This window comes from Miscanthus floridulus, chromosome 14, assembly GCF_019320115.1.
Source record: "Miscanthus floridulus cultivar M001 chromosome 14, ASM1932011v1, whole genome shotgun sequence".
Taxonomy (NCBI): Eukaryota; Viridiplantae; Streptophyta; class Magnoliopsida; order Poales; family Poaceae; genus Miscanthus; species Miscanthus floridulus.
Window position 1 is genome coordinate 38,780,766 of NC_089593.1, and position 72,089 is coordinate 38,852,854.

At 43.8% G+C, this 72,089-nt stretch overlaps 3 protein-coding genes and 1 non-coding gene across 6 annotated transcripts; 2 read left to right on the forward strand and 2 right to left on the reverse strand.

The window, feature by feature from the left end:
* Positions 1-15,794: 15,794 nt before the first annotated feature.
* LOC136503373 (uncharacterized) lies at positions 15,795-16,604 on the reverse strand. The gene has a single exon (XM_066498468.1). It carries the CDS (start codon positions 16,602-16,604, stop codon positions 15,795-15,797), a length of 810 nt encoding a protein of 269 aa, XP_066354565.1.
* A 6,043-nt stretch (positions 16,605-22,647) lies between these two features.
* Positions 22,648-28,862, forward strand: LOC136504217 (coatomer subunit delta-2-like). 3 transcript variants are annotated; one of them, XM_066499063.1, is made up of 12 exons: positions 22,648-22,830; positions 23,850-23,910; positions 24,099-24,138; positions 24,445-24,668; positions 25,068-25,310; positions 25,744-25,909; positions 26,662-26,963; positions 27,328-27,514; positions 27,591-27,744; positions 28,207-28,269; positions 28,359-28,455; positions 28,549-28,862. In XM_066499063.1, the coding sequence occupies exons 2-12, from the start codon at positions 23,908-23,910 to the stop codon at positions 28,636-28,638; spliced, it is 1,569 nt and encodes a 522-aa protein (XP_066355160.1). In that variant the 5' UTR covers positions 22,648-22,830; positions 23,850-23,907; the 3' UTR covers positions 28,639-28,862. The 3 variants fall into 3 exon arrangements, with proteins under 3 accessions (XP_066355160.1, XP_066355162.1, XP_066355161.1); XM_066499065.1 differs by having other exon boundaries at positions 22,649-22,830; positions 23,850-23,897; XM_066499064.1 differs by lacking the exon at positions 24,099-24,138 and having other exon boundaries at positions 22,649-22,830.
* Positions 28,863-36,090: 7,228 nt separating this feature from the next.
* On the reverse strand, positions 36,091-42,773 carry LOC136503374 (uncharacterized). Its single transcript, XM_066498469.1, has 3 exons — positions 42,530-42,773; positions 40,542-40,566; positions 36,091-37,858 (listed from the first exon to the last, which is right to left on the reverse strand). Exons 1-3 carry the CDS (start codon positions 42,771-42,773, stop codon positions 36,091-36,093), a joined length of 2,037 nt encoding a protein of 678 aa, XP_066354566.1.
* On the forward strand, positions 38,604-38,743 carry LOC136506300 (small nucleolar RNA Z247). Its single transcript, XR_010771515.1, has one exon. It is a non-coding gene; the product is annotated as a small nucleolar RNA Z247 (small nucleolar RNA).
* Positions 42,774-72,089: the final 29,316 nt, after the last annotated feature.

Below are 72,089 nucleotides of genomic sequence, written 5' to 3' on the forward strand. Positions count from 1 at the left end.
GCCCATGTCAATTTCATTCCAATTGATGTTGCTTTCCCTACTCAAATTAGTAGTAGCAACAACTTTTGCATCTAGCATACCATGCACAACATTTAGATGATGGCTTGCGGTGATTTCTTCTTGCTAATGAGATCAATACCATCACTTGCATAGATGTATGGAATTTCCAACCTATGCAAATGCAAGCTCAGTAGTACCAATAATAATAGCAAAATAGGAAGACAACTATTAGCAATTTCCAAATAGGGATGGTAATTACAAAGCAACTAGAGAAATATACAAGGGCAATGGAATGCTATGCCTCCATCTTGAGAACTGATATCACCCGACAGCACCGCCAACACAATATGTAGCGGTATTAGTTGCACTCATGTTGTAGTTGTTTAAGATATATTGGTACTACTTATGGAGCCACAACAGGTACTTGTGGAGGGGTCGTCACATCTAAGGCAACAATGTTTCCACTCATATTGTTCCTAAACAACCCTAGACTAATGTGCATGTACGTCATTAGTGGTATTATTCCACCTCACAATGGGTCAAGGCATGGTTATGATTGGTTTCAACCGCTACGCTTGTGGTGGTGTAAATATCAAGGGCAAAGGCATTTAACAAACACATGTTAGTGGTAAAGGAGGAGAATGACAAACAAAGGGACAATATTGGGAAAGTTGGAGATTAAATTGTTGCATAGGGTATTTCTCGTAAGGAGGTTGACTGGGTTTCAATGGCTAATCTATCACCTATCATGGTGCTTGTAACAGAACCGACCAATTATATGAAATTAAGTAAAAAAATCATCCGCCAGAGCAGACGATTTAGCAAACTTAAGCCCGTATAACCCGGTAGTCCGTGAAATCACGAAGGATTTCAAACCAACTCACATACCAGCCAAAATCGTAATAAGTTTAGCGGTCACCATCACATATTACATAAAAGTTCGCATCACAGGTACATCGGAGTTTAAACATAGTTATTACAAACCGAGTTCAAATAGAAGTAGCGGAAGCCATTTGTTCAAAACCACACACACTCACACGGAGTTCAAGTACAGTGCCAGCTGATGATCATCTCCAACAAAAGCATTAGACGAGACGTAAGGAATGACCATGCCCATGGTCCTAAGCATCACCCATCGCAGGATAAAGGCAGTTGATACAGTAGCCGTAATACATCTGCCCATCTGCAACAAGTGGGAACAAAACCCTGAGTACGAGAAGGTACTCAGCTAGACTTACCCGACATAACCAAAAATAAAGTGACACCAAGGATTATGAAGGGCTTTATAGTAGGGTAGCTGACTCATTTGCAAAAAGACATTTTTAGCATTTCAAGAACCTTTTCAAAAGCATTATTGTCAAGTTAATTATTATTAACCTGTCGACTACATTTGCACCTATACTAGAGCAAGCATGTGATTAAGCAAATAATGATAACCATTGATCATTAACAACTTCCATAATGTCATATCTATTATAACTGTCCAAGTGTTCCATCAACATTACTACGATGAAGTAACTCAAGTCAAGTGTTCACTATCTAGTGAACGATGGCGATTCGAATCGATTATTAACCAGCTGGTAATTTATTCCTTACATAAACCTCACTCACCCGCTAAAGTGAGGTATCGGTCACCGAGTTAACTATCCAGGAAAAATCTCGAGTTTGCCAGGAACCACATGTACCCGGGGACCGACCGACTGCCTTTTGGTCTTATCATCGCGCCCCCGTGTCCTACCACACCTGCTCCGGTACAGTGCGCTGCGGGCAATCCACTCAGCCCGAATAATCTTCCAGCTTCGCGGTCGAAAGGTACGTTATTCGGCTAGCTAAATATAAGGCATGCGTTCAACATGACCCGAGGCCCAACAACGGTCGGTCCTTAATCGACACAGACGAAAAGCACTACAGTCCAAAACCCTGTAAGTCTCCGTCCGGTCTTAACTTCAAATTAACACATAGTTATACCATAACTACATAGTTATCCGAGCAGATCCAGGTAACCACCTATAGCTCGCAGGTGACAGAAAATCACCCGACTTCTACCGGTCTAAGCCAGCTAAGCATTGACTCGACTGCGGATACCAGGGTAATAAGGATATAGTATAACAAAGGTAAACAAGGTATAATACAGCAACGGTTGCAACAACTCCTGAACGTAATGCATCAATTAAAGTAAAGCATTAATTAATAATCGCAAACCGAGAAGAAAAATGCTCTGAGGCTTGCCTCTCTCGAAGGAGCTCAGGCGGTGATCGGAGCACTCTAGAAGTTCCTCAACGTCCTCCTCGTCTGCTTCGGTCACTTCTTGCGGCTGCACCTCGAGCTGCTCCTCGGGTACGACGACCAGGCTCTCGGTTTGCGATCCTGTATGATGCAGGTGCGTAAGTGCTTATGCAAAAGGTGTATCGGATGAAATGAACACAATGAATATGCTTGCATGCAAGGTAGATGAGCATGATTCGCTTTAATGGGGAGAGTATAATACAAATCTCATACAAGGTAGTCAACATCATCCAAGAACATGTACTACAAGCACATGTCATCTACTGCATTCTCTTCTACTACTAATATGCTAAGTCAACACATCTCATTGAATGCTTCAAAGATACACCAAAGCTTCACTAATTTCTTAATCATGCATAAAGCAACATTTGATTAAACCCTAATTAATAATAGGTTTGAATAGCAATATCTATTTTTATAGCATAGAAAAATCTTAGAAAATTACCATAGTACAGTACTACCCTAAGTAGTCTACCATCAAATTTTTATGGCATTTGGATAAGTGGAATAGCCTACACAAAAATGACAAGCTTGGACCTAAATATGAGCATGAAAATACTTTGTACTATGAAAAGTGTCAAACAATAGATTTAATATTTTTCCTAGGTTCTAAATAGTAAATAATCACTGTACAAAAATTATCACATGCATATTTTATACAAATTTTGCTCTCTAGCAAAAATAACAAAAATCAGCCATTAAAGGCACTTGAACTACACCTCATAATTTTTCTACAGGACATGCATGGCATATATTTTTCCTAGAAAGTACATTACACAAGAAGAGTAACAAACTTAGAATCATATTTTTCTGATCTTTCTATGATTTATTATGCCTTTCTCAAGAAAACAGCAATTTCAATGATTAAATAAAACTCCACAGAAAAGTGTCACCAAACTGACATGCAATATTTTTAAACCCTAGATCTAGTCATGAGGATCACAACAAAATTTATTTCACCATTTTTGGAGCAAAAATGAGTACACAAACATTTTCCAAAGTATTTCTCTTCCCAAATAATAAAAGAAAAACCGAAAACATCTTTTCTATTACTACTGGGCCGGCCCACGAGAACGATTGGCCCACGGTCGCTTTCGGCCTGAGTAACCGAGCGGAGGGAAAGGAGCGACGGCCTGGCTCAGGGCTCTGGCCCAAGGCCGACCTGGCCCAGCAAAGGGCCGAGGGGAGACGGCCACGCCACGCCGGCGTTCCAGGCGCCATGGCAGCGCGGCAGCTGCCAGCGGGCCGACGGCCGTTGCTGGCCATGACCGGGCAAGAAGGAGCGCACACTGGGTCCATGAGAAGATGGCGAATACGAGAAGGTGACTCAAGGGGATAGAGAAGGAACGGGGAAACCCTTTCCACGGCGAGGTCAAGTGCGGCGGCGCCATGACCGACGGCGGTGAAACCGCTCAAGGTGGCTTTACCTTGCTCAAACGGTGATCCTGCAGCGAGCACCGGGTGTCAGAGAGCGAGGCGGAGTGATGTGTGCGCGATTGTGGGTGACGGTGGACCACCGGCGGCCAATTTCGTCGGCGGAGCTACGGTGGCGAGGGCGGCGCGAGCAGAGCTCGGTGCGGGGCGAGGGAGAGATGCAGCGCAGGAGAGGAAAAATGGGGAATGCTAGGAGAAGCAGAGCTGCTGTGGCTTGAAAATGGGTGAGGCGCGTGCTCGCAGGGGCCATGGGACGCCACCCGGCCGGCGTCGCCGGCATGCGCTCGCCACGCAGTGCGGCATGCCTGACGTGGTCGGACACGTCCGCGCGCACGGGGGGGGAGGGGAGGAGATAGCGCGCGGGCGTGGGCGCGGTGAGGAGCGTTGGGTCGGCTTCGGTTGATGGGCCAGAAGTGAGGCGGCGGCCCGTTAAATGATATAAGCATTTTCTAATTCCATTTTCAATGAATTTTCAAATATCAGTTTTCAAGTACCATTTTGAGCAAGAAAATGACTTCTTTTGAAAATGGCCCAAAAATAAAAGTTGCTTAGAATTTAATCCTCTACAACTTTGCTTTAGGGACCAACTAAAAATTTTGCATAGATTTTAAATTGGGAAGTAAAAGCTAAATAGGGAGGATTTTTGACCATTTTCAATAATAATTTCAAAAGCATATTTTGTCAAAAGTTTGAATACAAACTTTGCTCCAAAAATTGTGCTAAATAATTCTAGATGATTTATAATTATAGCCAAACATGTTTTATTAGCCTAGCAGGCATAATTAGGGCAAAAATAACTCTAAACAAGTGTATGCAACATTCATGTTTCACGAGCATGTTTCATATGTTTCAAAGCATTGTTTCAGTTATTATTTACATGATTAGGCATGTATGATTATGATGCTTGATGATGTATAATATGCATGATTTGCAGTGCCTAAATGCTTGCATAACATCGGGGTGTTATAGCCCTCCCCCCTTATAAAAATCTCATCCCGAGATTTGGGTTACGAACCATTTGTTATAAAAATCTTTATAAGCTTTTTGTAGATATTCTCCCGTTTCCCAAGTTGCATCCCCCTCATCATGATGATTCCATTGTATCTTGTATGTTTTCACCACACTATTCCGAGTAGCACGTTCTTTAGTGTCTAAAACACGGACCAGTTGCTCATGATACACCAAATCTGATTTGAGTTTGATGCCTCGAGGTTCTATTCTTTCCTCCGGAACACGCAAACACTTCTTGAGTTGTGATACATGGAAAACTGGGAAGACGGTACTCATTGTCTCAGGTAACTCTAACTTATAAGCTACTAGACCCCTTCTTTCCAAGATCTTGTATGGTCCTACGAATCTAGCGGCAAGCTTTCTTCGGACTCTAAACCGTTTCTTCTTCATTGGCATGACCTTCAGATAAACATAGTCACCAACTTCAAACACAAGTGGTCTCCTTCTTCTATCTGCATAACTTTTCTGATGTGATTGGGCCACCTTCATATTTTGTTGAATAATATGAACTTTCTTCTTGGCCTCTTTTACAAAGTCAATACCATAATACCTTCTTTCTCCTAGCTCGACCCAATTCAGTGGTGTTCTATATTTTCTGCCATACAAAGCTTCGAATGGAGCCATCTTGATGCTTTCTTGATAACTGTTATTGTAAGCAAACTCAGCTAAAGGTAACCATGACTCCCATGAACCCCTAGAAGACAACACATAGGCTCTTAACATATCCTCTAGAACAGCATTAACTCGTTCAGTCTGACCATCTGTCTGAGGATGATAAGCAGTACTATGAATCAAACTAGTTCCCAAGCCTTTGTGCAAATGTTCCCAAAAGTGAGCCATGAACTATGGCCCTCTATCAGATACTATAGTCTTTGGTATACCATGCAACCTCACAATTTCTACAATATACTTCTCAGCATATTGAGGTGGTCGATAATCTGTCTTGACAGGTAAGAAATGAGCGGTCTTGGTAAGACGATCCACAATCACCCAAATCGAATCATGTCCCTTTTGAGTAGTGGGCAAACCCGAGATAAAATTCATACTTATATCATCCCACTTCCAACTAGGTACAGACAAAGGTTGCAACAAACCGGCAGGTTTCATATAAATAGCTTTCACTCTACAACACGTGTCACATCTGGTAACATAGGCTGCAACTTCTTTCTTCATCTTGGTCCACCAATAATGAGGTCTTAGTTCTTGATACATCTTACTACTTCCCAGATGGATAGATAGCTTAGAAAGGTGAGCTTCATCCATGAGTTTATTCTTAAGCTCTCGATCCTTGGGAACCACAAGACGGTTGTCAAACCACAACACGCCCTGTTCATCCACTCTAAAGTGCTTAGACGGCTCTTCTTTTATTTTCTCTTTGATGTGAAATATTCCCTTGTCTATTTTCTAGCCTTCTATTATCTTACTCTCCAAAGAGCAACTAATCTGAATACTATGTAACACAGCAGGATGCATCAGATCGAACCCATCTTCAAGTAATGGCTGCACATTCAAGCAATGTGACTTTCTACTCAAAGCATCTGCCACTACATTGGCCTTTCTAGGATAATACTGCACATTCAAGTTGTAATCTTTGATCAATTCTAACCATCTTTGCTGTCTCATGTTCAGCTCTAGTTGGGTAAAGATGTACTTAAGACTCTTGTGATCTGTGAAAATATTGCACACATTACCAAGTAGATAATGTCTCCAAATTTTTAGGGCATGCACAACTGCAGCAAGTTTAAGATCATGTGTCGGATAGTTGACCTCGTGCTTTCTCAACTGACGTGAGGCATAAGCAATGACTCTTCCTTCTTGCATAAGAACATAGCCCAATCCAGTTTTTGATGCGTCACAAAATACATCAAATGGTTTCTTACTGTCCGATTGTGCTAGAACAGGAGCAGTGGTCAATAGTTTCCGCAAGGTGTGGAAAGCTGCTTCACACTCCTCTATCCACATGAACTTGTGATCTTTCTATAGCAGACTTGTCATTGGCTTGGCAATCTTCAAGAAATCTGGTATGAAACGGCGATAGTAACCAGCTAATCCTAAGAAACTTCTAACCTCAGGAACTGTGGTCGGTGCCTTCCAATCCATAACCTCTTGCACCTTACTTGGATCGACTGAAACTCCATTTTCTGACAGAATGTGACCAAGGAAAGGAACTTTCTTCAACCAAAATTCGCACTTGCTAAACTTAGCATACAACTTATGATCTCTAAGTCTGGTCAAGACAATTCTCAGATGCTCTTCATGATCTTTCTCATTCTCGGAGTACACCAGAATGTCATCAATGAACACAACCACAAACTTATCTAATTCTGGCATGAAAAATGTATTCATCAAAAATATAAAGTATGCAGGAGCATTTGTCAAGCCAAAGGACATGACAAGATACTCATACAACCCGTATCTGGTGGAAAATGCGGTTTTTGGTATATCTTGTGGGATAATCTTGATCTGATGGTAACCGAATCTCAAATCTATCTTGGAGAACACCTTAGCCTTGGCTAACTGGTCAAACAGAACATCAATATGAGGCAAGGGATACTTATTCTTGATGGTTACAGCATTAAGTGGCCTATAATCCATGCACATTCTCAACGTGCCCTCTTTCTTCTTCTTCACAAACAAGGCGGGACATCCCCATTCAGACTTGCTTGGCTGGATAAACCCCTTTTTCGATAACTCTTCTAGTTGCTTCTTCAGCTCAACTAATTCATCCAGAGGCATCCGATAGGGTCTCCTTGAAATCGGAGCTGTTCCGAGGATTAACTCAGTTCCAAACTCAATATCCCTATCTAGCGGAAGACCAGGTAACTCATCTGGGAATACATCCAGAAAGTCACACACTACTAGAATCTGATGAATAGGAATAACTTCAGTAGCACATGTCACACTTATAAGGTCCGTTCTCCGAGGCAATGATACTTGGAAAAGTACCCTCACCCTGGGGATCCTTAAGGATAAGTACCCGAGTTCCTGTATCTATAACTGCTCCCCAATCCTTCATCCAATTCATCCCTATAATGACATCCAGAACTAGTCCAGGCATAACTATCAAGTTCACTCGAAACTTTCTGCTACCTAATTCAAGGGTTGCCCCTTGAACCATCTGATTGGTCAAAACATCAGCCCCCGTTGAACTTATACGGTAACCATAACCCAATTCTGTGTATAGTTGTTCATGTTTCCATGCAAATGCTTGACTCATAAAAGAATGCGATGATCCAAAATCAAATAGAACAACTATAGGGTGTTGGTTGACAAGAAACTTACCAGCGGTTATGGGCTCTCCCTCAGGAATCTCATCCATAGTCGTACTATGCACCCGAGCAGTATAGGTCTGCTGCTTCTTCTTGGATGGATAAGGACAGAACCTTGAGAAGTGGCCGGGTTGATCACAATTGTAGCAGGGTCCCCTTACTGTATCAGCAGATCCCATAGCTCCCTTGGAACTGCCCTGTACCGCAGTTGCGGTTGCCTTGTTGGACTGCACTACCATGTTGTAAGGCTTCTGTGGTCCCCTGAAATTCTGACCTCTCTGCTGTGGTGGCCTGAACCTAGCGCCAGGTGCAGATGGACGATAGGGAGGACGACCTCCCGCAGGTGCTCTTGCTTGGGACGGACCACCCTCTAGTGCTCTCTTGCGAGTCTTAGCTGCGGTACTGGCGTTGTTGTTCTTTTCCTGCTTTAGACAATCACTGATAAAGTCGTTGAATCTGGCGCGGGTGTTGGTACCCACATGCTTCATCATCTTTGGATTGAGTCCTCTCTTGAAACTAGCAATTCTCTTAGCATCGGTGTCAACCATGTCGGGAGCATAACGGCACAAGTTGTTGAAAGCATGCAAATATTGCGTCACGGTTTTGGTGCCCTGATTCAATGCCAAAAACTCTCCCAACTTCATATCGGTCATTCCGGGTGGAATATAAACTCCACGGAAGGCCTTAGTGAACTCTCTCCACGTAATCTGAGCATTTGGAGGGAAGGTGGTGCGATGGTGCTTCCACCACATTCCCGCTGGCCCTTACAACTGATGTGCAGCATACTTAGTTTTCAGTACCTCAGTCAGCCTCAACACACAGAATTTATCTTTCATAGTGTTGATCCATTCTTCAGCATCGAGTGGTTTTGTTGCTTCCTTGAATATTAGTGGCCTAGTGTCCATAAAATCCTTGAAGTTGCTGTACTGATTCACCACATTGCCACCACCCTGATTGTTACCACATTGAACATTGTTGGCAATGGTACGTAGAAAATCCTCCATGTTTTTCTGGGATTGTTCCGTGTTGCGCTGACTCCCGAGCAACTATGCGAAGAACACCTCTGGGGTGAGCGGGGGAGGAGGTGGCAAATGCGGTTCATGGTGGGGCTCATTGTTATTGACGTTATTTCCACCACTACCACCTGTCCCAGCACCATTACCACCTGTCTCAGTGGCCTCATAAGTGGTACGGCGAGTATTTGTCATCTACATATTTCAGCAACAAGTAATGATTGAGTGAAGCTGTAATAATTATGAGTGAATGAAAAATTATGACGTACTGAATTTATTGGAGAGAATAAATTCATACAATAAAATAGAGGCGCAATAATCGCATCCCAATTAAAACAACATCACTAATTAAATTACTTCAAATGCAAACATCGCGTCCATACAACCGAATTGCCAGCATACATACATTAGACTTTTATGAGTTCAGATATCGCATTACTAGCCAAGTTCCAATCACATGCCAAGTCTCATAAGTTCGAAACAAGTTACATTAGGTTACATGCCGACAAAAGAAAGGTCATCACGACAGGACCTAAACACTAGTGCAAGGCAACTAGCCTACTCCTCGGGGCCGTCGTCAGGGTCGGAGACGTCACCATCGCCCCCAGGTGAAACTATAGGCTCGTCCTTGTCATCATCGTCGATGTCCATGCCAGCGGCATCTGGAGGAGCATATGGGCCAACCCCATTGTAGAGCGCATGAAACTCCTCGTGTAGGTTGATGTTGTACTCCTCTAGCTCATCGACCCTCTATAGCAGAAGGTCCCTCTCGTTCCAGGCTTCATTCCTTTCCTAAACCAACTATCCAATTATGCGGTCTGCATTGTTGTTGGCCTGAGTCAACGTATGCACCCGCTACATAGCTCTATCACCTCTCTCTATCGCCTGGTCCCACTGTAAGCTCATATTAGCCAACTACTCCTACAAACTAGCTATAGCACGTGCCTGCTTCTTCTTCTGCTTTCTTACCTTGAGCTTATCATCACCACGCAAGCCAGTCAAAGTCCAGTAGGTACACTCAAGACCCTGATACGCTCTGATAGCGGCAAACATAGCACTCATAGCATGGTTGTCCCTAGCCTGTCCCTCAGCTGGACCTCTGACCAAAGCACTTCCCTGAGGCTAAACCCAAATAGCATCATGAGGATCATCCCTAGGAAAGGTGCCATCTAGAGCTGCTACAAGCTCACTAGGAAATCTGCTCATGATGTCCCTGATGACGTGGAAAGCTGCTCCCTCTGCACCCTCAACAGGAGTGCGACCCTCAAACTCTAAGTGCCAACCATCCCACTCTGGAGCATCACCAAGAGCAGGAACTGTGATCTCTACCACTACAAGTCCATCCTCTGCTAACTGGCTCTCATTCCAAGAGTACACCGGCTCTTGACCCTCTGGGTACCCCACATCATGGAGCACTCTCCAAAGCAAGGTCAGCATGCCAAACTCGCTCAAGGTGTCCGTGGTGCGGTGCTTCCTCAGGGCCAACTGATGTCGAGGTGCTCTTCCTCCGGTGGTCTTACGGGCAGTCTGCTTCGTGCGGGCCATTTGTAGCAAATTTTTTATTACCCCGTGAGAACATATTTTAGGTGATACAACTTTTATCAAAATGAGATAATCAATTTATAAGGGGAGGAATGCATGACATGAATGAAATGCACAAGTAATATGATATATGTACGTGCCGTATGTTCTCACAAACTTATGAAATAAATAATTTCTAGCGATGAATTCGGTGACATAGAAACGATCTCTCAAATACGTATCTAATACGTTCTACACGATAACATTGTTATGTACCTGTAGAAGATTCATTTCAGCCCAATTCTCAATGAATGCATAAAAGTAGTAAATTTATCTACACGCTATACACGAATCCCCAGATACGCGTACAACGGTAGTAACTACCCGAACCATTGTCCTATTGACGGCATCGCCTCAACGGACGGAATACCCACACATGAGATACCTTTGTAAAACATGCATAGAACATGTAATTACTCCAGCATCATATAAGCATTCACTCTAGATCGGCGGTGTATCCGATCATGCTCTCACAACTCACACTTATCGAGGCGTAGAGGCAAATGATCCATACACTACCACTCAAACAAGTGGCACTCATACAATAGCACGCCATATGAGCAACGAAAGAGAAATATGATACAAGAACCCTAAGTCAGTACTTAATTAAGCCACCTAGAGTCCTTAACTGGGCATAAAGGATATGACCACTGGCACACTTTTTAGTTTGGAACTCACGTTTTTCAAATGCCTTTTTATTTTAAATACACTTGTGAACAGTAACACGCTAAACCATGCTCCGCTACCAGCTGTAATAGAACCGACCAATTATACGAAATTAAGTAAGAAAATCACCCGCCAGAGCAGACAATTTAGCAAACTTAAGCCCGTATAACCTGGTAGTCCGTGAAATCACAAAGGATTTCAAACCAACTCACATACCAGCCAAGATCGTAATAAGTTTAGCGGTCACCATCACATATTACATAAAAGTTCGCATCACAGGTACATCGGAGTTTAAACATAGTTATTACAAACTGAGTTCAAATAGAAGTAGTAGAAGCCATTTGTTCAAAACCACACACACTCACACGAATATTATATATTGACCTAATTATGTATATATATAAAAACAAGCATGATAAAAAAAACCATGCCATACACATATAAAGAGAATATAAAGAGAGAAAACTAGGTGCTTCCCTCAAGGGGATGTCATCGAGCAGAAATGTTTTATAACCACAAAACTCCGAGTTTCTCTTTGATTAGGAAGCGCAGTGATATCACTTGTGCGTGTAGCGGTAGAAGTGTTGGGTCTTTATTCAACGCACCTCTTCCAAAGGTTAGCTAGCAATGAATAGTGCCCATGTCAATTTCATTCCAATTGATGTTGCTTTCCCTACTCAAATTAGTAGTAGCAACAACTTTTGCATCTAGCATACCATGCACAACATTTAGATGATGGCTTGCGGTGATTTCTTCTTGCTAATGAGATCAATACCATCACTTGCATAGATGTATGGCATTTCCAACCTATGCAAATGCAAGCTCAGTAGTACCAATAATAATAGCAAAATAGGAAGACAACTATTAGCAATTTCCAAATAGGGATGGTAATTACAAAGCAACTAGAGAAATATACAAGGGCAATGGAATGCTATGCCTCCATCTTGAGAACTGATATCACCCGACAGCACCGCCAACACAATATGTAGCGGTATTAGTTGCACTCATGTTGTAGTTGTTTAAGATATATTGGTACTACTTATGGAGCCACAACAGGTACTTGTGGAGGGGTCGTCACATCTAAGGCAACAATGTTTCCACTCATATTGTTCCTAAACAACCCTAGACTAATGTGCATGTACGTCATTAGTGGTATTATTCCACCTCACAATGGGTCAAGGCATGGTTATGATTGGTTTCAACCGCTACGCTTGTGGTGGTGTAAATATCAAGGGCAAAGGCATTTAACAAACACATGTTAGTGGTAAAGGAGGAGAATGACAAACAAAGGGACAATATTGGGAAAGTTGGAGATTAAATTGTTGCATAGGGTATTTCTCATAAGGAGGTTGACTGGGTTTCAATGGCTAATCTATCACCTATCATGGTGCTTGTAACAGAACCGACTAATTATATGAAATTAAGTAAAAAAATCATCCGCCAGAGCAGACGATTTAGCAAACTTAAGCCCGTATAACCCGGTAGTCCGTGAAATCACGAAGGATTTCAAACCAACTCACATACCAGCCAAAATCGTAATAAGTTTAGCGATCACCATCACATATTACATAAAAGTTCGCATCACAGGTACATCAGAGTTTAAACATAGTTATTACAAACCGAGTTCAAATAGAAGTAGTGGAAGCCATTTGTTCAAAACCACACACACTCACATGGAGTTCAAGTACAGTGCCAGCTGATGATCATCTCCAACAAAAGCATTAGACGAGACGTAAGGAATGACCATGCCCATGGTCCTAAGCATCACCCATCACAGGATAAAGGCAGTTGATACAGTAGCCGTAATACATCTGCCCATCTGCAACAAGTGGGAACAAAACCCTGAGTACGAGAAGGTACTCAGCTAGACTTACCCGACATAACCGAAAATAAAGTGACACCAAGGATTATGAAGGGCTTTATAGTAGGGTAGCTGACTCATTTGCAAAAAGACATTTTTAGCATTTCAAGAACCTTTCCAAAAGCATTATTGTCAAGTTAATTATTATTAACCTGTCGACTACATTTGCACCTATACTAGAGCAAGCATGTGATTAAGCAAATAATGATAACCATTGATCATTAACAACTTCCATAATGTCATATCCATTATAACTGTCCAAGTGTTCCATCAACATTACTACGATGAAGTAACTCAAGTCAAGTGTTCACTATCTAGTGAACGATGGCGATTCGAATCGATTATTAACCAGCTAGTAATTTATTCTTTACACAAACCTCACTCACCCGCTAAAGTGAGGTATCGGTCACCGAGTCAACTATCCAGGAAAAATCTCGAGTTTGCCAGGAACCACATGTACCCGGGGGCCGACCGACTGCCTTTCGGTCTTATCATCACGCCCCTATGTCCTACCACACCTGCTTCGGTACAGTGCGCTGCGGGCAATCCACTCGGCCCGAATAATCTTCCAGCTTCACGGTCGAAAGGTACGTTATTCGGCTAGCTAAATGTAAGGCATGCATTCAACATGACCCGAGGCCCAAGAACGGTCGGTCCTTAATCAACACAGACGGAAAGCACTACAGTCCAAAACCCTGTATGTCTCCATCCAGTCTCAACTTCAAATTAACACTTAGTTATACCATGACTACATAGTTATCCGAGCAGATCCAGGTAACCACCTATAGCTCGCAGGTGACAAGAAATCACCCAACTTCTACCGATCTAAGCCAGCTAAGCATTGACTCGACTGTGGATACTAGGGTAACAAGGATATAGTATAACAAAGGTAAACAAGGTATAATGCGGCAACGGTTGCAAACAACTCCTGAACATAATGCTTTAATTAAAGTAAAGCATTAATTAATAATCGCAAACTGGGGAGAAAAATGCTCCGAGGCTTGCCTCTCTCGAAGGAGCACGGGTGGTGATCGGGGCACTCTGGAAGTTCCTCAACGTCCTCCTCGTCTGCTTTGGTCACTTCTTGCGCCTGCACCTCGAGCTGCTCCTCGGGTACGACGACCAGGCTCTCGATTTGCGATCCTGTATGATGTAGGTGCGTAAGTGCTTATGCAAAAGGTGCATCGGATGAAATGAACACAATGAATATGCTTGCATGCAAGGTAGATGAGCATGATTCGCTTTAATGGGGAGAGTATAATACAAATCTCATACAAGGTAGTCAACATCATCCAAGAACATGTACTACAAGCACATGTCATCTACTACATTCTCTTCTACTACTAATATGCTCCATGTTTTCCTAGACGGTAAACGGTAAACGGGCGGTGACCCTCCGTTTAGCGTTTAGACTGTGTAGACGCCGTTTAGACGGCGTCTAAATGGATTAAACGGTTTTGTTACTGTAGCAAGGTTTCAACAGTTTTGTATATATAATTATATATAGATGTCAATTTTACATGTAAGATACCTTGCATAATTCCATAAGTCACAGAACATGTACAAAACATGAGAAGGGAAAAGAACATGAGTCACAGAACTGCACATACCTTGCATAATTTGAGTTTCTGAACTTGCATAACTCCATGTCCACTCCTTTGACTCGATATAATCTATGCACATATAGGAGAAAATAAGTACTGTGACATGCAAACTAAAGCCACATGCAATATGCCAATATTTGACTCTTTGCAAACTAAAGCCACATGCAGTAATATGAAAGTTCACAAATCAGTTCAGAATTAGGCAATCAGCAGAAGTGGCAAGCATTAGGCAAATCACAAATGGTTCACAAACAACCAACACACAACATAGTTCTCAGTTCTCACAAGGCACAAATAGGACAACATTACACAAATAGTTCACACTCATAATAAAAAAACAAGGCTCTGATCATATCATATGACTTGGAGCAGCTCAATCGTCACTAGTCCCAGCCCCCTCCTCTGCCTCATAGCCTGCTGTGACCACATCTTCTTGGTCAGATTCAAACTCAATTTCTTCCTCGTCAATATGATCATCCTCAGGTTCAGGTTTAGAGTATATGTCTTCTTCAATCTCTCTTGGCTGATTCAGTCTTGCACTTCTCCGAAGTAAAGTGACTTCCTCAGCACCACAAGTTTCTGCAATTAGCTGCCACGTCAGCCCTGTAATAGGATCAACATCATTGATTTCATCCTCTTCTCCACCTTCCACAATCCACCCTTGAGCATATGTTGCTTCAGTAGCTAGAAGGGGATCCACCTTTTGGTTCTTCTTAGCCTTATCTTTCTTCTGTGCATGGAGAGCATTGAATTGAACAAACACAAGTTGCTCAAGCCTCTCACAAGTGAGCCTGTTCCTTCTTTTAGTATGAATCTACAAAAATCAGATTGTGAAAGGAGTGTATACAACACAAATTTTGAGAATTTGAAGCTCTTCTTTATGAATTAGGATTTAGGATGCTTACCCCTTCATGGCAACTCCAATTTCTTTCACAACCTGATGCACTTGAAGTCAAGGATAGAATTCTGATAGCCATCTTTTGTAGTACTGGTACTTGTGTTCCATAGTTTCCCCACCATTTGGCTGCAAAAAATAGAAACAAAAAATTAGTGAAACTTGTACAGCCAGTTATAGCCAGCAGCAGCAGCAGCCAACAGCCAACAAAAAAATTACTAAAACTTGCATACTAGGATTCATGTCAAAGTCCTTACAGCCAGCAGCTGCCACTTGTTTTCCAAAATGACCAACACGGTCTTTGAACCTGTGCACCTCCTCATTCAGTACTTGGGCTTGCTTATCATAATCACCATGGTAGAATGTTTCTACAGCTGTTAAGAAGCCATCCATGACTTCCTCAGATTGAAAGATGGAGTCATCATTGTAGCTATAATAAGGGTTCAAGAAATAAGCAGCCTTGTGAAGAGGACTGTCCAGCCTATTTTTCATCTTCACATCAATGATTTGCATGATAGAACTATACAACCCTACTGCCCTAGGAATGTTTCCAATAGCCACCTTGATGTCTCCCTTGGCCTTAAGGATTTCTCCATAAAGAAATGCCATTGATGGCTTCACATCCCCATCAACCATCCGAAGGACTTTCACCAATGGCTCAAATACCCTCAAGCAAAGTGCAACAGAACTCCAAAAATTTGGCCTCACCAAGGTGGCTGTGGCTTGCACTCCTTTTGCACTCTTGACATGGCTTATCTTCTCCCACTCTTCACTTTGAGACATCTTCCTTAGCTGCTCCTTCTTCTCAAACAAACTCTGCAAGGTGAGAAAGTTGGATGCAAATCTAGTCACGCCTGGCCGAACAATCTCTCTTTTCTTTGTAAACTTCCTCATCAATGCCAAGGTCCTATGGTGTGCATAAATGAAGATTGTCAATGCCTTTGCTTGCTCAATTGTGGTCTTGAACTTCTTCATCTTTCCCATTGCTTCAAGCATCAAATTGATTGTGTGAGTTGCACATGAAGTCCAAAATATTTGAGGCCTCTCTACAGACAATAAATCCTTTGCTGCCATGTTGTTTAAAGCATTATCTGTGACTACTTGAACTATATTGTCAGCCCCAACTTTGTCAATGCAGCTGTTCACATACTGAAAAATGAGTTCTCCAGTGTGGGACTCGGCTGAAACTTCTTTTGACTCAAGAAAGCTTGTACCAATGCTACAATTGACACACATATTCATAATGCTTCTTTGTTTCTGATCAGTCCAAGCATCTGTCATAATGGAGCAACCATTCTTGCTCCATTCTTTCTCATGTGCCTTCAACATCTCCTTTGTATCTTGAACTTCCTCTTGCAGCAGCTTCTCTCTCAACTCATGCTGATAAGGCTTCTTTGCACCCGGCCCAAAGCGACCGGCAGCTTCAATCATTTGATCAAACTCTGTATTATTGATTGCATTGAAAGGTACTCCTAAAAAAGTAAAAATTAATGCAATTCATGGTTAAAAACTTGGAAGTTAGGCAACAAAAATCAAATACTTGCTGCAAAGGCTGAACTGAAACAAACTTACTGCGAACGTACAACCATCTTGCCACATATCTCTTGAACCTATGAAGTCTTTCTTTCTTGACATGCTCACTGATATTAAGCTGATGGAGCTTCTTTCCCTTGGCCAACGAACTAGAGTCCATAGGCTTTGTGAAGTTGTCCATAGGACCCATCACACGCGATCCTGAGCCTCCAATCTCATCAAGCCTAGTTTTTTCTTCCGGTTCTGCATCTGACTCAACATCAATTGTAACAGCATCTCTAACCTCTTGTTCTTTCTCCCTTCTAGCCCTTTTAGCTCTCCTAGACTCTTCAATAGCTTTCCTACACTTTGCTTTGTCCTCTTTGGTTGCATTAGGGCATGCACGAACATCTCCTTTCTTGCCGCAAATATGCAATTTGAGCCTATAGATTCCTGCCTTCACAACCTTTGGGCACAGCTTGCACTTGATTACATTCAAATCATTTGGATCAATCAAAACCCCATACTCCCACCCCACATCATCAGAATTTCTCTTAAGGGCAGGGGCACGAGCTGGCTCTGGCTGGTCCACGGATGCACGAGTCGATTCGATAGATGACATCCTGCAAATGGCATGTCATCGACCTTTCAATCAGAGCATAACAGAGCAAGATTGATGCAATTCATGGTGCTAATTCGAAGTAAATGGAATCAGAGCAAGATTGAATCATAATAGAGCAAGATTGATGCATAATAGAGCATAACAGAGCATAACTGAGCATAACAGAGAAGATTGATGCATAACAGGGAATCAGAGTAAGATTGAATCAGAGCATAAGCATAACAGAGCAAGATTGAGAGCAAGATTGAAGTACTTAATCGAGCTAATCATGAACAACAAGTAAATGGAAGAACGGACAGAGCAGTACCTGGGATTAGGAGGCAATTCGGTCGGAGGAGGCGTCAAGGCTGGAGCTGCTGCTGCTCGGAGGCGGCGTCAAGGCTGGAGCTATTGCTGCTCTAAGGAGGCGTCACGGCTGGAGGAGCTGCTGCTCGGAGGCGGCGTCACACGCGCAGGACGGAGGCGCGACGCGCGCAGGACGGAGCCGCGACGCGCGTAGGACGGAGCTGTGATGCCCGCGCAGCTGGAAGTTAGCCTCGTCGCCGGCGCGCTGGTCGACGCGCGTGCAGAGGAGGGAGCCGCGACGCGAGCGCAGCTGCAGGTCGGCCTCGTCGCCGGCGCGCTGGGACGCGCGTGCGCGAGAGCTGGCGGCGGCGTGCGTACGAGCTGAGCAGAACGGGGAAATTTCCTCTCAACCCTAGCCTCCGGTACTTGTACCCGGCCCAAAACTTGTTGAGGAGCCCGCCAAGGCGCCAACTCTTCCCGCCTGCTGCTCCCGCCCCGTTCCCTCTTCCCGCCTCCCGCCCGGTTCCCTTCCCGCCTCCCGCCTGCTGCTCCCGCGCATCTATTTGGGCCGCGGCCATCACCTAAACGCCCGTTTATTCCTGTTCCAGGCGTCCATTCCTGTTTCCCTGTCGTCCCATTTAGCCCGTCTTCAACGTTTATTCCCGTTTTTACCGTCTAAACGGGAAAGCCGTTTAACTGTCCGCCCAGGCCCTAAACTTCACGACACCCTGTTGTTTACCGTCTAAACGCGTTTAGACGGCCGTTTAAAACCGTTTAGGAAAACATGGAATATGCTAAGTCAACACATCTCATTGAATGCTTCAAAGATACACCAAAGCTTCACTAATTTCTTAATCATGCATAAAGCAACATTTGATTAAACCCTAATTAATAATAGGTTTGAATAGCAACATCTATTTTTATAGCATAGAAAAATCTTAGAAAATTACCATAGCACAGTACTACCCTAAGTAGTCTACCATCAAATTTTTATGGCATTTGGATAAGTGAAATAGCCTACACAAAAATGACAAGCTTGGACCTAAATATGAGCATGAAAATACATTGTATTATGAAAAGTGTCAAACAACAGATTTAGTATTTTTCCTAGGTTCTAAACAGTAAATAATCACTGTACAAAAATTATCACATGCATGTTTTATACAAATTTTGCTCTCTAGCAAAAATAACAAAAATCAGCCATTAAAGGCACTTGAACTACACCTCATAATTTTTCTACAGGACATGCATGACATATATTTTTCCTAGAAAGTACATTACACAAGAAGAGTAACAAACTTGGAATCATATTTTTCTGATCTTTCTATGATTTATTATGCCTTTCTCAAGAAAACAGCAATTTTAATGATTAAATAAAACTCCACAGAAAAGTGTCACCAAACTGACATGCAATATTTTTAAACCCTAGATCTAGTCATGAGGACCACAACAAAATTTATTTCACCATTTTTGGAGCAAAAATGAGTACACAAACATTTTCCAAAGTATTTCTCTTCCCAAATAATAAAAGAAAAACCAAAAATATCTTTCCTATTACTACTGGACCGGCCCACGAGAACGACTGGCCCACGGTCGCTTTTGGCCTGAGTAACCGAGCAAAGGGAAAGGAGCGACGGCCCGGCTCGGGGCTCCGACCCAAGGCCGACCTGGCCTAGCAAAGGGCCGAGGGGTGACGGCCACGCCACGCCGGCGTTCTAGGCGCCATGGCAGCGCGGCAGCTGCCAGCGGGCTGATGGCCGTTGCCAGCCACGACCGGGCAAGAAGGAGTGCGCACTGGGTCCGCGAGAAGATGGCGAACACGAGAAGGTGACTCAAGGGGATAGAGAAGGAACGGGGAAACCCTTTCCACGGCGAGGTCAAGTGCGGCGGCGCCATGACCGACGGCGGTGAAACCGCTCAAGGTGGCTTTACCTTGCTCAAATGGTGACCCTGCAGCGAGCACCGGGTGTCGGAGAGTGAGGCGGAGTTTGTGTGCGTGCGATTGTGGGTGACGGTGGACCACCGGCAGCCAATTTCACCGGCAGAGCTACGATGGCGAGGGCGGCGCGAGCAGAGCTCGGTGCGGGGCGAGGGAGAGATGCAGCGCGGGAGAGGAAAAATGGGGAATGCTGGGAGAAGCGGAGCTGCTGTGGCTTGAAAAAGGGCGAGGCGCGTGCTCGCGGGGGCCACGGGACGCCACACGGCCGGCGTCGCCGGCATGCGCTCGCCACGCGGCGCGTCATGCCTGACGCAGTCGGACGAGGAGAAGACAGCGCGCGGGCGTGGGCACGGTGAGGAGCGCTGGGCCGGCTTCGGCTGATGGTCCAGAAGTGAGGCGGCGGCCCGTTAAATGATATAAGCATTTTCCAATTCCATTTTCAATGAATTTTCAAATATCAGTTTTCAAGTACCATTTTGAGCAAGAAAATGACTTCTTTTGAAAATGGCCCAAAAATAAAAGTTGCTTAGAATTTAATCCTCTACAACTTTACTTTAGGGACCAACTAAAAATTTTGCATAGATTTTGAATTGGGAAGTAAAAGCTAAATAGGGAGGATTTTTGACCATTTTCAATAATAATTTCAAAAGCATATTTTGTCAAAAGTTTGAATACAAACTTTGCTCCAAAAATTATGCTAAATAATTCTAGATGATTTACAATTATAGCCAAACATGTTTTATTAGCCTAGCAAGCATAATTAGGGCAAAAATAACTCTAAACAAGTGTATGCAACATTCATGTTTCACGAGCATGTTTCATATGTTTCAAAGCATTGTTTCAGTTATTATTTACATGATTAGGCTTGTATGATTATGATGCTTGATGATGCATAATATGCATGATTTGCAGTGCCTAAATGCTTGCATAACACCGGGGTGTTATAGTGCTTCTTGGCAGGCCTCAAGTGAGGAGGTGAGTTACTCCGCTTTGATGTGTGCATATGACATCATTTAGAAAATCATAGGACTCAACGGAGACTTAGTAATACCAGAGTCCATCATATCAATAGATTTCTGGTGGTTCACACAAGGCCCTAAGGTCCCGGTAGCTCGAGAGTACAAATTGCACTCATTCACTGCCATATCACTAGTTTAATCCAGGTTAATATGACTCTTAATCCTTCTCACAAAGTGCTAATATCACTTGGTTGAACAACTTTGGATGGCTTGGAGGTCGTCACTACTGTCTACACCTTTGTTTGGTCTCTAGCCTCCCCAAACCATAAGAGTTAATGATCATATTGTGTAGTTAGGTGATTTTAGTGGCCACAATTTATATCAATATCTATATCTTTATATCTTACATTCATAAATCCCACTAGCACGCCTATCTCTCCATACATGCTATCCGCATTGGAAGCCTACTAGCATGTGCAATTATAATAGTTATATCTTCATTTAAGCTATCAACATTAGTGAACCATAGCATCCACTAACATACACTTAGTTGTTCACATCTATGTGCCACACTATCCACTAGTATTCATTTACGATAGTTTATCCTTTCATATAAGTAAATATAAGTACTCTAATTTTATTTCAAATCATACATAGCAACACACGAGATATCCTTCTAGTTTTCTAAAAGTATGATGGCAAAATTGGAAGTACTCATTCCTTTCCAAGTTATATTCACTTAAACTTTGTGTAAAGTCAAACTTCTTTAACTCAAACTAATTTTATAGAAAAATGAATCAACATAGACAAAATCAAATTAGTTTCATAAAATTCTCCACGAGATATGTTCTAGATTTGGATAATGCATTTATTTGAATTTATTGATGTTGATACATTTTTTTAGAAAATTAGCCAAATTTGGAAAAAATTGAATTAGAAAAAAAAACAAATTAAGTTTTTCTTTTTATCCCTTTTTAAGAAACTAGCAAACATACGTGTGCATTGCAATGTGAGGTACATTTTGTTCCGTGGTGCTCGTGACATGATAATAAGCTAGCTATTTAGTTGAATTTAACTGGGTTTATCTCAACCTTAAATAAAATAAATTATAAGTTTTAAATGCTAGTGTAATAAATGATGAATCTCGTATATGAAATTGGCTCATCTAAATAGGTGCTATTGTATGCACCTGTCCTGAGTTCAAGAAAGCTAATAAGCTAGTCACATGCTGACATACCGCAGCGAGAACGGGCTCAAACGACCAGCCGTCATATGAGTGGTGCAATCCCAAGAAAAATGAAATCTCGGTTTCAAGAAGCCAAATAATCTTAAATTTAGCTAGATTCAAATAATATCAACATTTATATCTTTAAATAGATTTATTATAGAACATATTATTATATTATTTAATGGTATTCATTATATATCATAGATATTAGTAATTTTTTATTTTATATATGGTTAAACTTTACATTATTTGACTTTGAGGCTTTTTTTTCTGGGAGGGAGGATGTAGATGCACACAAAACCTATGTTGAGCTTCTGAGCTAGTTTTATTTTTTTTAATAGAGAAAGCTGCTGAGTGTTTTTTTTTTTTTTTTAGGGGAAGCTGCTGAGTTGGCTAGAGTTAGAAGAAGACGACCAGAAAGCGCAAAGGCGACGGCGACCCAGGCCCAACTGCCCAAGTGCGGAGGTGCCCATCCATCCATCGGTCTAGCCCACCGCCACAGGGCACAGAGGCAAATAAAAATTCCCTATTCCAACACACAGATCTCGCACCCCGGCAGTGGCGACGAATCTCGCGGGGGCGGAGGCGCGACAGAGGCGGTGCCGACTCCGACGAACTCGTAGCCACCGGTGGAGACGCACCACCGGCGCACGCACTCCTCCAACGTACGTTCTTGCCCTCGGTCTCCCTTCCCTCTCCCCTTCACCATTTTCTTGCTCGATTTCGATCACCAACAGTCCAGCCGCTTGGAGCACTGGTTTGTAGTTCCATTTAGCTTATCTGAGATGATTCGCCAAGTCTCCGCCGGGCCCTTTGCCGGCGACGAGCATAAAACTGGCAAGGCCGCCCCTTAGCTTCCCGTACGGCCATGCGCAACCGAGCACGCCAATTCTGGCCAGATCCAGGCGTCCTTTCGCCGCTCTGTTATGCCAAATCCTTCTTCTTTTTTTTTTTTCATTCATGGCGACCACCACACGTCACGGTTAGCTTTGCTCCTCTAGATCCGGCCGCCTCTGCCAATTTTCTTCTCGGTGTACTCTCCTAGATCCGGGATGCCTTTGTCAGTTCTCCTGTAGGTTCAGGTGCAATGCGCGTCCATACGCTTTTCCGGCCCATTTACAATGTGCTACCCTGAATCTGAATGATGTCAAGGGTTGTGTTGTTTTGGATGACTCCTTTTTTGATCTTTCTTTACTTTCATTGACCTCGAACGATGTGATGCCTGTAGTATACTGGTAATCACATCACCTTTGCACCAGTGGTATGCGGTAGATATATGTCCCTGATAATGTGTTAATAACACAGTTGAACGGAATACGATGCAACAAATGGCTGTTTGAGCACCTTGATCTGTTTGCATATACGTGTTGTTGGGTAACTAAATTAAAAACCATTATGGTCCTCTTCTAATCGTTCCCTGCATCATGTGATACAGCTGATTGATACCCTGTTTAGTGTTGATTTATGTGCAAAACTTTAAGTGGCATATTTAATTTGAGATCGCATCACAGGGGCAAATCAGTTGCCTTGTTCATGTCTTTGATAGCTACTGTTGATTGCTGAAATAAATTACTTTAAGTGACTGCAATTACCCCTTCATTTTTCCCAGTTCTGACAGTCATTAGTCATGTTGTATTCTCGTTGTGATTACTTTGCTGATTGTGTAATTGTTTTCATGTGACAGGTTCATAGTTTAACGGCTTGGTTTGAATAATTGTAGTCATCAACAAAGGTGATAAAAAATGGTATGGCTAGTTGGTTTCATTGTCTTTTTACTTTTAATCCTCTTGCTAGTCGCTAGGTAGTGCTAATAAACTTATTTAATCTTCTGATTTCAAGGAATCTTTATACATTTATTCCCTTGCTATCATTGAGTTACTGTATATTGTTTCTGATAGGTCTGATTTTTTTTTTATCGTTTGTGTACCCCTAGGTGGTTCTTGCAGCTTCAATTGTTTCAAAGTCGGGAAAAGGTGTGGTGCTTCAGTTAATTAGATCCTTCATTATTGCCGATTCGCAAAGGAATTGATTTTATAACTTATTTATCTGCTATAATAACTCTAGTCACCATCTATTATAATACTCTATAACAAATTTGGTGCAATATCTGGTATCATGTTGCTAACTACTTGGTTCTTTTCTTATATGACAAGTCTCTGGATTCACATAATATGAAACTACTATGTGTTTAAGTTTATCTAGCTTTCCCCCTAATTATCCTTTTAAAGAAGTGAACGGACTTGGCTGAGGGCTGTTCTTTTTTCTGTTTTCAATTGCAGCACTTGTTTCAAGACAGTTTGTTGACATGTCTCGCATAAGAATTGAAGGATTACTTGCTGCGTTCCCGAAACTGGTTGGAACTGGGAAACAACACACTTATGTTGAAACTGAAAATGTGCGTTATGTTTATCAACCTATTGAAGGTTTATATCTTCTACTCATCACAAACAAGCAGAGCAATATTCTTGAAGATCTGGACACTTTGAGGCTCCTCTCGAAGCTTGTATCCTACTGACATATATTAATCTTCTCACTCATTGGAATTTACCTTATTTATATAATCCTATTTAATCTATGAATCAAAAATAGAACCTAGGGGTTGGGGGTTGGGAAAAGGTTTGTCTTGATCTTTTCCTTGATAATGATAAGTACAAGATAACTGTACTGTCTATTCTTGTGGAGAAAATTGAACTTTTAGGTTTACATTACATCCAAGCTAATCTAGATTCTTACATATTACTGAGGGGGTAAACATACAATGTAGCAACCACTTTAAACACTGATGCTATCTATGCAAAACCTTTACCAATATGAATCTCATTTTTTAGTGCTGTGTATATATGAACTCTTTTACTATTCTGTGGTGTGTTCTTTCACAACTGTCTCCTTAACATTTGAAAAGGTGCCTGAATACTCCCCTTCCCTGGATGAGGAGGGTATTTGTAAAACAGCATTTGAGATTATATTTGCTTTCGATGAAGCCATCTCTCTTGGGAACAAGGAAAATGTAACAGTGCAACAAGTCAAACAATATTGTGAGATGGAGAGCCATGAAGAGAAGGCACACAAGCTGATGATGCAAACCAAAATCAATGAAACCAAGGATCTCATGAAGAAGAGGGCTAATGAGCTTGACAAAATGAAGGTCTGACTATTTTTTACCAGATTTAAAATACATCAAAATTCGGTTTAATTTAGGGTTATGGGTATTTATCTGTCAATTTAGTCTTATTTGGCTATGCTTCAAGCAATGCCACAGTAAAGTTAAAGCATCCAATTATAATATATTTTGGCAATATATGTTTCTCATAAAATAATTTTTTACTTCTGCAAAAGCATAAAGAAAAGATGAATTGCTGACCCCTTCAGATATGATTAGTAGAATGAAAATTTCATCAGATGAGAGCGAAACACAAGCTATTTAGAGAAAAAAAAAAATAGTTAGGTTCCATCACCAAGATGTATAAATTGAAATCTCATGTCAGGCTATTTTGGGTATGAATTACTGCAATCATGTTTTTTGGCTTTAATTCATTATTGTCTAAGGTTGTATATTTTTTGGGTGGTGTTCATTGCAGATGGAAAGAGGCAAACTTGACAAAGGAGGATACTCATCAATATCTGGTCCACGCGTGATTGAAAAAACTTTCAGTGACATGGGCATCAGTGGTTCTGGATTTGGTAGTGGTTCTGGATTAGGTGGACTGAGCACTGACATGGACTCATTTGCCAGCAAGCCCAAAGGTAAGGAGGCTCCTCTTGCATTTCTTGATAAATTATTTATTTTAGAAAAACCAAACTTATTGCATCAGTGATCAGTTTATGTTGATGATTTAAATTTGTTCTTTCTTTTGGTATTTGCATTTACATTTTTTTTTTGTTTTTTGGTCAACCATGAATTTTTTATTGCATGGAAATGTATTGAGATATTTTATTATTTCCAGTTCTTGTATAACTGGATGTTTGAATCATGTATAGTACATATATTACACCTTAATTTTTTATTATAACTCTGCAGTCACATCATATCTTGGGAGCATGCAGCCTCTCAGATTGTTAGGCTTATCAATCCGTTGAACTTTGTAACTCGGACTTAGTTTACAAAACAAGTTGATGAGGAGTTATTGTTTAAATAGCAAATGAACTTATGTACCACTGCACTTTGTCTCTTTCATGATACATTTATAATCTTTTTGTGCTAAACTATTTAATTTAATCATATAGTGGGTACGAGTTAGATTCAAGTTAGCTAAACAAAAACTGGAGGATCATATAGTAAATACAAATAAGTCTTCTGTTGTCGTGTTCCATTGTTGGTTAGTGATAGCTCAATCTTGTCTTTATTTTGTTCATTATGTAATTAAGTTCTACTCAGATCTTTCATGACTTGTATTTGGGCAACAGGACTACATTACCTTATTTCCAGTCAATGCTAGAGACAGTACAGGGCTAGCATATGACCCATTTGATTCTAACTGCAAGCAATATTTCTACAGGTCGTCCATCTACAGCAGCTACTGCACCTGGTAAAGGTTTCGGTATGAAATTAGGCAAGACACAGAAGACGAATCAATTCCTCGAATCTTTGAAAGCTGAAGGAGAAGTCATTTTGGAGGATGTACAACCAAGTGCAGTTTCTACAAGATCTGCTCTTCCACCAAGTGACCCTGTCACAGTGACTATAGAAGAGAAGCTCAATGTTGTTGTTAAAAGAGATGGTGGTATTAATAACTTTGATGTTCAAGGAACACTTGCTCTTCAGGTTCTTAATGATACTGATGGGTTCATCCAATTGCAGGTAACGCCCTTTCCTAAATTCTAGCATTTTACATTTGTACTTCCCCTTTACATTTGTGAATGGAAAGCTTTAACTGTAGAAAGTTCATAATAGTATAAAACTTGATTTTATTTTATTTTATTTTCTTCGTCACGTGAACCTGGTAAGAACATTACCTTCTGTTGTGGTCACCTTCCAACTAAAATAATTCCTCTACTGCTCTTTTTCCCCATGGAAAGACCATTATTTTATATTAGTATGACATTCACCTTCATTAAGCTTATGCTATTTTTTAATTGCCGATAATCAAATTCATTGCACAGCAGTATATCATCGTATGAATTAGTTTATGAGCTGATTTCTCTAATAATATGGTTTGTTGTAGATTGAAAGCCAAGATATTCCTGGTCTTAGCTTCAAAACACACCCAAATATCAACAAGGATTTGTTTAACGGTCAGCAAATTTTGGGAGCAAAAGATCCAAACAGGCCCTTTCCGAGTGGTCAAAATGAAACTCCTCTGGTGAAATGGAGAATCCAGGGGATGGATGAGTCATCTTTACCTCTGTCAGGTGGAAATCTCTTTGTTTTCTTCTGTCTAACAGTTTACCAATTTGGACTTTTGGTAACATGCTATTTCTGATGCAGTCAATTGCTGGCCGTCGGTGTCTGGAAATGAAACCTATGTGAACATTGAATATGAAGCTTCTGAGATGTTTGATCTGCACAATGTTGTCATATCTATACCTCTGCCAGCACTTCGGGAGCCTCCAAGTGTCAGACAGATAGATGGAGAGTGGAAGTAAAATTTTCTTTCCTCTTCAATTTATTCATGCTTATGTTTTACTGAAGTATATCACATAAACTTTGTGACTAGTGCATGACCTTATGCCACTTTGTTGCTGTCCTTTTTTTATGTGAGTCATTTTTGTTGTTAATGCTAACAAGTCAAATTTGTTGTTAATGTTAACAAGTCAAATGTGATATCCCCAAGACTTCTGCTGTTATAACTGGTATATCAAACTGTTACAGTGGACTTTGTGTATATAACTTGACTGCTGTATCCTAGTAGATGGTAGTACACCAGGTCTGAGTACGCTGTGCAATATAGATCTGAATAAGCTCTGCACTGTAGATCTGAATAAGCTATGTTACTGCATTACTTCATTTCTTCGTGGCATTACACAATACCTTCTTTGTTTTATAGAATTGAGCACTTCAGCTTGTGCTTGTTGTCTTAATTTTTTTTTCCTTGTGCAATTAGGTTGGACTCAAGAAACTCTGTGTTGGAATGGTCTATTCTCCTTATTGACCAGTCGAATCGCAGGTCTGAAATATTTGAATATTTAGCTTGTGATTATCATCCAATTTTGTAGATTGACTGCTTGTAACTATTCCCTTCTGTACCGTTTGCAGTGGTTCCATGGAATTTGTTGTTCCCCCAGCTGACCCATCATCATTTTTCCCCATCTCTGTTGGATTTTCTGCATCGGGTACTTTCAGTGATCTGAAGGTTGGTTCCCACATAATGGTCTAATGAGCCCCACCTATGCTTGCTGTATCCCTATTCATTCCTTGTTAATTTTGTCTACCTGTAACTTTTCAGGTCACTGGAATCATTCCTCTGAAGGAAGGCAACCCTCCGAAGTTTTCTCAGCAGGCTCGTTTGCTCACTGCTAACTATCAAGTTGTTTAATGCTTTGTACTTCTGTCTGAGTGTTGATCCACTTAAATACTTCCAATAGCAGATATTTGTGATGACATGTTATTGCCATGGACTTTTGCAAGCCATGGCACGGAAGATAATTTTGCGTTTGGAAAATCTTTACTATGTGCTTCTTATTGTTAGCATGTTGACAAATGTTGTTCTGATGTATTGCTACCAAAGAAATAAGTCATGTTCTTGCATTTCGTTTGCCAGGATTTTGTACCCGTCCGTTACTCCTTTCCCCCTCTTTAGAATCTTGTCAGGACAGCGTTATTGCCTTGGCTCTGCAGGTGTAGAGAAAATTCCTTGTATGTCGATGTAATCTATATATTCTATACGCATCCGTTTCCCTTCTCATGCCATCGATAAATATAACTTCACGATTGGTGGTTTTAGTTTTTTTTCCTCCCGTCTGCCATTTAAGTGGGTGCCGTTACTTCACCGTTATTGTATGCTCTCTTTGCTGTCCTCGCGTTTGAAGAGATGAGGGGTGGAATCGGGCTTGTTTGGTATAGCTCAACTTTACCAGTGAAGTGTTTTTTTTAGCTTTAGTTTCATAAAGCAGCTTCATCAGTAAAACTAAAGCTATTTTCAGAAAAAAATTGGTAAAACAGTTTTTAGGGAAAATTACAGAGAGAATGCTGGAAGAAGTATTTTCAGCTTCACCTCGTTTTTTGTGCTGTGAGAAGGGCTGGAAGATGGGGCACACCTGTTTAGGGAAAATAATAGGTCAGAGGAAGAAGCTTTTTTTATCTTAACCTGTTTAGTAAGCTGAAAAACAGTTTTGTAAAGCTGGGGCAAAAGGTCCTACCAAATAGGCCCTAGGTGTGCAGTCTGTCAACGGTTCGACGAAGATGGGGCACACCTTTTTTTTTTCTTCTCAAATGTAAGCTAGTCGAGAACGTATGGTGTCAGCTGGAGATGACTCGAGAAAGATATCTTGTTGGCTCAACTGTCTGCCCCAGGTGTCGTCGCAGCAGTCATGGCAATGAAGGAGCTGGAACTGAAGTGCTGCCTAGTTCTATGGTTATGCTGGGCTGAGAGAAATCGCGTTAGGGAAGGGGAGCACTGCCGAGGCCCGGCTTGGATCATTCATGGTGTGCAGGTGCGCTTGGCAGAGAACGGCAGGGGGAGAGAGCCGGGACCGGCGCTGGTTTGCAGAGAACGCATAGTCGCATATAGATTGCCCTGTTCACCATGACTGAAAATATTGTTGACTGATTTGTTATGAGAGAAAAATACGGTTTGTTGGTTGAAAAAGTACGACTTATAAGCAAGCAAACAGGGTGGTTAGGAGAAACCAACCGGAGATCATGTGAAGGTGAATTGTGATGCGGCTTTTGATCCCGGCACTTGGAACGGAAGATGGGGCTGTATACTCCGAGATCCGGACGGTGATGTGGTTGCGGCTTGTCAAGGAAGAATTGACGTCCTGTTTACTTAGAACTTATCAGCCACAACAAAACAGCTTGAACCGGCTCATCAGCCGCAAAAATCATCAACCGAACAGCTCGTGAAGCGCTACTGAACCGCTGCAAGGCGAGCTTATTGCTTGTATTCAAGGCGTTCAAGCGGCGATTGACGCGGGAGTGGGACATGTGGTCGTTGAATTGGATGCCGTGGCGGTCGTCCAAGCGGTATACTCGAACGATTACGATCTCAGTGTTGTTACTCGTCTTGTTGAGGAGCTTCGCAGTTTGCTGTCCATGAACTCATCTTGTTACGGAGCTTCGCAGCAGTCCATGAACTTCATTTCCTAGGTTGTCCACAGAGACCACGCTCTTGTAATCCAGTAGCTCACGAATTGGCTTCTTTAGGCTCCGTTCGTTTCTCACGGAACCGCTGTTTGGAACCGTTCCTGGTCGGATTGTTTGCAATATTTACGTAAGCTATCAGCAGCCGGAACGATTCCCGGGCCGATCCTTGCCTAAACGAACAGGCCCTTAGGCCCCGTTCGTTTCATAGGGAATGGCTATCAGGAAAAAATCCGGCCGGGATCGGTAGTCAATTTATACAGGCTTTTATTACCTGGAATGATTCCTAGCCACGTTCACCTCTAACCGAACGGGCCCTTAGAGAGTTTGTGTGATCCGGCTGAGGAACCAATGTTGGTGTCCATCTCGGCGTGATTGCTGATGATTCAACACCGTATCAGAAATGGAAATTGTGATTCCCTCTAAGGGGCCGTTCCCGGCGTGGAATGGCCAGGAATCAATCCGACGCTATGTAATTTATCGAAGGAACAGTGCGGCCGGGATTCAATCTCACGTAACCGAACGAGGCCTAAAGAAACACGCGCTCGTGTGCCTGAACAGACGGATTCACAATATAAATAGCCAGACCTCGTGCACGGGTACGGCCGTGGCCTAGAGTAGATGAATTAGAGGTTAGGGCCCGTTTGAAACGAAGGAATTCAAAATGTAGGAATAGGAAAAAACATAGAAATAAGGTATGATGAAAAGTGAAAAATTACAGGATTTCAAAACACAGGAACAAAAAATTTAGACTGTTTGGAACACGGGAATTTATAACATAGGAATTGTAACATGTTAAGCAAATATGGGTATTAATTACTATATCTAAAGGTTTAAAAAACAATCAGTGTCTAATAAAACAACCCCATCGCCTGCTGTTCCCCTTGCCCACCTCCATTTTCTCTCTGGCACGCACTGACACGCGCATGTGTCTTGGGCTTCCGCGAAAACTTCAAGTCGGAGTGAATGTTTTTGCTTCCTGTGTTTTGTGGAGGAATGCTACCCTTTCCATAGGAACGGCAAGCTCTCTTCCTGTGATCCAAACGACAGTGATGTCATCAAACTATAGGAATCTAGTTCCTTTGAAATTCCTTTGAGGATCCTCCGTTCCAAACGGGGCCTTAGAGCATTTCCAATGCATATTTTTTACAAGAAATTTCAAGAGCAAATTTCAATACCTAACCCTCAAGGCCTCGATGCCTAGTTTCTTATAGCAACTTATATAGACATATCCAGTGCAGAGAGCTCCCGCTCTGTGCGAGGTTTGAGGAAGGGTGTCAGTGGCAAGCTTTACCCTCACCTGTGCAATGCGAGAAGACCACGACTCGAACCCGGGAGAATAACATTTAATGAGAAGTTAATGAGAAGATACATATATTAAAAATTGAGAACAATCAGTTATTGCAAGCATCCATGTAGGACCCTTCTATGCCCCTGCACTGTTGCCCGCGCTCCAGATGTCGTCCGTCGCCATCCTCGACACCGGGCTCCCTCCGCCACGGCCCCCCATGCCGTCCATCCGCCGCACACCCCCGTGGCCCCTGCTCTGTGTTCTCTGTTTCTGTTCTTCCATTTGTAAATTTATAAGTTTGTGTACAATTTGATGACATTTATGAACAATTTGATATATATTTCTTGGGTATTTGGAATCCATAGATTTTTTTTTGAAAATTTGACATATATTTGTCCATGACTTGTGTTATCCTCAAATTACATCAATCTGTCCAATAAATTACACTGAATAAATTATTGTAAATATAGTAATAAAACGGTGTAAATATAGCTAAAAGATGGTGTAAGTGTATGAAAAAAATTCAGTTGTTGAGAGGGGCTAAATCAACCTATTGTTGACTAGACAGATCCATAAATTTATTCTCTGCAGAGATGCGGCATCTGTACAGTTCCATTTGACAGCTATAACGGAGGTAGCAAAAAAATAAATAAATTGACAAGGGCCGCGGTACCTCGTGAGTCCACGAGTCCGCTCCCAACCCTAGCGACCCGACCCCTGGCGGGGCCCTCCCGCCGCCGCCGGTGGCGGCGCCGGCACCCATCCCTCCCTCCTTCCCCTCCCCTCCCCGCATTCTCCGCCCCTTCCTCTCCCAGCTGCGCGTGGGGGCTTGCGCTGGCGCGCCCGCTGCGTGGCTGTCCGCCCGACCTCTAGCGGCTGCCCCGTTAGCGCCGCCGGCTGCGCTGGCCAGTTCGGCCGCCGCGGCCGCCCAGCCGTGCTTGGAGGTCATCCCATCCCTGCCTCCTGGCGGCCTCGACGAAGTGACAGCCGGTGACGGCCCCGATTCCGAACGGATCTCCGGCAAGATGCACCTCGCTGAGCTCGACCTCGACCCCCACCCATCGCGCGGCCAGGCATCGACGACGGAGGCGGCCATGCGCGGTCGGGTGGCCGGGTCTCCAGCGCGCGCCCTGGAACACGCGGAGGCCGCTGGGCCGGGAGCCGGCGCCTCGGTCGCTCGCGGGGAGGCAAGGAAGGGACAGCTGGACATGATCGCGAGCGGCGTGTACCGGCTCACATGCGGCTTGGTCCGTGCTGCGGCGCTCTCCAGCGCATCTCCACTCCGTGGCGTGGGGTCCTGTCGCAGGGGTCGCCATGGGGCGCCAATGGGCACGCCCCCCTCGCACTGCATCTTCGGCAAACCAGCGGCCCCCTACCAGCTATCCAGCGGACCTACACAGAAAGTGCTTCAACTGTTGCACAGGACGGCAACCTGCAAGCTACCTCCATGCTGCCTTCGATGCAAGGGGTTCCGACACATCCCGCAGGAGTGCAAGCGGCGTTGGACGAGGCTTCCTAGCTCTGGCACATCTGATGCCATGGAAGGCCGGTCACGGCAACCTGACCGAGAGCGTACCTCATGCACCCGGCCGCCTAGTCGGCACTCTACCTCGGGTCGCTGTGACCCCTCGCACACTTTGGGCGACACGCTGAGCTCGACTGGAGCTGTGTCGGGTGCGGTTACGTGTGACGGTGGTGGGCGCCGATGTCGAAGACGTCGGAGGCGTCGACAACGTCTGAAGGGGGAAGACACCGCTGCGGCAAAGGTCTCTAGTGTCGCCACCTGTGATGGTCATGGCGGGCTGACCAGCGAGACGCGCCATATTTGGGGCCTCTCTGACCTTGACCCGTTGTTGCTCTCACCATGCCCGGACGCGATGCTCGCCACACACGAAGTCTCAGAGGACCCAATGCTGGAGGAGGTTGCAGCCTCGTTCGTGGCCACTAGTGCGTGCACCTACGCCACTTCAACGATGGTCTCTTACCCCGCTCAGCTGGCAACGGACTTGGTTCCACCGTCACTTGAGCATGGTCAGTCTCAAGTCACGCCACCACAAGCGGCGCAGACCACCACCTCAGGAGCTGACGCGCCTACGGAGGATGAGGTGGGCGGTCCGCCTAGCTTCTGTCCGACCGAGCCCACAGTGGATGCAGACATGTTCAGTACGCCGCCTCGGGAGGACCACTCGGTCGACGTCAGCGACAGCTCCGCCGCACGCTGCCTCAAGAGCTTTCACTTGGCGCATGCTTAAGAAGGTCGACTCTCCGCTTATTCGTGAGCCTCCCAAGCAGGCTCCTGCTAAGCCGGTGCTGTTGTGGCGGAGCAGGCGGTTCGCGGCCCAGGGCCTCTCTCGAGTACCTGCTTTCAAGCGAGGTGAGGTGTTGATCATGCAGTGTATGGGCTACACCAAGGGTCCATCAGCGCCATCCGCATCGGAGCTGGAGGCTTTTGACAAGATCTTCGACGGCAATCTGACTACGTCCATCGTCGAAGCACTGGACGCGCTCTTCTCGGACAATGGAAAGGGATCGTCTAGGTAGTCGCAAAGGCGCAAGGCCACCTCCTAGGTCGCACCGCTGTGTCGGTTTTGGTTGTTTTATATTTATGTAATATCAAAATTAGAGGTCTTTCGCTAGGATGGTCCAACTACGGCTATTTTAGGTCGACCAACGTCGGCGCTCGATAGAAGCGTGTTATCTGTATATTTAAACTATTCTACTTAATACAATGATACGTAAATCTTTTGCGTATTCGAGAAAAAATACAAGGGCCGTGGGATGGATCCTCCTGCCCTGCATCACACCTAGCAGCAATCAGCTAGGTTGTGGGCATCGTGAGAGGGTAGAGGCGAGGAAATAGAGTTTGTTGAGAGTCGAGAGATCAGCCATGTAGATGAAAACCCAGGCGTGTGATCGATTGGTTGGAAACCGATTGAGACCAAAACAACAACCATGGTCTTTCACTTTCTATAATTCTCTTTCTTCAGTAAATAAATCTCCTTGACTTCCACCAAAAAACCAGGGTCTACATTCAAATCCATTTACACAGCAGGCGAAATCAATTGATCTTCCTTTTATGTGTTGCACGGATACTTGAGGTCGGGTGTCCTCCTATCCCGTATCGGATATGTATTATTTAACCCTAGCAATTTTGAGTATGCGGGCCGACACTCTTATCTACAGCTTGGATACGGCCCAGACAGCCAACAAGCGGCAGCCGGCACGTTTTAACCTTGCTCACCCCTGATACCATTTTTACTATAGTGGTTTGCATGTGCATGCAGGGAAGGGATGCAGAAGAGACGCTTGTACGCCACTAGCCTCGCGATGATGTGGGTGTACCAGAGGCTAGTAAAGTCGTGAAGCGCGGGAGAGGTCTCCTGTTTAGGCAGGGAAGGAGCCAGGATTTTACCATAGGGGGGGGGGGGGGGGCGTTTTGGTATACCAATGATAACCACATATGATAAAATATGATGCACATATATGTATATTGAGTTAGCAAGAGTATAAATAATAACCAATTCAATACTTGTAATTAAGGGGTTAACCGTATATGTATATTGAGTTAGCAAGAATATAATTAAGAGTACAAATAATAACCAAATCAACATAAATCACATAATTATCAATAAAGACTAACACAAAGAAGAGATGATTGAGTTAGCAAGAGTATAATTAAGAGTATAAATAATAACCAAATCAACATAAATCACATAATTATCAATAAAAACTAACACAAAGAAGAGATGATAAATAAATACAACACGGATTAGTAATTTTTATTAGCTAATTAAGGGGTTATATAGTGGGCTACTAGGGAGGTTGGGGGGGGGGGGGGGGGGGTGTGGCCCCCCTGGCCCCCCCCTTCCCTGTCCCCGTATTTAGGGCCTATATATATATGGAACATGGAAAATATTCTTTGTTTTTTATGTTTTTTCTGAAATTGAATTGATTCTTATGAAATTCTTGCACGAATCCTATAAAATTCGGAAAGAAAGCATATGAACACATGCGCACAGTTGGTTCTCAAAACCTGAGTATTGCGTCACTGGGGTAATCACACGGCATTTCATTGAGCAGGAAGCGAGCACACACATGAAGCTTTTATTACAGCGTTGCAAAGCAAGAACAGCTGCAAGTGCAACGACCATACAGAAGTACAGTGGCAACTGGCAACACGAAAACTAACAAACCAAACCAAACCAAAAGAGAAAGTAAGAAGGCAAGCACAACAAGCCAAACCAGGATGCTCTCGTCGAATTAACTTCATATATTTCTTCTCAGACATTATTGTCATCCCCAGAGCAGCAGGAGCATAAGCAGCAGCTACAACTGCTTCTTTCCTCCTGAATTTCTGGTCCATGAATATGCTCGGCCGAGTTCTCAGATCCAGCTTTACGACGACGACGGAGCACCTTGGTTCCTGAAATCCGATCTCTGCTGCCTCTCTGCCACGCTCTCCAGGCCCATGTACCACAGGAGGAGCCAGACGTAGGAGAGGTACTCCCCGCCCATGCCTAGGCTCTTGGCGTGCAGGTACCCCCTGCACCTGCTCAAGGAGAAGCAGAGCATCTCCACCCACACACCTTGCATCACCTTCCACCTCCTGTCACCATCCATGGCTAGAAGCTGACTTGCAAGATTGGATGCGCGGAGAACGAATGCTTTTGTCGTTGCAGTAGCACCAGCACCTTGCATGGCTTGAGCCCTCGTGTGTATCTCCTCTGCCAGGTCTCCTTCTTCACCAGGCGGTAGCATGTCATCCTTGAACATGTTCTGAAGCTCCTCGCATGCCTCGGAGAGGATAGTCACTCTGGTGCCCGCCATTAGCATTTCCGGATTGGTCACCAATAGGTACACCAGGTAGTCGGAGATCTCTCTGCAGCGAGTGGCGGCATCGCGATGACGACCAGCTGCTGCTGCTTCATCACCGGAGGAGGCACCCTGGTCATGGACCTGGACCTGGACCTGCTGGTAGTAGCATACTATGTCGGTGGCGATGTGCCAGACCAGGATGCTCTCGTCGAAGGGTACCTCCAAGGTGCTACACAGCTCGTCGTTGCACCCCTCCTGCTGGATGGTCAGCTGGCCTCTGCGATCGTTGAATGCCCAGTAGGTGGAGACGCCTTGTATGTAGTCCTTCCACCCATCTTTGACCTGCTGAATGACAAGCTCTGTGATGGGGAAGGACGACGAGCAGTGGTCCACGTACCAGTGCTGGTCCACGTAGTCCTTGCATCCACAGAACCCCGCCAGCTTGAGCAGCTTGCTGGGATTTCTGCCACGACGTCGACCGAAGGATGCTATGAGGTTGTACTGGGCAACCCTGTTGGTCCATGTGAAGAAGTCATACTTGTTGCTGAAAAGGGCGTGCACCTCCAGAGCGGCGGCGCCCCACAGCAAGGCGTACGTCACCTTGACATCGCTGCCGTCGTAGCCTTGTTTAGGGCTCTGGTGGAAGAGCGCGACGGCGGAGATCGTCAGGCACACCGCTAACACCCTGTTGAGGTAGGCATAAGCAGTTATGAGACCCATTCTGGGGCTCTTTGCCCAGAGGAAACTGAGAAGCATGCTGTGCTTGGTGTAGAGACGGACGAAGGCGCCGCAGAGCCCAGACTGCAGCAGGCCGTCTGCGGCGTTGTTGTAAAAAACCAAGAACATATGCAGGACTTTGAGACGGTGGCATAAGGTGGATGCAAGGTCTACGAATAGCCAGTGCGGGATAACCCGGAGTTGCTTGGTCGCGGCTTCTATCAACTCGACGACGGTATCGCCGACCTCTACGGTCGCGAAATAAACCTTGTCTTCACCTACGTAGTCTTCAAGAGATATCTTGCTTTCAACATCAATTGCTACGTTGTCGTACTTGAAGGGAGATGAAGATACCAGGGTGTAAATGCTAGCGCTTTTGAGAGCCATTGGCTTCTCGGCGCATTTGAGGGTCGCGGCAATGAAGAGAAGAACGGCCGCTGTCAGAAGCTTGCTCTCGCCCGACCAAGACTGGTGAAACACATAGATGGCTCCCGTCACCTTGTAAATCACGGTCATGATGTGCCGCCTCCACAGCTCGTTGTCCTCGATGTTGTAGGCGGTGATGGAGTCCGGGCCGGCAAGGTGGAGGAGCAGGACAGGCGCCCAGAAGATTTGGAGGCCGCCGTTCTTCCTGTTAAACATAGAAGGCTATATCTATACATAGTAGGGGAATCCTCTATTCTTGGAGCTGTGTCTCCTGACTTGCCGTGCACCAATAGTCACGCATGTAACATTCCATGTATTCATCTTCTATATATATGAGAGCACATGACCCGTAGAGGTCATCCAGCGCCACATAATTCAACATGGTAACAGAGCCAAGGATTTTTCGTTGAAGAATGTCGACCACATCTTCTTCTTCCTCCTCCTCCTCCTCCACCATCTCCAACACGACCTCATCTACCATGGCGACAGCCTTTGCGCCCATTCCTCTCCACCACGCCGTTACAATTCGTCTCACCAAGACTAATTTCATCATATGGCGCGCCCAGCTCCTCCCCTATCTGCGGAGTACGAAGCTTATGGGCTATCTTGATGGATCCATCACTGCACCCGCCATGTTCGTCGCCTCTTCGACTGCTGCCGGTGCTGTCTAGGTCCCCAACCCGGCTTATGCCCGGTGGTATGATCAGGATCAACAGGTCCTTAGTGGCCTTCTCTCCTCCATCTCTGAGGACGTCCTCCAAGATGTGGTTGATGCTACCACATCCAAGGAGGCATGGGACACGCTGCAGCGGATGTTCTCCTCTGCCACTCGCGCCCGCACCGTTCAAATCCGTGTGGAGCTTGCCACGACCAAGAAGCGAGACCTCTCTGCTGCAGATTATTTTCGCAAGATCAAAGGGCTGGCCTCCGAGCTGGCCGCCGCCGGTTCTGCCCTACGCGACGATGAGGTGATCGCGTATCTCCTCACCGGTCTCGGCCCTGATTATGACCCCTTCGTCACCTCGATGACAACCAAGAGTGAACCCCTCACGCTTGATGATATGTTTGCACATCTGATGGCGTTTGAAGCCCATCAACTGCAACATTAGGCCGAACTGCAGCTGCATCATGGATCCTCGGCCAATTATGCTGGTCGTGGTGGCCAGCAGAGGAACCGCGGGCGCGGGGATCGCGGTCGTGGTCATCCTGCGTATACCCGGGGTGGTGCGCCCCCTCGTCCTTCTGATGGCCGTGGCGGTCGCCGCGGTAATTCTTCTCGTCCTCCATGCCAAATATGCGGCAAGACGGGTCATACCACAGTCAAGTGTTGGTATAGGATGGACGAGTCCTATCAAGATGAGCCTCCCTCTGCAGCTATGGCGACTACCTCCTCCTACAAGATTGATCCCAATTGGTACAGTGACACGGGCGCCACTGACCATATCACAAGTGATCTCGACCGTCTTGCTGTTCGTGAACGCTATCATGGAGGCGAACAAGTCCAAGTCGGCAACGCACAGGTTTTCAGATTCTGCATGTTGGTCATTCTTCAATTAATACTGCTGCTCGTCCTCTTGCATTGCGCAATATTTTGCATGTGCCTGATATTTCTAAACATCTCCTTTCCGTTCATAATTTTTCTCGTGATAATAATGTGAATTCCATCCATGGCATTTTTCTATTAAGGATCGCACGTCGAGGAGAAGCCTTCTGGAAGGGCGGTGTGAGTCTGGCCTCTACCCTATCAAGCCGTCTGATGTCGTTGCTCTCAAGCACGCCTTAGTGAGCAGCTCTACTAGTCACGCCCAATGGCACGCACGGCTTGGCCATCCTTCATCCCAAGTAGTTCAGTCAATTTTGCGTCTCAATAATATTCCGTGTGCTAGAGAGTCACCTTTGCCAGTTTGTAATGCATGTCAGTTAGCCAAGAGTCATCAATTGCCCTACACTAGTTTTATTCATCGGCCTTCGTCACCTTTGGAACTAATTTTCTCAGATGTATGGAGCCCTGCACCTCAATCCGTTGGGGGTTTTAAATATTATATCAGCTTCATCGATGATTTCAGTAAATTTTCTTGGATCTATTTGATGCATGATCGTACAGACGCCCCTCGTATATTTTTGCGGTTCCAGGCGCATGTTGAGCGCCTCCTGGATACTAAAATTAAGTGTGTCCAATCCGATTGGGGTGGGGAATACCAGAAAATTCATAACACATTTTTTCGTTCTCTTGGCATCGCTCATCGTGTTTCGTGTCCTCACATACATCAACAAAATGGGTCTGCTGAACGCAAGCACCGTCATATTGTTGAAACTGGCCTTGCTCTTCTAGCTCATGCTGCCATGCCTCTTAAATTCTGGGATGAAGCGTTTCTTACAGCCACATACCTCATCAATCGCCTTCCTACTCGTGTCATTGACAACAAATGTCCTTTGGAACGTCTCTTTCATACACCACCCAATTATTCACTACTAAAAGTTTTTGGGTGTGCCTGTTGGCCCCATCTTCGTCCCTATAACAAACAAAAGCTCTCTTTTCGATCCAAGGAATGTGTTTTCCTAGGCTACAGTTCTTTGCATAAGGGGTACAAGTGCCCTTGACACTGATTCCGGCCGTGTCTATATTTCTAGAGACGTTATTTTTGATGAACGTGTTTTTCCTTTCACTATGACTCCCCCCAACACTTCCCAAACCTTGCAACCACAGCCTTCCATTCCTGATTTGCGCACCTTGCATGTGGGTAACAGCAGTACTAATTTGGATTGTGATCATATGCATGCATCTGTGTCTGCTAATTTTTTGGATGCAGAAAATCAGGCACCTCCATCCCCAGTAATGCTGCCGCTGTCCACTGCATCATTGTCGCGTGAGTCGGCCTCGGGAGCACCTGCCATACCTGCTGACTTGGGTGCCTCGCTCGGCGATCATGCGCCCGCGTCGCTCGGGCCCTCGGCTGCTGATCAACCAGGACTTAATGCCGTGGATTTTTCTGCTCCCTCTGGTACTGCTGCCCAATCAAGTGCCGTGGCTGATGCACCTCCCGTTCATCCGTACGGTACACGACTACGGCATAATATCAGGTGCCCCAAAGTACGTACCGATGGAACGGTCACATTCTGTGGTTCGGTCTTCTGCCCCTGAACCTACTTCTCATGTTGCTGCTATGGAGCATCCTCTTTGGCGTCAGGCTATGGATGACGAATTTCAGGCACTTCTCAAAAATAAAACATGGCACTTAGTCCCTCCTCGTGCTGGTCTTAATGTTATTGATTGCAAATGGGTTTTCAAACTCAAGCAAAAGCCAGATGGATCTATTGATCGCTACAAAGCACGTCTGGTTGCCAAAGGTTTCAAACAGCAGTATGGGGTTGATTATGATGATACCTTCAGTCCAGTTGTTAAGCCTACTACTATTCGCCTCTTATTGTTGCTTGCTGTTTCTCGTGGTTGGCCTATTCGGCAGATTGATATTCAGAATGCTTTTCTCCATGGTCTTCTTCACGAGGATGTTTATATGAAACAACCCCCTGGATTTGTTGATTCTCAACATCCTGATTATCTTTGCAAGCTGGACAAATCTCTTTATGGCCTCAAACAAGCACCACATGCCTGGTTTTCTCGCCTTAGCTCCAAACTCTTGCAGCTGGGATTTACAGCCTCAAAGGCCGATGTTTCTCTTTTCATCTTTAACAAGGCGGGCATTCAAATGTATATTCTCATCTATGTTGATGATATTATTATAGTCAGCTCATCTTCTATGGCTACTAAGCGACTCCTTACACAGCTCCAGGCTGATTTTGCAGTCAAAGATCTTGGCACCCTCAGTTATTTTCTTGGGATTGAAGTACGCCATACTCCTCATGGGATTGTTCTGACACAGCGCAAGTACATACAAGATTTACTGTCCCGCACTAATATGCTCACCTCCAAAGGCGTGTCCACTCCTAGGGATCCCAGTGAGAAGCTGCTGCTAGACAGTGGTGACAAACTCTCGCCTGAGGAAACTACACGATATCGGAGTGTTGTTGGTGCTCTCCAATACCTATCCCTGACACGACCTGATATTTCTTTCTGTGTCAACAGAGTTTGCCAATTTTTATCAGCCCCAACTACTGTACATTGGGCGACGGTCAAACGGATTCTTCGGTATCTTCATGACACTACTGACATGGGATTATGCTTCACCAAGTCGGGCTCTTCATTGCTTAGTGCCTTCTCGGATGCTGATTGGGCCGGGAATCCTGATGATCGTCGCAGCACTGGTGGCTATGCCATCTTTTTCGGTGGCAATCTTATCTCCTGGAGTTCACGCAAACAACCAACGGTCTCCCGCTCTAGTACGGAGGCTGAATACAAGGCGGTTGCTGATGCTACTGCAGAATTAATCTGGATTCAAGTGCTACTGCGAGAGCTTGGGATTTCACAGGCACGAGCACCCAGTTTATGGTGTGACAATATTTGTGCCACTTATTTGTCCGCCAATCCAATCTTTCATCGCCGGACGAAGCACGTTGAGGTTGATTATCACTTTGTTCGTGAACGCGTATCAACTCGCCAGCTTGATGTGCGATTCATATCTTCTAAAGACCAGCTTGCAGATATTATGACAAAGCCATTACCGGCCTCTTCTTTCAGTCTTTTTCGGCGCAATCTGAACTTAGTGTTACATCGTCCAGATTGAGGGGGGGGGGGTGTTAAACATAGAAGGCTATATCTATACATAGTAGGGGAATCCTCTATTCTTGGAGCTGTGTCTCCTGACTTGCCGTGCACCAATAGTCACGCATGTAACATTCCATGTATTCATCTTCTATATATATGAGAGCACATGACCCGTAGAGGTCATCCAGCGCCACATAATTCAACACTTCCCACTGAGGTCGTCGTCCCCGCCTGTCGTCTTCTTCTGCCGAGTGAGGAGGGCGGTGGCAAGGGCGGATATCGCCACAGCATCGCTGCCAAGGAAAGCTAGCCAGATGAAGAATCTCAAGGACGATGGGATGGAACGCCTACGGTGGATTGCAGCGAACGCAAGGAAGTACTGCAGCAAGAGGCTGCCGAGGACGAGGAGGCGGAGCTGCCACTCTTCCCACCACAGCGCAACACTTGAGAAGGCCATCATTCACCCCTCCAGTGCAAGCTAGGTTCGTGGTCGTGGCTCTCAAGTCTCAACCTGCTAGCTCTTCCTTGTGGTCTCAGTACATCTCACACGGCATATGGATGGATGTACACTGGCGGGTTATTGTATATGTAACCATCGTGGATGGATACTTAATTTATCTTAATGTGTAGTGGAGACATGAAAGTGGTGCACATGATGGTAGTGGTTACGTAAATTCCGTAGAGGCGGTATGCGAAAGGGCTCCGGTGAAGACCTGCGCCTGATTGGCTCGCATCGATCGGCTCTGCTCAATCGCTCGGGCATTGTGAATTCCCACATAAGATATGTTTCCCACATAAGATATGTGTTGACGGTAATTATCATTCATCATAAATTATCAACATAACTTAAATAAGGGCATGAAAATGACCACTACATAGATTTAGGGGTTTAAACTGATAAATTCCACGAGTTTTGGTGAATCTGTGTTTTCAGTAGGGTTTATTCAGAAATCCGTCAAGATGGACCCAATCGTCAGAATTAAACGCAATTATCCGCGACGGGAATAGCAGTAGAAGGTTCCAGAGATCACCAGAAGCCATCCCCCCGAAGTAGACTGTGGGACCTGCAGGCCGGTCGGCCCCTTGGCCCCACATGTCAGCCCTAACTTCAAACGTCGGTTCTCCACCGCATTCTAGATTGCATCTACGCCCTTCTTTCAAGTTGGTTTGATCCATGGGTCCAGAATTAATGCTCCGGACTATATATACCAGCCCCTACCCCCTCCCTGAGGCATTCAATCATAAATCAAGATCAGATCAGAAATTAGGGTTTGCAAAGAGAGGAGAATAGAGCTCCAATTCCTCAAAGTTCTATTATAGGCTAGCTAGCAAGATTAAAATAGAGTTGGGCTATTGCTCAGGATTCCGGATTCGCCATCTAGAGGCTGGTAAAGCCATTGTATCTCTATATATTTATGACTTTGTGCTACTTTAATACTATGTTTCTATTTATTATGTTTCTAGTTTGCTTTAGTAGTATTCTTGATATAGTCATGGTTGATGATGAATTTATGCATATGTTCACAAAGCACTTAGCTCAGTACTCGAGTGAGTTAAGTGGTCGACATTATGTAAGCGTGGTGCTTAAATATTGTTTACCTGTGGATGCACTCTGCACTCCAGGCCATGTGGTAGATCGCGAGTGTCACTGTCGTTGAGTCCTTTGTAGTCCACTCCCCGTTTGTAGAACCAGTAGAACCTGGTTGCGAAGGGAGTCAAGCTCTGTTCTTGATCTTTCTTAGTAATGTTCCTTATGCATAGATATAAAGTTAGTTATGCTATAGATGAGAGTGTGCATACTAGAGTGTTTAAAAGACTTAGTAAACAAGGAATGACTTGGAAATCTTTTCTCTTAATTAATCTCCTGCCTAACCATACTATATTTATGAGTATCTATTCCTATCTCTGAATTACTATCAATGCCTTACACTAATCATTTATTTATCATTTGGCTTACCCCTGTTAAAGGACGAGAGTTGATGATTTTATCACAAGTATTCATATTTGTCAATATCTCTAGCCACCCTATCGCTCCTTCCTGTGAAAAAATATAAATAATGATACCTGGTATACTCCCAAGTAAAATGCTACAGTGTCATATTATCTGTGCGCTCACTGACAGACCATACGAACTCTTAACTCCAACACTCACTGACAAGGTCGTCTTCGTTGCTTGGTGGGAAAAAGAGGCAGCAGTAGAGCCGTCTCCAGGGAGACGGCAGGAGGTGCAACCAATAGAGGGTGTAAGGAAAATGGACCCTAGACCCATTTACTTTGGATTTTGGTGTTTGATGACTAACACAACCAAATTAGACTAATGAATTTGCAAGTGTTTGTTTTGTAGTTCAATAGGGTGCAAGACGTGACTTGGACAAAGGCAACGTGATGATCCAATGATCAACACCATAAGCAAGACCTTAGGAGCACAAGAAAAGACACAAGATATCAAGCAAAGTCCAAGCACGAAGATAGGAACCAAGCCGGACGCAAGATCACGAAGAAACGAACTCACAGAGGGCACAGGACGCTGCACAGGACGCTCCGATGCACAGGACGCTACACCGGACGCTGCATAGGACGCTGGACAGGACGCTGGACAGGACGCTGCACCGGACGCTGCACAGGACGCTGCACCGGACGCTCCAATCAAGCAACAGCAGAGTCAACAGCAGCGACCGGACGCTGCACAGGACGCTGCACCGGACGCTCCGATGCACAGGACGCTGCACAGGATGCTGAATGCCAGAGTCCGGTCAACATAAGTAAGGTTCTAGAGAGCCGTTTTCGTGACCGGACGCGTCTGGTCAGTGCTGACAGGACACTGGTCAGAGTCCGGTCAGTAGCAGAAAAGCGGGATTTCATACCCAACGGCTACTTTCTCAGTGAGGCTTATAAATAGACCCCCCAACCGGCCATTTGAGGTGTGTAGAGCTGAGGAAACAAACCAAGGGTGCTGATACACCATTTTAGTGATCTCCACTTACATAGTGCTTAGTGATTCATCAGGTGATTAGCGTAGGTGCTTTGCGAAGTGCTTAGGTTGATTAGACCACTGCTTATGCGCTTGCTCTAGGTTTAGACCTAGTGTTTAGTGAGGTTTGCATACCTCTTACCACTCAGTGCTTGCGAGCACCATTGTTGTACATCGGAGGGGCTTGAAGTCTTGCGAGATCACACCAACCGCATTTGTGGTGTGGCCGCCACCATGTATTGGAGGGAACAAGGCTCACGGCGTTTTGGCCGGAAGCTTGATAGTGAAGACGGCGGGGAGCATCCGGGAGAGGCTTGCCGGAAGGCACGTCGGAGACCCACTTGCGCGTGGGGAAGGCCCGAGGCTATCCACGGAGTTATCCGACTGGGAGCTTGGCCCTTGTGAGGGATTCCTTACGAGGGGCTCCGACGAGGACTAGGGGGAAGCTTGCGTGCTTCTCGATACCTCGATAAAAATATCAGAGTCGTCGACGGGAGTTTGTATATCTCTACCTTGCTCTTTAGCTTACGCATTTACATTGATTACTTTACTACGTTTGCGGTAGAGATAGCAACACACTAGCAAAACCGTAGTTGCACATTTAGATAGTTTATCTTTTGCATATGTTTTGCTAAGGTTAGAAAAAGAGGCCATAGTTTAGAGTTAGAATTTTTAAGTTGCCTAATTCACCCCCCCTCTTAGGCGTCACGGTCCCTTCAATTGGTATCAGAGCCGGTTGGCTCAATTTGGACCTTTGGCTTAACCACCGTTGAGCCGACGCTATTTAGAGTGGTTGGGATGGATACCGCTAGGCCTCCGCACTTTGACGGCACTAACTTCCCATACTATAAAGCTAGAATGGCTTGCCACCTTGAGGCAGTTGATTTGAGTGTATGGAGAGTCACTCATGATGGGATGAAACCCATCAAGAATCCCGAAAAACCTATAAAGAGTGATGAAAAAGAAATGCACTTCAATGTTAGAGCTAAAAATTGCTTGTTTGAATCACTTAGTATGGATGTTTTTAACCAAGTATTCACTTTAAATACGGCACATAAAATTTGGTTAAAACTCCAAGAGCTCCATGACGGCACAAGCAATGTCCGTGAGCAAAAACATTGTCTAGCAAAGCAAAACTATGATTCCTTTACTATGAATGATGATGAGCTTGTACGTGATATGTATTCTCGTTTGAATCTAATTATCAATGAGCTCCATTCTATAGGATTATTAAAGCTAGATGATGCGGACATCGTGAGGAAGATCATCTCCGTGCTACCACAAAAGCAATATGCAAGCATCATCACCATTCTTCACAATATGGAGGACTTGAGCAACATGACCCCGGGCATAGTCATTGGCAAGTTAGTGGCATTTGAAATGTCACGTAAGATGGGTCAAGAAGAAGCTTCTTCATCAAGCAAAGGCAAAGCTCTCGCTTGTAGCGAGAAAAAGAAGATGAAGGGCAAGCAAGTTGAGACAAGCTCAAGCTCAAGTTCCTCAAGTGAAGATGAAGAAGAAGATGAGGACAATGATGATGATGATGAAGATTCAAGTGATGATCAATCTTCCTCCTCCATCTCCGATCTTGATGAAGAATCAATCAAAGTGATCAACAAGGTGGAGAAGATGATCCAAAGGCTCAATGTCAAGGGTGTGCCCATCCAAATTCAAGATTTCATTTTCTCAAATCAAAGAAATGAACAAAGAAAGAGATGATGCTATTGATGCGGCGAGTTGGGGCACTTTGTGGAAGTTTGTCCAAACAAGCCCACACCCAAGACAAAGAAGAAGGCATGCAAGAACCAAGCCCTCACATCGATAAGATCATGGGATGATTCTTCAAGTGAAGAAGAAACTCATCACAAGAGGCAAGGCCACAATCACTCATCATCAAGCTCTTCTCGTGTGTGCCTTATGGCACGAGGTAATGAAAGCTTTTCCTCTAGTGAGAGTGATAGTGATGATGATATGCCTTCTTATCATGAACTTGTGCAAGAAAATCTTAAATTTGCTAAAGCTTGAACTAGTCAACAAAAGAAGCTCAAAAGCTTAAAAGAAAAGCTAGATAGTTCACAAAAAACATACAAAACCTTGCTTGAACAATATGAGAACTTTGCTAATCTCAATGTTGAACTATCTACTAAAATTGAGAAACTTGAGGCTAGTGAAACAACAAATGCATGTACAATCAATGATGAGCAACTTGAAAAGAAAAATTAAAAGAAAAGTTAGTTAGCTCACAAGAAGCATATAATAGTTTGCTTGCTAAAATGGAAACCATGTGCAAACATTGTGATGAGCTAACTAATAAAGTTGCTAATCTTGAAACCGTTAGCACAACCCCCACCAAGGCATCTAAAAAGAAAAGTTTTATCTTTAACATGTCTAAAAAGTATGCGTCTACTTCTTGCAATGATTTATGTTTAGACTCACCTTTGTGCAACCAAGTTTGTGTTGAGAAAGTTGTTGTAGATACATGCACACAAGAGGTTGCAAAGGAGAATGAGCAACTCAAGCAAGAAGTAGCTCGCCTCACCAAGAACTTGACTCAAGTGAAAGGCAAGGCGAAGCAAACTCAACTTTATCAAGATAACACCGTCAAGGGAGTGAAGAAGCTTGATGAAGGACAAACCGTGGTTTATTACGTGTGCCACAAGGAAGGTCACAAGTCCTATGAGTGCAAGGTGAAGAATGGGGGAGGAGCAAAGAAGGAGAAAAAGCAAATAAGCAAGCTCTCCAACACCTACACCAACAAGGTGGACAAGAAGGCCTCCACACCTTATCTCTTGAAGATGAAGAAAAATGACAAGGTGGTGGCCATCAAGGTGAACAAGCAAGCCAACAATGGGGTCAAACGCTTTTGGGTGCCAAAGGAAATCATTTCAAACATGAAGAGCACCAAGAAGGTTTGGATCCCGAAAGGGAAGTGAGAAGTCCGTCGGACTTCGGGGAATTTGGAGACTTGGCAAAGTATGAGTGCATTTCATGGGGTGCATCATGAAGGACAAAGTTATTGCCAAGTAGGTTAGTGAATACTATGGACCCAAATTCCCCTACCCATGTTAGGTAACTAGATGTCATTACTTTTAATTAGTATTCATTTCAATTAGTATTGTTTTTCAATTGATATACTCTTAAAGCATCTAGTTATCTTTCATGCCTATGTTTGCATTTACATGTTTAAATCTTTTGTCATGCATTCAATAGGTATATCATATGGTAGGCTTGCTCGGTTTCTTTATCAACCATTGGAGCAAACCTACATGGTTTAAAATTGTTTAGGAGCATGGCACATAGCTTGTTTTACAATTTTTTATCTAATATGTGCCAAAGTCCAAATTATAGATAATCTCTCCCAAATACCATCTTTCAAGTGGTATTTTGATACTTTAAATCAATGTGCACAAATTTTACAAGTATTCAACACTTGTGTGCACAAATTTAGGGGGAGCTTATTCTACAACTTGGATGCTTTGAGACTAACACTTTTTCAAATGGTATCAATTTTCAAACCTATCACATGTGTAATAGTCTCATTGTAAGGAAATTGGAGTCCCCGGAGTTAAGCATCATTCTTCAATTGGCATAATCATGTTGATTTCATTTCATATTTATATGGTTTCTCCATGCATTATATAGATTAAACTCTCTTGTACAATAAATTGCTAATTATGCATATGCTTTGCTTTCTACCATATGTATGCATATATTTAGGGGGAGCTTAGTCTATATAATGTGAGAGTCAAATTTTGTGATCCATTTCACTCTACATACAAAGGATCATAAAGTTTGACCCTCCCTTGTGCTACTATTGTCTTCCTTTTCGGTGTTTGATTCCAAAGGGGGAGAATTTAGAGAACCAAAAGCAAGCATTATTTATTGGACCTATTGGTCTACAAGTGGTAATGGTTCGAGAAAGGGAGGATAATGGATTATGGATTAGTCTAAGTAATGAGGAGAACTTGTAGGAAACAAGGCTTAAATCCATAATGACACATGGGGACATTTGCAAGGGCAAAATAAGGTTGCATATAGTATCTTATATATAGTATCTTTAAGCATCACATAACCTTGTCCCTTGCATTGCATCCTAGCAAGTAGATAGTTTTTCAATTTCAAAAAAAATATTATTTGCTTGCTTTGGTCGTGTTGTCATCAATCAACAAAAAGGGGGAGATTGTAAGGAAAATGGACCCTAGGCCCATTTACTTTGGATTTTGGTGTTTGATGACTAACACAACCAAATTAGACTAATGAATTTGCAAGTGTTTGTTTTGTAGTTCAATAGTGTGCAAGACGTGACTTGGACAAAGGCAACGTGATGATCCGATGATCAACACCATAAGCAAGACCTTAGGAGCACAAGAAAAGACACAAGATATCAAGCAAAGTCCAAGCACGAAGATAGGAACCAAGCCGGACGCAAGATCGCGAAGAAACGAACTCACAGAGGGCACAAGACGCTCCGATACACAGGACGCTGCATCGGACGCTGCACAGGACGCTGCATCGGATGCTTCGATGCACAGGACGCTGCACCGGACGCTGCACAGGACGCTGCACCGGACGCTCCGATCAAGCAACAGCAGAGTCAACAGCAGCGACCGGACGCTGCACAGGACGCTGCACCGGACGCTGCACATGACGCCGAATGCCAGAGTCCGGTCAACATCAGTAAGGTTCCAGAGAGCCGTTTTCGTGACCGGACACGTCCGGTCAGTGCTGACAGGACGCTGGTCAGAGTCCGGTCAGTAGCAGAAAAGCGGGATTTCGTCCCCAACGGCTACTTTCTCAGTGGGGCTTATAAATAGACCCCCCAACCGGCCATTTGAGGTGTGTGGAGCTGAGGAAACATACCAAGGGTGTTGATACACCATTTTAGTGATCTCCACTTGCATAGTGCTTAGTGATTCATCAGGTGATTAGCATAGGTGCTTTGCGAAGTGCTTAGGTTGATTAGACCACCGCTTATGCGCTTGCTCTAGGTTTAGGCCTAGTGTTTAGTGAGGTTTGCATACCTCTTACCACTCGGTGCTTGCGAGCACCATTGTTGTACATTGGAGGGCTTGAAGTCTTGCGAGATCACACCAACCGCGTTTGTGGTATGGCCGCCACCGTGTATTGGAGGGAACAAGGCCCACGGCGTTTCGGCCGGAAGCTTGATAGTGAAGACAGCGGGGAGCATCCGGGAGAGGCTTGCCGGAAAGCACGTTGGAGACCCACTTGCGCGTGGGGAAGGCCCGAGGCTATCCACGGAGTTACCCGACCGGGAGCTTGGCCCTTTTGAGGGATTCCTTGCGAGGGGCTCCAACGAGGACTAGGGGGAAGCTTGCGCGCTTCTCGATACCTCGGTAAAAATATCAGAGTCATCGACGGAAGTTTGCATATCTCTACCTTGCTCTTTAGCTTCCGCATTTACATTGATTACTTTACTACATTTGCGGTAGAGATAGCAACACACTAGCAAAACCACAGTTGCACATTTAGATAGTTTATCTTTTGCATATGTTTCGCTAAGGTTAGAAAAAGAGACCATAGTTTAGAGTTAGAATTTTTAAGTTGCCTAATTCACCCCCTCTCTTAGGCGTCATGGTCCCTTCAGAGGGCCCAAGACGCTTGGGGCCCATCAGCATATATGTATGTAGTAGATACATATAGCCATTATAATAAAGTGTTTAAAGCTCATATATTTAGCACATGAACCGATGTGTGATACTGATCTGCAATTCGTGTTGTACTACTTTTGTTGAATCATTGCATCGTCTGTGCACTAGCTTTGTATTTACTTGTTCTTACTTATGCAAGTGTTTAGTGTTGCTCTTGGTTAGCTAGTTAGCTTGTGTAGCTAACTAGTTGTCCTCTTAACTTGTGTAGCTAAGTAGCGTTGCTTAGCTTAGCTTGTGTTGCTAAGTAGTTGTAGCTCTCTAGTTGTGCTTGTGTAGCCCTCTAGTTGAGTAGTGCCAATGTAGCTTGCTTTGTGCTTGAGCTCACTAGTATGTGTAGGGCGTCTCTTGTGCTTGCTTCACTAATTGCATAGGTTTATGCAACCTTGCTAACACTAACTCGGCACCTTAGTGATAACTTGCATGTAGGATCTTTTGTAAGGTGCTTGTGATAAATTGAGGGTTGTAGTTGAGGCTAGACCGATGTGTTTAAGTTCACATTTGTTTCGGTTAGCTGTAGTGATTAGAATTGAGAACAACTATTCAACACCCTCTAATTGGCTCCACGTTCGTAACAGGTGGCAGCCTCCCTAGCTACTAGCGACGAGGTTCAGACCAACTAATGAGGACATCCCTTCCATTGATACAACCATGTCTATTGCATAGCAAGAATCAATGACTTGAGATCGAGTATGGCAACTCAATTATCAGGTAAAGTTATTCCTCGCTATCCAAACAAGTTATTCAGTGAATGGGGTGCTACTAAATTAAAGCCTTGTGATGATGTTCTTATGACTAGGAATAGAGGGAAGAACAAGCTCATCGTAAGAGTGATCAAAATAATCATTGAGTGGACGTTGCTGTGAACATGAGGAAAATTGGACCAATGTTCAGACTGCACGTTTGGAACTCCAGGCAACACCATTTGGAATTAGTCTTAACTTTTGACTCCGAATATTGCTGAAGGTCCATGAGTACTTGTTGGAAATGTCTTGAATTGCACTTTCGGATGAATCCAATCTCATGGCCAAATTTCATTGGAGTCAAAAAGAATCAACCATAAGACGTTCAAACCTCCTATTATTGCACCTCCCACGCCCCTGGTTGTGTTCTACTTATAAATACCACTGGTAGCCACTAGGAAAGGGTTGGGTTTTGTTTAAATAAAAGTTTACCGTCCAGCTACTTCCTTGTAACACATGCGTTGATTCAGACCACCTGACTGCTTGTATTCAGAACCCCAAATTCTTGATTGCAGATTTAATCCCTTGGATAAGATCTGTGCGTTGTTTGCTTGTCCACTTGTTCTTGCTTGTTCTTCGATATGCTTGCAGGTTCAAGGTTATTCTTGGCACGACAAGAACATCAACAAATTGGAGCCAGTGTAACTGTCGTTAAGGCACAACGCCCATATTGGTTGTTGTAGTTGGGGCACGATGTCGAATCTACCTAAAATCGTGTTTATCCCCACTCACCGAAAGATTGGGACGCCGCGTTGTCATATCACCACGCCTTCTTTTTTCCCCTCCTCTTCCTCATCTCTATGGCCGGTGAAGTAGTTGCGGTCTTGTAGAGCGCTGGAGGCTGGAGCCAAAGAGTTAGCACTTGTTGGAGGTTAGAGAACATGGAAGAAAGGCCGCGATAGCTAGTTGTTTGCTCATCTTTTTTAACAGCGCTGCTAGCGCCCCGACGTTCGGATGCAGGCGCATGTTGGGAAACCCTCCTCCCTGCGATGGTAGCTCTTCTTCCCCACGCCCGGCGTCCCGCTCCCCCACCCTCCATCGCCAGTCACTGCTCACTGCCGTGGCGCGATAGGGTCTCGCCAAAGCTCCATCACCGCGGCCATGGCCGCGGAGCTCCGGTGAGACCCTAACACGCCCGCGGCAGCCTCATCCTTCCCCTCCCTCCTACCCCACTGTCGCCATCTTCTCCAACTCAGGCGAGCTCGGCCGTCGCGATCTTCTCCAACTCCGGTGAGACTCCGCCGCCTCGACCTAGCAGCTCGATCGCCGCTACATCCACCAGGGTCCCTAAACCGTCCGGCTGCCATCCTCACCGCCTGGCCTGCCTGTCTCCCTCCGGCCGCCCCTTCTATAGCCACCAGAGTTGGAGAAGAAAGAGGGCGAGAGGCTCGCCGAAACCTTAGCCACTGCCGCCGCCGTCTTCGTCTACGGTGGGCACAGATCCAGGAGGAGGAGGAGGAGGAGGAGGAGAAATCAGCCTACTTCGTCAGAGTCGCCGCAGTCGCCGTCACCGTTGTCGTCTTCTTCATCTCTGGTGGGCGAGCAGGGGCACTTGGAGCGGGGCACGGGGGGAGCTCGCGGAGGTGCGGCCTACTCGGGCAATGCCTGAGTCCAAGCATTACCGCTTTTTTAATCGGGCCACGGCAAATACGTCCATGCCGCCCAGGCCAAAGCCCACACGCACGGGCGGAGGCCGTCGAAGTTCAAACACGATAGCTGTCTCTTTCCTTATTCGCAATAATAAAAGTCTCACTCGGCATTTTGGTAGTGCAGCTTTATTTACCTCCTATTGCCGGCTCTTCTGATGTTGGGCATGCCTTGGTCGTGGCATAGAGGCTCAGGCTTTGGTGCCAAGAACTTGCCGATGCCTATATATAGAAATTATACGTGCCTAATGCTTTACTAGAGGCACATCTATTTTTGTTCTTTTTGTCAATGCTCAAGCTATGCGATAACACAATTATCGCTCACTAATTAATCATTGTATAAATTTTCAGATTGATCAATTTTATTTTTATATTTTTAGTTTCAATGGTTTGATCGAAGGACCATATTTATCTTTGAATTAAAGTTATCATCCTAAATCTTAGTTTCGCTCATTGTTTTTATATGGACCTACAAGTTCTTTTTTTTTTCTCCTTTTGGTCAAGCTCATGCTAGAGTTTTGCCCCACCTAAATATTTTTTCTGGGTCAGAAGAGCAGGAGGGAAGAAGAACAGTAGATGAGAAAGAGATTCCCAAGGAAGAAGATAACCTGTTTTGTTTCACAATAATCTTGGATATCTCATTTGGCTTGCAGTTTGGACTCTTTGTATCAATGATTTGACCTTGATTTTTCTCTGCCTGACAACCCGAGCACATGCAACATATTCTTACACACGTCCCTAACAAAACGCTGAGTGAGAAATAAATTCCCTGCCTGACCATCTCCAGGAGTTCCCTAAATCTCATCTTAATTCTTGTTTTTTAGCAAGATGAGAAAAAACTCCTTTACAACAACTTATAATCTATTCTCCTAATCTTTTATAACTTGAAAAAGTCACCATGTTCTGCGTAAAGTTATGCGCTTCTGAGTGACGCGTATCTTCTCTCCCACGCGTGTTTGTCGATCAATCTAAAGATGGAAGGGCACGAAAAGTATAAAGAGTAGGAAAGGGTTCCCGATGCAAATGTACAAAAAAAAAACTAGTTAGAATAATTTAGAAATAGTATATGATTCCTGATGTAAAATTATATTATATATATTAGGAGTGAATTATTAAAAATTATTGGAGATTCCCTTATTTTTTTTCTCTCAATACATTTTTAGGAGTTGGAAAACATTAATTTTTTGGAAGGAAAATTTAGAATATTCTTGAGGTGCTCTTACTTAAAAAAACAAAACAAAACGCTGTGAGCGGGCATTTTTTTTTGATTCATTGCGAGCGGGCATCTTTTGGAGCCAAGCTCTGCGACGAGCATGAGAAACCGAGATCACTTCACGACGAGTCGACGGGCATGCCTGCTTGAGGAACCGGGAGCACTAGCCGTCGGATTGCAGCGCCGCGAGCAGCACATGCAGCCTGTTCGTTTGGCTGTGGCTTGTCATAAACGATCATAAATTTCTAGCCGAAACAGTATTTTTCTCTCACACAAATCAGTCAACAGTACTTCTTCACGAACCAGCAACGATACGTATCAGCCAACCGAACAGGCTGATGGTAGAGACAATGGTAATCGCCTTCTCGGTATGCACAGACACGTCTGTGCATATCGGATGCACCAATTTTTTCGAATTAATAAATGACCTTGGTCGATGAGGTCCTTCACAAGCTAGTAATAGGTAGTACTAGGTGGTACAGTACTGACACCACCGACCGGGGTCCTCGGAACTGCGAATCTAATAGCCAAAACAATGCAATTATGATATCAGTTTTAGTCGATTGAGTTCAAGTTTAATCAAGTTACAGTAAATAGTATTAGTATTTATATCTCTATATAAATTTATTATAAAAATATATTCTATAACTAATTTAATAGTATTTTTTATCAAGATTGCTTGTATTTTTTTTTATATAAATTTAGTTAAAACTTAGACTGTTTAACTCCTCAAAATACGAGAATTGTATTATTTTGTGGAGAGGTAGGACATCGATGGCTCCACCGCGCGTTGATTGACCTCGCTTCGTCAATGTTTTATGTTTTTCCTAAATTATTACCTGTCTCGTTCTTAGTGCGGACGGGGATTTATATTAGCACAAGAATATAGAAATGATGACTGTCGCATAAAGATATCGATCGCTCCACAGTGTTGACGGACCTCGCTTCGTCATTGTTTTATGTTTTTCCTAAATTATATTACCTGTCTCGTTCTTAGTGCGGACGGGGAGATCTTTATAATCACCCTTGTGACACCTTTGGTGCTACATGCACCTTTGGGACAATATAATAGGCAGCGCCACCTCCGGTGACAAGGGCTCTAGCTATAAAGGCGTTGCGAGTTGGGACAAGCCGACAACACGTCCTCCAGAGTCCAGCCGGCCAGCCCACAAGCTCACATGCAGATCTGAGATAACAAAATTCCTAAATAGTGAAATGTTATTGTCTTACTATATTGTTGTTTAAAAAGCTACCATGTTCAGCGGAACAGTCCCCTACCTTAATAAATGTTAAATTAAAAAACAGTAAATATAGGGAAAATAACAATTGGTTTCCGTGTGAGATGGAAGGAAAATAAAACGTCCATTAAACCACAAAATCTATCTATATACTCTTATAAAGTTAAACCTCACTTAGATATTTTTCTTTCTTCATGCAAGGTGTCCATATCATTCCCCACTATATGTCCCACTAACTTGCAATCCTTCCATACAAGCTATCCATGGTCATCTCTTATTCATTACAAGAAATATCAACATCATCCATATTATGTACAAAACTTTTAATCTCTAAGCTATTAACCTAAAGTCATTTGCAAACGCTATTTGTTTCATCACCTATTCTTCTATAATATGATTAAAAATTCTATTGGGTTTTCTTCTAATAGCCATGCCATCCCTTATTAATTTATTAGCCATACCATCCCTTATTACGTCATGCGTGACCTGATGCATGAACTGGCATTGATTGATCCTAGCATGTTGGAAAATGAGAGTGAAAATATTCAACACTTGCGTATTGCTTGCATTGACAAATTTTCTACTGAAGAGGTGAAGAAAATCACACGTTTTAAGAATCTGCGCACCGCTATTATTGATGGTCCAGGTTTGCTTGACAACGATATGTTAGGCATGGTTGAGAATTTGCTATACAAAAATCGAAATCCTTGCGTCTACTGCGATCAAATTTGGAGAACACATTCCATCTTCCTAAACTTGCTGATTTAAAGCACCTTCGTTATGTCTATCTGCATAGGATATCACTTGAGGGAATGCGTGGTCTTGTTAAACTTTATCACTTACAGCTAGTTGATTGTTTGAATGATTGTTGGGAAGAACTGAGGCAAATGATGTATTTAGGAAACATTGATGATCATCTGCGATATGTAAATTATGGGTCACGGCGTCACGCAGAATTGGTGAGTTTCCAATTGGAAGACTCACTTCACTTCAGGAGCTGCACAACTACCGGGTACAAGGAAGTAAAGGTAACAAAATAAGTGCTATCAAGAACCTGAAGGCTCGCCGCTAACTAGAGGTTTTCAGCATTGAGAATGTTGAAAGTCTTGAAGAAGCTGATAATGCAAAGTTGTCGTACCCAGTTTTAAAGACAAAACTGGATATAATCCATATGTGCGCCTAGGAATCAATCGCACACATATAGAGACAAATTATAAAGGAATACCAAGCATAGTGCTTTATTACATCACGAATATTTAATCCATTACCTAAATATCAAAGTCTAGCAAGCAGAAATAAATAAAGATAACCCCATGACGCCTCCATAGCCACAGGGACGGTCGACTGGTTAATCGCAAAAGTCTAGTAATTCTTAGGAAAATTCTCATAACCATTGCAATCTGTTATCCATCCGGATTTTTTTCCATATAATAAAAATAAACAAGCGTAAGTACATCTCGTACTGTCGGCACGAAAATATGCCGGGCATACGAACAAGTCGGAAGGGTCTGCTCGATGGAGCTGAAAATCCGCCTGGCTTCAACGCAGGAATAATCGATCCTGCGTATTCCTCCCGAGACGTGCCAGTCAATTTGACCCTGCAATTGACAAGGAGAAAAAGTTTATCAATAATTTAAGGTGGAACATACCGATCTGTGCCCAGATAGTTTCAAGTGTGCCGCTTCGGGAGTAGCCATACGGGAAAAGCGACTAATTAGCCGATACGCACAGAAATCGGCTGTTACGGACTGCAAAGCTCGTAGGTAGCAATTGGTTTTAAGTTGATAGGTATAGTACACATATATGTAAATAAGAACATCAGCTAGGTGGATATTACCAGTGTAAAGCATTAAGCCGATGAATCTAATCGAGAAAAGATATAGCACATGAACGAATCGACTATCTGATACGAACGGATCTACAAACGCTTTGAATCTAATCTGTTACCATCAATAGTGAAGTTCGTCCGGATCGATGACAGCTATGATGATAATAACAAACTAAAACTGAAGAATCCATAAAGACATCCGTACTTCGACAGGCTTTTCGAAAGACATACTATACGTGAAGGCTCGGATGAATCGGCTAAAATAGCCGATTCAGGTGAAAAGAACTACAATGTGTGAACAATCGACTATTTCACATGAACAGATCCATTGACTCATCAGACCTAACCTGCTATCTCTAACAGTGAGGTTCGACCAAATCGATGCAGCCATGATAAAGACAACAAATCAAACCTTTAAAGTAAACAGATCTATTCACGCTTAACGGAATCATGTAAACACACTGTAGGTATTAACGCACAGACGATCGGCTATTTAGCCGATGCAGACATAGCAAACAGCTAAGGACACGCCTAATCAGGAACAAATCTACTAACTAGCATCCTCCAATCTACAATGCCATCAGTGAGGATCGACTGGATCGTTACAGCCATAATGGTGAACTATAAACTAGACTTAACTAGCCAGCAAACCTCTTCAAGATTATTCATGCCTTAACCGCATACTATGCACGATCAAGATCAAAGTAAAAACAGCCGATAAAATAAGACCCGTCGCTCAAAGTAAGGAATATCATGTTATAACAAAGCAAACGACGGACTAAAAGGATATGAGGCCAATCTAGATCGATCTTGACCGGGCGGATTGATGTTGCTGCAAACTAATGACGATAAAAACATCAGCAAGATCGGTAACTTAATGAATCTACCCAAAGGACGTCACCCTTAGGTAGAGCCAATAACTTGACCTTAATCTAGTTTGAGCAGTGGAGGTCGACCGGATCGATGTAACCATACTTGAACTAAACAAGAGTCGATAACTAGCTTATACTAGAATCGTAGTGGAGGTCGACCGGATCGATGCAGCTGTACGAACAGAAGTATAAGCCATGACGGTACTTACAGACAAGTTAGAGGTAGGTCAGACCGATGCAGCCCTGCTCCCTGAAGAACTCGCCGAGATCTACTCTACTCCTACTCCTAAGGGTTGGCCGGAGCCAAAAAAAAGTAAATGACTTGTATTTGATTGATTGTGTCTTTTACAATAGCCGGGGTCTAATATTTATACCCGGAGCCTAAACATGAATCCTACTCAAGTATGACTCATTACCATCTTTGGTAAAAAGGAAAATATTTCTATCTTAAGATAACTTGGACCCTAATCTTTCCCTTTTTGTAGAGTCCGATATGTAGTTTTCCGACGCCAACTATAGCTCATCATCATTATCTGCTGACGTCATTCAAAGAGAGCCGATTCTAGTGTCGCATCTGAATCAGCTGATATCGATCCTCATGCAATCGATCCCATGATTGACATAATCTTGGAAGCCTTTGAGTTCCCGCGTTCTTCTCCTAAATTTTGGTGTAAACACATGCCCCCTAATTTTGGGATAAAAATGATTTTATTCCAAAATTCCTATTTATCTGTTTACCATGCCGCCACCGTTCTATTCCGAGATATACGTATGACTCCTAACTTCTCGGCCTGAGTCTTATATAATATCCCAATAGTATCTCTTCCAACTCGCTCGTCCTGTTTGTTTTCCCCTTCTTTCTCGAGCAAAACTTAACAGCCGACGCCACCATCACCAAGGCCTCAAACCCTAGCAAATCCTCTGTTCTATCAAGCCGTTATTCAAGCGATCTTTGTTAGATTCAAATCAATTTCGGCTGCAATGGCGACCAGCGACCACGTCCCTGAGGTATGCTTCCAAGTTTCCATTCTCCAAGCACCGGCCACTACCTTGTATTTCTTTTCTTCTCAAATTTATTTCGTCCGATTTCTAGGAAATGAGAAACAAAATCTTGATTCCATTAGCTGTTGCTTCCAATGTCTATTTTCTTGGGCCTATGGGTGACCCTGACCTATCTGACTTCATCCGTCAAGAAACCAACCAAATCCCCTTTAAACAATATGTAGTGGATTCATTCTCCTAGAACACCAAAACTTCCTTCAGAAATTGGCCTAAAATACCTAAGGGATGGAGAGACTGATTTCGTAGGGTGTCTGAGAAAAAAAGGGTGAAGATTGGGAGCTTTATGATCTAAATCAATGCTTGACACTTTCGTTGTCTGGGATGAAGAGGAATGATTCACGCCTGATTGCTGCATCTTATTTCTGGTCCAATATCTTGAACGCTTTCGTCTTTGGTCACAGCTGACCATCACCCTGGTCGATGTTTACATGTTGACTGGCCTTAGAATAACTGGATCAATGCAGCCTTATGAGTACTTGAGTGCTGGTTCCAAGAAATTAGCCAAAATATCAGACTGCATAGGATGGGCAAGTTATATTCTGAACCATATTGGAGACGAATCAACTGTTAGTGAAAAGGTATATGTGGCCTTTCTGAATATGTGATTGGAGAGATTCATCTTCTGTGGGTCATCTTGTGGTCCGACTTACAATCATAAACTCATGGCAGAGCATCTAGCGGTAGACAAGGATATCCCTCTTGGAAAGTATCTGCTAGGAGCTACTTATCATCTGATGTACCAGGTAGCTACCCAATTACTAAAGAATGAACCAGTGCATACTATTAGTGGCCCTTGGTGGTTGATATAACTGTGGCTCAACCTGCACATGCACAAGATTGTAAGGCCTGATCTCAGAAGCCTGAGTTACCCTTCCTCCAACTTTGATGAGGAATATAGAGGCGAAGAAAGAAGAACCCGTCAGTGCATGAGCTATGGTGAGGCTATATCGGCCATAACAATTGATATCGATATTGGCCATCTCTTCAAAAAGTTTTACAGAGGGTTCAATGCAGACATCCAGACTTGGCTACCATACGATGAGGATGAGAATAATGAGCTAATCTTCCCATTCAAATTTTGATTTGAATCAGGCTGTTCAGATGAGACGGCGGTTGCAATCTTTAATTCCTTCATCAAGCCCTGTGTTCTTCCAGCCGAATTTCATCATGGTCGTGGCAAAATGGCTACAGGCTCCTTCCCTCCAGGCAACCTTCCAACTTATGAATTCTACAATCCATCCTTCATAGCCCGTTAGTTTAGTTTTGGTCAACTCCGCCCTCAATTGTTCTTCAAAAACACATTGAAGCCAAGAGAAGATATCAATGAGGTGATGGAAGCCTCTAGAGTCTTTCAATTGAGATAAGATCTTCCTTCCCTTTGCGTGCACGACTGGATCAGGGTCAGCTTCTCTTCCACTCTGTTTGACTCCTGGTGGCAAGAATGGCACTCCCATCTTTTCTGTGGGTTGGTCCACTCTTTGTGTATAGCTCTAGATGGGGAATTTACTTCTGACAAAGAGGTAACTTGCCATTTTTTTAAGAAAACTGTTCGATGAATTCTTTTGCTAACTATTCTAACCGACCTTTTTAGGACACTGAATTTGATCCTCCGAGCTCGGATAGGAAGGGGTGTACTATAGATTATTGGCCACCATGCCCAGTTTCAAGAATAGGATCGGCCGCACCTTCACTGAAGAAATTGATGAAAACTCATACTGCCCCCACGATTGTGACATACCAATCTTCATAGCGCAAGGTGGTCCAAGGGGCAACCCAGAAAGCCATTACTGGGAAAAGACTCTGCAGAACGAGACCATCAGCTGCTCAGGTAAATAATCCATCTTCTTGTCAAACTGATATTAAACTTCTAATCCCGTTCTTCACAGTTATCAACCATTGTGTCCCAATCTGCCTTGGGTGCGGAGCTGTTGTCCTAGGCGTTTGATTCAGCACCAATTGAACCTTCATCGGCTGATCCTCAAAAGGAGCCGATTTTAGTGGAAATAACTGATGCTTCCACAACGGCAGAAAATGTGAGTCTTTCCATTTTATCCTTGATGCTTGTCAGAGTATTTTCTCAAAAATTCCTGATTCTATTCAACTTTTATCCTTCATCTGACTTCTCACAATGCCAGATACTTCCTAAGGAAACATCTATGCAAGAGCAGGAGTCTGATAGTCTCCTTATTGCAAATAATCCTGCTGTTGCTGACATTCAAACTGTCGATTCCCCAGTCTAGCACACAACTGATGGTAAGAAAGTCATATGCTTAGTTTATTTCTCTGCAACTAACATGAACTAAAAATATCTTCCCTAATGTTTGCAGATGTTAATGTTGAGAGTTTAGAGCCGACCCGACCAGATATCATTGGTGTATCATCAGTTGTTCCTCCTCTTCAGATAGAGGCTATCACAGAAAAGGTACCATATCCATTTTCACCGTCCATTTAATTATAAACTGATCCAAACCTCCTAATCAAGATCTTCTTATGTATAGGCACTCAATCCTCTAGCTCTGAGCTCCTCTTTCAACCTTGAGGAGTATCTGGATGAAGACAAGATCAACTCATCAGCCGCCTCCTCTAAGGAAGCTTTGTCAGAAGAGATCAGAAATCGGCTAAGGGACATATTGCCGATGTTTGAGAAGAATATAGCCGATTTGGTCCAAGATGCTGATTCAATGCAAAGAGTCTTCTTGGCTGTTAAGGATAATCCATCCCCAGTTCTTTCCAAAGTCTTGTCACCTTTATCCATTATTGAAGATCAAATCTCAAAGGTAAAAAAGGCCCAGAGGAACATGTCCAACCGTGAAACCTTATTGGCCAAGGGGAACTCCAGCAAGAGGCTAGAGAGCTGACATAGCTGATTAATGATCTGAAGAACTCCTCCCTTAGGATCGACCCAGAGTTGTCTCAACTGGAAATCAAGCGTGCAGAACTTGAGAAGGAGCTGGAAAACATGAAGGCTGCCATCGATCATCATAAGTCCACCCTGGCTCAAATACCCGATGCCATCAAACAAAAGAAACAGGAACTGCTGGCCAAAGTCAGAGAAGGTAGAGCCATCCGAAGTAGCCTCGAGAACATTCCTAGATCAGCCGAAGAAGATAAGCAACAAATCACAGAAGTTGATGCTATCCAGCTAGAAGTGTTGAAAGCAATCCAGGATGTTCTAGACTTGTAATTCGTTAATCAACATATGTCTTGTGTAGAATTAATGATAACCATACTTTCCACTGCCTTATTATATTTCTTATTTCGGCTAAAGAGCCGATTTGAAAATAGCCGATTCCAGACTTCTAACTTTTATTCGACTAAGACTGAAAACACAACCTTTATTAAGAGAACCCCTTGATCTTCTGTCCTTAATCACCCGACGCTGTATTCTCTTCGGTATTAGTGAGGTGGTGCTTCGCCTTCTATTAATTGCGGTTGCCTTTTGCATGTCCCGAGGCGTCCACCTCTTCGCTTCGTGGCTTCAAAACCAGCTGAGGGCTCCGGCCTCGAACACATCTACACTTGCAACCGCTCCTGTTCCTTTGCACTTCTCCGCCCTCGTAAAATTCTATAGCGGCCTTCCTCCCTTCTTGTAGATCCAATCAACTTCATGGCCGGCGAGGACAACCATGGCAAGCGTGCGGCGGAGGAGATTCCGGAGGAGAATATGCCGATGAACCAGCGCCTTCGACGTATGAGGTGAGATCGACATCTTCTGCTCATGATGATGAACTGTTCTGACTCGTCTATAGGTTCATCATGAATGACAGTCTTCATCCTCTCCCCAGGGCCAACGGGCCCTCTGATGCTGCATCATCTGCGCCGGCCTCATCATCGGATTCCTCCGACTCGTACAACGACGACGATGCCCGGTGCTTCCTCCGAGAGTGGAGGGCGGCCCAAGACCGTTACTCCAAGGTGACTCGGGAAAATAGCCAGCTTGAGATCCGTCTCGGGGTCTCTCAAGCCACCCTTCATGCCGCCGAAGAAGAGGCCAGTGCCGCTCAGGCGCGGCTAGCCGAGTTTGACGCCATAGTGGCGGGTAAGATGAATTTCAGGAACGCCTCCATTCTGATTTCCTCTATCTTTATCTTGATAGTTCTTCTATTTCTATGATCGCCAACCCTCCAACTAGCGGCGAACATGGCCACAGATGCCATCAATGCTCGGGGCCCCCTCATCAACGCCCGCCTCCATGACATCCCGACTCGCATCTAGGAGATCAATCTCCACAACGTCCGTCATGGTGCATCGGTGGCGCTGGCTGCGATGCAAGTTCAGACTGGGTATGAGCTCCACGCCATGGAGACTGGCTTCCCAATGGGCGACAGCCCTGAGGAGCATGAGGATCTAATCAAAGAATTCATCATCGTGGTGGAGGCCATTGTGGACATCACATTTGCTCAGGATGTGGTGAACAAGGTCTTTGATTAGTTTGTATTTAGGGCAAACTAATGAATGAAATCTTCTGCTTTTCCATGACCATGTTTCAATGCAATGCCCTTGTATGTGTCACAATTGTCTTCATTTTTGCCTTTGCTCTATAGACGATACATATCGTATTGGCTTTTACATCTTCGGGTTTATTTTTTGAACTAGAGGCGATATCCTTCTGGTACCGGCTATTAGAGCCGATGACTGAATGAATAGGCTGTCAAGTGTTGATCAAATGCTAGGATAATATCCCTTCAAATATTTTTCATCGATCGCTATTGATAGGTTGCACCCGAACTTTTCAGACCAAAGGTTATACAATCGACCGATCTCGGCCAAGCATCTCATTATGCAAAACAAAACTTCCTTTAATAGATCTATCAACTCTGACTTGCACTCTAGATCTGACTCAGCTCTTACACACATCGGTCTAGGTTTGTCTTCATGACCGATGTTTATTTCCCTTAATTCACCGACCAACGCGAAGCCATGATTATCCATTAAAACAGACTCTCAGAGCCAATTGCTTGGATCGGCTGTTGGCTTTCATTACTGATCTTAATGAAGCCTCCTTCCCACAACTTGCCAGAAAAGCATTCGAAGTGTTCTGGCTCCCAGTATACTGGATCGGCTATTGCGATACTCACAGATTCATCAGCGCGAACCAGCTCAACATCATCTCCATGCCATTGAATCTAACATTGATGCATGGTCGATGGTACACAGCAATTTCCATGAATCCAGTCAAGACCAAGGAGTAAACCCTTTTCCATCAATGACGAAGAATGTGGTGAGCAGAGTCTTACTCCCGATTGTCAGTTGGATGTTCATTACCCTCGGGTCTTAGACGCATTACCCCCAAAGTCCTTAAGCATCATGTCAGTCTCAATCAGATCTCCTAGTCCCTTGCCAAGTTTATGAAAAGTGGTGTAAGGCATAAGATTGATAGAGGCGCCTCCATCCACCAACATCTTATTCATCGTCTTCCCGTCAACAAAACCTTTTATATATAAAGCCTTTAAGTGCCGATGCTTGACTGGTTTGTCGAATATAGCCTGCTGTATAACTCTCAACTTGGCAACTATTTCTTCATACTTCGATTCATCGAAATCTGAATAAACTTCTTGATCTACCAGAGCTCTAAATTCTGATGGCAACAGAAAAGCCATTTGAATATTAGCCGATGGTTACCTTCTATTGGATGTTTGCTTAGCACGCCACACTTGAGGTCTACCAGATGCTTGAGCCTGTTCTAGTTCTCTGTTCCTTAGGCGTTGCACTCTTCTTTTCTGGCTTCTTGTCAGACCTCCTGGACACCATTAGCCTTTCTGCCAAACATATTCTTCTTCATTACTTTCCTCTTCATAATCCGCCTAGTTTTGATCAACAACTCACTTTCCAAGCCGATCATAAACATTTCTACTTTTTAAGCGCCGATCCATGTTATTATGATGATACTCGCCTTGAGCATGGATAGACCGGCGGTTGGCTTGAGATTACCTAAAATCCCAATACTGCTCGATGCACTCCGGACAGTTATTTCTGGTAGGCAATTTCAAACCTTCGTTCCAACAATGTCTGAAGAAAGGACAATTCCAATGTGATTCAGCTTGCTTTCTTTCATACCTCTCTTTTTCTTGTTGACGCTGATATTCTTGTTCTTCTAACCAATGCTGATAATCCTTTTCCTTCTGCCACTGCCATTTATTCAACAAAATTCGAGATGTAACACACGGCTTTGTCGTCCCATCCTTAGACGTTTCTCCCTGCTTATATCGGCTCTTTTGTTGATCCCGACGCCTTTTGATCTCTCTGTATTCATCAGCCAATATTTGCATCTCGGGATCGACTGTTCTAGCTTTTTTTGATCTGGTTGATGTTAGGACTTTAGTCTTCCCTTTGAGCAACCTAGCATCAACCATGTTCTGATCTCTCGGGAAAGGATTATCGTCAACTTTCATCTTTCGAGGTGTATCAAATTTGAGTCTTCCTTGCTGAATAGCCCTCTGTATATGCTGCCGGAAAACTCTACATTCATTAGTAGAATAAGATGTAGCGTTATGAAATTTGCAGTACTTCTTATTCTTCAACTGATTAGGGGGCAGCATAACATGATTATCGGGCAACTTGATGTGCCCCTTCTCAAGCAAAAAATCGAAGAGTTTGTCTGACTTTGTAACGTCGAAATCATAGCTCTCTTCGATTCCTCTTCCCCAAGGATTTGGCACCATTACCGTATTCTTACCCCAATTCCATTCAGTCGCGGCAACCTTTTCTTCTTCATCGTCTTCATAGCTATCATCGACCCAATATGGATTATAGGCTTCGGCCATTGTGGTACTTTTCTGGAATCGGGTGTCTCTGCGCATATTCTGGAACTGGCTATTGAGCGCTACCACTCGTTGAGCCAATTGACCCAAGTTATCAAATTTTTGTCCCAGCAGCTTCTCTCTCCATGTTGGCAACATTCCTTGAATGGCCAAAGCAGTTAGCTGATCATCAGCCAAGTTTAATGAGAAGCACAAATTTATAGTCTCTTGGAACCTCTGAAGAAACTTGGTGCCTAATTCATTCGTTCTCTGTCTTATAGTTATCAAATAGGTAATCTTCTTTTCTCTTATCCTAGTGTAAAAATATGTATGAAACTTCTTCTCTAGGTCAGCCCAATTGGCAATGGAGTTAACTGGCAGTGATGAAAACCAAGTGAAGGCTGGCCCTAACAAGGACAAGGAGAAGAAATGAACTCAATGGGCCTCTTCAATGGATGCTTCGCCCAACTGTGTAAGATACTGACTGACATGTTCTATTGTGCTTGTGCTGTCTTGGCTAGTGAACTTAGCAAACTCTGGGAGCCTGTAATTTATAGGAAGAGCGACCAAATCATACCATTCTGGATATGGATGTTTGTACGAAAAGGTCTACCCTTTTGGCTTCAAACCGAACTGATTGTTCATCATCTCGATCACTCTCAGCAACAACTCATCAGCATTTGAATTTGGATTTCTCTGCACCTGCTGACCCATCTATGGACTAAAATCCCGTGTGCCTTGATACCCTGGATTTGGAATCATGTGAAGGGTGTTGTAATCCGTGCCATAATGATATCCTTGTGGAATCTCTATCTACTAGGTCCTCTGCTGGTTTGCTGCTTGAAGTATCTGGTTATAGACATTAGGGTCTATATCTCTACAGATTCTTTGAATTGATGGTATGTGGCCTGATGTGCCAAAATTAATCATCTAGTTCTGACCTTGCCCCGCCGGCTATTGCACATGCTGCGCTGACGATCTAGGATTATACTGTATCTGATTTGTTGTAGCACCTTGAACTTGCTCAGATGAACTCTGAACTACCTAGACATCATCATTACCAGCTGGTGTTGTTTCTTGATGGCTAGTACCGGCTTGATTAGTCCCCTGAGTCGATGGATGTGGAATGTTGTAATAAGCCGATCCAACTTGATCAACTGGAAACCCATGAAACACCTCTTTCATGGTGTTGTAGAATGTGTTCAAGAAAACTTCATTATGGTTCCTCATCACGAACATATTTGTTTACAACTTCCATGAAGAAACGTCTGTCTTTAGCTTCATCTACATCTGTCTGCCCGTGCAACAGAACTCTTGGTAGTGGATATTTCTGAACAATTGTATTGTCACTTATCTTGGTGTAGGACAACAAACACTTATTCTAAAATTCTTCTATAGCTTTGCTGATGACATCTTTATCTCCATTAGGTAGGTCTTCATAAGGTAACATAAGGATGTCGTTGTTGTTGTAAGCTACCATGACGATTGTGGGGTCCGATCGAGCGTGCCAGAACATGTGTTGGCACGAAAATGTGCCGGGCACACGAGCAAGCTGGAAGGGTGTGCTCGATGGAGCTGGAGATCCACCTGGCTTCAACACAGAAATAATCAATCATGCGTATTCCTCCCGAGATGTGCCAGTCAATTTGACCCTACAATTGACAAGGAGAGAAAGTTTATTAGTAATTTAAGGTGGAACATGTCAGTCTGTGCTCAGACAGTTCCAAGTGTGCCGCTTCGGGAGCAGCCATATGGAAAAAGCGACTAAATAGCCGATACGCATAGAAATCGGCTGTTACGGACTGTAAAAGCTCGTAGGTAGCGATTGATTTTAAGTTGATAGGTACAGTACATGTATAGGTAAATGAGAACATCAGTTAGGTGGATATTACCAGTGTAAAGCATTAAGCCAATGAATCTAATCGGGAAAGACATAGCACATGAACGAATCGACTATCTGATACAAACGGATCTACAAACGCTCTAAATCTAATCTGTTACCATCAACAGTGAGGTTCGACTAGATCGATAGCAGCTATGATGATAATAACAAACTAAAACCGAAGAATCCATAAAGACATCCGTACTTCAACAGGCTTTCCGAAAGACATACTATACATGAAGGCTCGGATGAATCGGCTAAAATAGCCGATAGAGGTGAAAAGAACTACAGCGTGTGAACAATCGACTATTTCACATGGACAGATCCATTGACTCATCAGACCTAACCTGCTATCTCTAACAGTGGGGTTCGACCGATCGATGCAGCCATGATAAAGACAACAAATCAAACCTTTAAAGTAAACAAATCTATTCACGCTTAACAGAATCATATAAACACACTGTAGGCATTAACGCACAGGCGATCAGCTATTTAGCCGATGCAGGCATAGCAAACAGCTAAGGACACGCCTAATCAGGAACAAATCTACTAACTAGCATCCTTCAAACTACAGTGTCATTAGTGGGGATCGATCGGATCTTTACAGCCATAATGGTGAACTATAAACTAGACTTAACTAGCCAGCAAACCTCTTTAAGATTATTCATGCCTTAATTGTGTACTATGCACGATCAAGATCAAAGTAAAAATAGCAGATAAAACAAGACCCATTGCTCAAAGTAAGGAATATCATATTATAACAAAGCAAACGAGGGACTAAAAGGATATGAGGCTGATCTAGATCGATCTTGACCGGGCGGATTGATGTTGCTGCAAACTAATGACGATAAAAACATCAGCAAGATCGGTAACTTAATGAATCTACCCAAAGGACGCCACCCTTAGGTAGAGCCAATAACTTGACCTTAATCTAGTTCGGGTAGTGAAGGTCGACCGGATTAATGCAGCCGTACTTGAACTAAACAAGAGTCGATAACTAGCTTATACTAGAGTCACAGTGGAGGTCGACCGGATCGATGTAGCTGTACGAACAGAAGTGTAAGCCATGACGGTACTTACATACAAGCCGGAGGTCGGCCGGACCGATGCAGCCCTGCTCGCTGAAGAACTCATCGAGATATACTCTACGCCTACTCCTATGGGTTGGCCGGAACTGGAAAAAATAAATGACTTGTATTTGATTGATTGTGCCTTTTACAATAGCCAAGGCCCAATATTTATACCCGGAGCCTAAACATGAATCCTACTCAAGTACGACTCATTACCATCTTTGGTAAAAAGGAGAATATTCCAATCTTTAGATAACTTGGACCCTAATCTTCTCCTTTTTGTAGAGTCCGATATGTAGTTTCCCGACGCCAACCGTAGCTCATCATCGTTATCTGCTGATGTCATTCAAAGAGATCCGATTCTAGTGTCGCATCTGAATCAGCTGATATCGATCCTCATGCAATCGATCCCTTGATTGACACAATCTTGGAAGCCTTTGAGTTCCCATGTTCTTCTCCCAAATTTTGGTGTAAACACGTACTCAACAAGGATAACACGGAGTTCATGAGGCTAAAAAAGATAGACACCGATTTAACTGCATTTGGCTTTTATTGAGTCACAATTTTAAGCAATTGAGTAGTAACAAGTTTAACATAAACCCAAATAAACACATGATCAGGTTGACATGAATAATGAATACCATAAACATAATTATCATTAATGATCATCTATTCCATAAGAGTTCTAAGGCCGCTCGTGTCCATGAGCACGGCTGATATACCAGTTTTACACTCTACAGAGGTTGTACACTTTACCCATGAGTCATGATTCCCATTTGCCTGGGGTATGCAAGGCCCGAAAACACTTTAAAGGTGAGTAGGCAGGGTACACTATGAATCCTTTCAAAAGTTCGTCTAACAAATTAGGGACGCTAAGACCTCAGCAGGCAGGTGTAGGAACCTCATTTCGAATGGCACAATTCCTTCATGGCTATACACATAAGAACAGAGGTTGTACTATACCCAACATGGCAAGCCCTTTTTGTGCCATAAAGGTAACCACTAAAAAGCTAGAAAAAGTCTTCATGCTTACCTAAAGTCAGAGCCATCTAGCTCTCACAGTTGTACTGTAAGTCACGGATAATTACTTACAGATAAGTCCTTATGAAGAGGAATCTAGAGCATCACAAAAACTGCACTCTAGACCCCTTGTTTCATTGTTGCTCAAAAGCATCTTTTAATGTTTATTGCATGATCCATTAATTAAGTTATAAGATCATGGTCTTTAATTGAGCACTAGCATCACTACCAAATGCAATAATCCCATAGGTGTGAAGGTACGAGTACAAAACTAGGAAATAGTTAGTGATAATCAAGGTAGACATATGCAGTATGAATTAAATGATTAAAGGTGTATAGGACGTCAAGGATGATCCGATGCTATACTTGCCTTGATCTAAGTAATTCTGCTGGTCATCAAAGTATTGGCCTTGCTCAACGTCGTACTGCTCACTGTCTATACATGATTCACCAATACAACATCACACAACCATCCACGAGCAATCATGCATAGCAAACAAAAATTATAATTAGAACAGTACACCAATGATGGAAAAACAAATTGAAAAGTTTATAAAACTATTCTACCTATGATCACACAGACGCGAGAATCATCGAAATCAGATTTAAAACGGAGAAGATACAGAAAATATGAACTGGATGGTAATTTTGTAAATATCACAAACTATATACGAAGTCTCAGAGGACCCAATGCTGGAGGAGGTTGCAGCTTCGTTCGTAGCCACCAGTGCATGCACCTACGCCACTTCAACGATGGTCTCTTACCCCGCTCAGCTGGCAACGGACTTGGTTCCACCGTCACTTGAGCACGGTCAGTCTCAAGTCAGGCCACCACATACAGCGCAGATCACCACCTCAAGAGCTGACACGCCTACAGAGGACGAGATGGGCGATCCACCTGGCTTCGGTCCGACCGAGCCCACGGTGGATGCAGACATGTTCAGTACGCCGCCTCAGGAGGACGACTCGGTCAACGTCAGCGACAGCTCCACCGCACGCTGCCTCAAGAGCTTCACTTGGCGCATGCTGAAGAAGGTCGACTCTCCGCTTATTCGTGAGCCTCCCAAGTAGGCTCCTGCTAAGCCCGTGCTGGCGTGGCGGAGCAGGCGGTTGGCAGCCCAGGGCCTCTCTCGAGTACCTGCTTCCAAGAGAGGTGAGGTGTTGATCATGCAGTATATGGGCTACACCAAGGGTCTATTAGCGCCATCCGCATCGGAGTTGGAGGCCTTTGATAAGATCTTCGACGGCAATCTGACTGCGTCCATCGTCGAAGCACTGGACGTGTTCTTCCTGGACAATGGAAAGGGATCGTCTAGATAGTCGCGAAGGCGCAAGGCCACATCCTAGGTCGCACCGTTGTGTCGGTATTGGTTGTTTTACATTTATGTAATATCGAAATTAGAGGTCTTTCGCTAGGATGGTCCAGCTACGGCTATTTTAGGGCGACCAACGTCGGCGCTCAAAAGAAGCGCGTTATCTGTATATTTAAATATTCTACTTAATACAATGATACGCAAATATTTTACGTATTCGAGAAAAAATACAGGGGCCGTGGGCCTCCTGTCCTGCATCACACCTAGTAGCAATCAGGTTGTGGGCATCGTGAGAGGGTAGAGGCGAGGAAACAGAGTTTGTTGAGAGTCGAGAGATCAGCCATGTAGATGAAAACCCAGGCGTGTGTGATCCATTGGTTGGAAACCGATTGAGACCAAAACAACAACCATGGTCTTTCAGTTTCTATAATTCTCTTTCTTCAGTAAATAAATCTCCTTGACTTCCACCAAAAAAACCAGGGTCTACTTTCAAATCCATTTACACAGCA

What these genes read in the sequence shown, in the direction of transcription:
- LOC136504217 (XM_066499063.1), top strand. An exon ending in GTCATCTTTACCTCTGTCAG is followed by an intron (nt 27,515 to 27,590) that starts GTGGAAATCTCT and finishes TTTCTGATGCAG; the next exon opens with TCAATTGCTGGCCGTCGGTG. An exon ending in ATTGACCAGTCGAATCGCAG is followed by an intron (nt 28,270 to 28,358) that starts GTCTGAAATATT and finishes TACCGTTTGCAG; the next exon opens with TGGTTCCATGGAATTTGTTG.
- LOC136503373 (XM_066498468.1), bottom strand. Translation starts at nt 16,604, where the DNA reads ATGGGAAAGATGAAGAAGTTCAAGACCACAATTGAGCAAGCAAAGGCA.
- LOC136503374 (XM_066498469.1), bottom strand. Translation starts at nt 42,773, where the DNA reads ATGGCCTTCTCAAGTGTTGCGCTGTGGTGGGAAGAGTGGCAGCTCCGC. An exon ending in AGGCGGGGACGACGACCTCA is followed by an intron (nt 40,567 to 42,529) that starts GTGGGAAGTGTT and finishes TCGCCGAGCGAG; the next exon opens with GCACCCAAGTCAGCAGGTAT. An exon ending in CAAGTCAGCAGGTATGGCAG is followed by an intron (nt 37,859 to 40,541) that starts GTGCTCCCGAGG and finishes TATGTTTAACAG; the next exon opens with GAAGAACGGCGGCCTCCAAA.